Raw genomic sequence first — 71,730 nt, 5'->3', positions numbered from 1 at the left:
GGTTTTACATCCCCAAGCATAACCTCGGAGTCGTGCTTTATCCTATACAGATCAACTCGCGAGACGGCAAGCCAGGGAAATAGTAGACCTGTGCTATGCAGGGCCCTGTGCCCACCAATTACTGACGGACATGCATACGGCAGCTCTGTGAAGAGGTTAGGTCGGTATCGCCTAAACCGCAATCAAGATGGTTAAAGGAGATACAAAGTGATATGTTTACGACATGTTGCATACTGATATATGATATCTGTACTGTTAATAACATTGGAGGCCACATGGCGCTTGAGTAGTATAGACGATGACGGTGACACCGGCTGCCGTGTAAGACTTCATTTATGTACTTGTCATGTATTATGGAGTGGGGGAAGGGGTGGGGATGGAGGGATTGGACTGTCATAGTTTGCCGATCCCTCTCCCCCAAATTTTATAACATTTTATTTTTTTTCATTTGAGGTTATTCAGTTGCATAAATTATTCAACACTGACAATGAAACCAAATAATACTCAGTCAGAACAATAGGGTGACGTGACAAGAATTTATAAATTTGTACGAAAGCCCAAAGTAATGCAGGTAGCATGCCCTAAACTAAATGTAGCTCTGCGTATATATTGACTTAATTAATTGAATGAACCAAAATCGCTTACTATACATAACTATATATATAACTATATAACGATACTATTTATAAGGAAACGACCTCGGGACAGACACACATGTCTCAGAACACAAGGCAGTTGACCAGCCTTTGGAGAAAACTTCAGATGAAATAAACAATCCGACTGAAAAACATTCCTAAATCAAATCAAATTTAAATATTGTCAGCGGGACTGATAGAGCGTGTCTATTCAGCCAACATACACTGGTACAGAGCCTTCCGGGTGGGAAACAGGAAGACAAACAACCACCCCTGAGGCTGGCAACAGAATGTAAGAATGGGACACAGGAAGACAAACAACCACCCCTGAGGCTGGCAACAGAATGTAAGAATGGGACACAGGAAGACAAACAACCACCCCTGAGGCTGGCAACAGAATGTAAGGATGGGACACAGGAAGACAAACAACCACCCCTGAGGCTGGCAACAGAATGTAAGAATGGGACACAGGAAGACAAACAACCACCCCTGAGGCTGGCAACAGAATGTAAGAATGGGACACGGAGGATGAGTGACATATTCAGCTAAAAGCTACAAGTACAATGACGTCAGAATGGGATACTGAAGAACAGAGATTCATCCAATTGTCGACGTAACAGACATATGTTTGTCAAACAACATCATCACTACAGTTACAATTGGCAGCAAGAACAATCAACTTCAGACATCCAAGATACCGTTATTAAAACGAAAGCTATCAAGTGCAATGAAAGCAGAAAACCATCATCAACAACATAAAAAGCTTCATCCAGAGTGATTCAGACGCAGAGCATGAGAATCGTGATTCGGATATTTCTGGAGACAGCAGTAAAGAAGATGATGCATGATAGTACAATTGTGAAGCTGCAGTGTCAGATTTTGCCTGGAGAAACCCGTTTTCTTCAATGAGTAAGAAGCCATTCAGTGGACCATCACCAGGGGAGCATTCAGCTCTGGGGAAACAGCATGTGCTGGACTGTGTCTTCGGCTTCGTTCTGCAAGACATGTTCTAAACCATGGCTGATACATCAAATACATATGTCCCAATCTAAGAAACCTTCAGACGAATCAGAAAACCTGGATGGACTAACACTTGCAACATGGAACTGTTGATATTTTCAGCATACAGGTTGTCATGGGAGAATATGTGCTGCTTTCAAGTGATGACACCTGGAGCATGACTTGACTTTTACAAAATGTAGTCATCAGTCAAACAATATCACGGTCGAAGTATGGTTCCATAAGAAGGTATTTTCACATCCAAGATTGACCTGAGAAGATCTTTCAATTCCTTCAATTATCCCTTTCCATTGGTTTTTAGGCCTGTGACGATCCGGGGTAGAATAGGTCTTCAGCAACACAGCCTTGCCGTAAAAGGTGACTATGCTTGTCGTAAGAGGCAACTAACGGGATCGGGTGGTCAGGCATGTTGTATACGTGGACTATAATACACAACAATTCGTCTTGCACTAACACTCTTGCCAAATAGTGTTTACTTCGTGGATCCTTCAATCACACTAGGAAAGGATGGTTAGTTATCAATAGGTGTGGATTCGGGTGTACATGCAAATGCCTCTATTTACAACCTTGTGGTAGTATTTCGACGACGATAACACCATAAAAAGCCAAACTGTGAAATGGTATATCTGTGGAGGCATGGAGGTCGGGAATAGATACTTTTGTCATCCACATAGGACCCAGGCATGTGGAAAAGTTGTACCCTACCCACCGATGTTGGACAGGACCTCAGGTACGGCCATGACTTGTTACTGTGTACCACACTCTGACTGACTGTATTGTGTGCTGGTACACTCACCGCATCGATGATAGGATCCACATTAAATACACTCGATATACAGTCATCGTTGTATTTGGAAGGGGAGAGTTGATGAATTATGAATGCATACGAAACATTGTTTACCCGTTAAGATTCCGGGGTAGAATAGGTCTTCAGCAACCCATACTTGCCGTAAAAGGCGACTATGCTTGTCGTAAAAGGCGACTAACGGGATTGGGTGGTCAGGCTCGCTGACTTGGTTGATGCATGTCATCGATCCCAATGGCGTGGATCGATGCTCATGATGTCAATCACTGGATTGTCTGGTCCAGACTCGATTATTTTACAGACCACCGTCATATAGCTGGAATATTGCTGAGTGCGGCGTTAAACAACAAACAAACAAACAAACAAACAAACAAACATGGCGAAAATGGGTAATACACACGTTTGTGAAACTCCTAAATCTAGCGGGAGCCATTGAACTCAACCAAGGACCCCCAGGGTAGACATTGCGGACTTATAATCAGCTATAATACAAGAAAACAAGGACCCTGAGGATAAACTCTCCAAGGATATTAGCTCATTAGATACAGTCTATGAAGAAAGAGATACGTGGTGTGATGTGAACAGTAGCAAAGAAGAGCGGGCTACGTTAAGACTTGATATCAATACTTTATCTGACAGAGTGGATGATAGTGAAGGCTATCTAACCTGCATCGATGACTTACAGTCCAGAGTTGAAAATCAAGAAAAACGAAGCAGAAGAAACAATGTTATACTATATAGCGTTCCAGAGGGAGACAATGAATCATACAATGTCTGCAAAGGAAAGGCATTAGATGTATTGAACAGGGCTAGGGATAAGGAGCAGGGACTACCTTCATTGCGACCCAGGGAAAACCAAAACCCCTGATATTGAAAATGTCACACTGGAAAGACAAGATCCAGACAGTTGGACTGCAGGATACCTTAAGAGATATTGGGTTGGGTGTCGCTTATGACTTTACTTACTCTCAACGGCAAGAGCTTAATAAACTGCGTTCGGAAAATCCAGACAAAAGGTTTGGAGATAACGTATTTCAAACACTGGAGACGGGAGTTGACACAGCAATTACTAACATCGACGAAAGCATTAGATATATCACAGATGCCTTATGCACTGCGGCTTCATGTATGAAAAAAACGTAAATGCAAAAAGATACCACATCAGCAAATGTTTGATGATGAATGCCAATTCCTGAAGAAAGAACGATGTAGATGTTTGAAAAAGTTTAGACATTATTTAATCATTAAATAACAATAAACTTGCTAGGAATGAATACAATGGTATGTGTAGGAAAAAGAAAAATGAATATTAGAAACTTAAACCCGAAATTTTGGAGGCGAGTATAACATTTCTAAACAGTTTTGGTCTTCTGTAAAAAGTCTCCGTTCAAATCGACATCAGAACAAGATTAAAATCGAAGATTGCTTCCTACATTTTCAAGAATTATTATCTAATCCTATTGATAGAAACGAAGATGATTTTGGGATGTTTAATGTCGATGATAATCATTCTAACGAGGTGACAACACAGATGCTCGATTCTCCAATTACCAAGAAAGAATTTTTTGACAGTATTAATCACTTATAGAATAAGAACACATCAGGTGCTGATAAAGCTATTTCAGAATTTTGCAAAACTTCATCAGACATATTAGTTCTTTATCTCGAACTGATCTTCAAGATCATGTTAGAAAATTCTTTCTTCCCTGGCCACTTGGCATTATTATTCCGTTTCACAAACAAGGAACTCTGACTAATACAAACAAACTGTAGATGAATTGTGATTCAGTAAAGTGTAAACACATATATCATAAATACACGAGACTTTTAAAAAGTCAACGAGGCACAATCTGGATAGACAGGGAGCACAATTGATAACGTTTTTATTTTACAGTCAATTATAAAAGATATCTTACAACAAAGGGTGGCAAATTATATGGCTTATTTGTAGATTTTGCGAAAGCATTTGACACAGTTCATTGAGATAAACACTATTTAAAACGCATGGACTTGGTAGCAAAATGAGGAAATTATTTTGCTTCATTTACCATAATTTAAAGGTTTGAGTGCTAAATAAAAATCGTGCATAAGATACGTTTGCGTGTAATATTGGTGTTCGCCAAGGATGTATTTTAAGTCCTCTTCTCTTTCAGTTGTTTATGAATGAATTAGGAAAGCAAAGCAATGCAAATTGTACAGATGGTATACAGATATACCCTATATACCTGAAACATTACGTTACTTCTTTTGTTGTTCGCTGATGACATTGTAATGTTTTCAAGTACAATACCTAGATTACAAAACCAAATATTTGAACTTGAATTCTACTGTGATAAATGGAAACTCTCTGTGAATGTTAACAAAACAAAAGTAGCTGTATTCCATAGTGGCAGATTATCGCAAAGAGAAAAATGGTCTTACAGAGGGCAACCTCGAGATGTCGTTACTTTTTATTAATACCTTGGTGTCTGTTTTACTAACAGATTGTCATGGTCAGTGCATGGTAAAAAGGCTGCTTTACAAGCTAAGAAAATTTCTATTGGCATTTTTCAAAAACTTAAGCAGAGTGGAAATGTAACTTATAAAATATTTTTCAAAACCTTCACACTAAAGACACTAGTACAATTTTGTTGTATGGAGCCGAAATGTGAGATTCACAAAATAGATGCTATTGAAAAGATTTAATTATATTCTTGGAAGAACTATCTCGGTGTTAAACCTAGCACTCCAAATGATGTGGTACATGGTGAATGTGAAAGATGCCATTGAACATAGGCGCGCATATAACGGTTATAATATACTTGTTGGAATAACTACAGATGCCAAATTCAAGATTTCCAAAGAAATGTTACAGTCTGATGTTACTCGATTATCGTCAAAAATGGTTAATCTAACTGGGCACCGTATGGCAACAGTTAATTAATTCAACTGGGTAAGGTTTGTGTGTGGACTGAACAAAATGTAGCTATGCCAGAACGATTTATTATGGACGTAACACAGGCTTTGTACTTCCAAAAATGGTTATCTTCTCTTAAATAGAGAGCACTATTTGTTTGAATTAGATTTAAAGAAATTCTGAGTGACGTTAGTCCGATTTAGATGTAGCTCTCACGACCTCCTTATTGAATCAGGTAGACACTGCCGAAGTCAAAGAGAAGACATCTTGTGTGATGCCGTTTAGGAAATGCATTATTTGTTTCTTATTTGACGACGCACTCAGCAATATTCCAGCTATATGACGGCGGTATGTAGAAAATTCAGTGATTTACATCATGATCATCGATCCACGCAATTGGGATATGATTACATGCGTCAATCAAGTCAGCGAGCCTGAACACCCGTTCCCGTTAGTCGCCTCTTACACGCATGGGTTGCTGAAGACCCATTCCACCCCGGATCGTCACGGTTCAGGCAATGCATTAACAAAACATACTTGTATAACATGGATAACATTCATTGCACGCAATGACCTCAGTTTGTGAAAATTGAGTGAATGAGTTGGGTATAACGCCGCTTTTTACAGTATACCAGTTATATCACGGCGTGTCAACTTGATGTGGGAGGACAGCCCGAAGTGATGCAGGTCTCAGACGTTTATCCCTTTGGTGAAACCCACGACCACGGGTATGGTGCTGACAAACCTAGAAACATAATTCTTGCGAACCGGGTTTCGAACCCACAATCATACGTTTCTGGCGTGGGACGCAGGGACGCAACTCTGCACAGCGAATTGCGGCGCCTTAGACAACTGTGCCACCCGTGCCCATCAGTTTGTGAAGAGTGCACACACAGCGATTAAATGAGGACGTAAGTGACCCAATTCGTGTTACAGAGTTGTGTCCCTTTGACGAGCCTGAAACCTATGATTGTGGGTTTGAATCCCGGATTTACTTCTTGGTTTGTCAGCATCTTGCCCGTGCTCGTGATTTTCACCACAATCTAAGACCTGCATCAAATTAGGCTCACATCAAGCTGGCAGGCTGTGCTGTAACTGAAATACTGTTCAAAGCAGCGTTAAACTAAACTCACTCGCTCATTCAGTGACTGAAAGGTGTCTTTGTCTGGTGGATTAAACTTGAGTACTTGAGATCAATGCGCGCATGGCCATGCTATTCATTCTTTACAGAGTATCAATGGCGTACTTTTTCACTTCGGCGACACCCATATCTTGTCCTTGTGAACAGTATCCGTCAATATAACTTAGTATCTCCCAAGACTCTGATCTAAATAATACCGTCATCCAGCCGAAGAAACTTGAAAACACGTCATTCAACAAAACTTGAACCTCTGCAACTTAACCTAATGTTTACCTGCCTATCACGCAACAGGAAACACCAGTAAGGACATTGATGAGACGACAAAAAAGCGACCCACTTACTGTCTGAACTAGGATGTGATTTATAAGACACTGTCACCACTTCAGCAACATGGCCGATCAAGAGAAGAATGGAGTTAACATTGCTAATGGAGTCGTATCAGGACTAGTGTTGGCTTGTGGTGAGTACGTATAGGTATGTCTGGTTGTCGAGATAATGAATTCACTAGGCCACGGGGTATGTGGGTTGTATAACTAGGGGACTTGTTATTCTGCGTTCAATTACAGCGCCATCTTGACAATGGCGTAAACCACGACCTCGTTCGTATTAGGCAAAGCAATTTGTTATTTATATCTGGTACAAGACCACGCTGTTCTATAGTTCAACAATATGTGGTTAGTATATATTACACTACAGATCTCGTTATTTTGTGGTATAGCAATACGATTCGTGTATGACAAAGACACATTACTAATCCGTCCTAACACTTTTTATTGTTTGTCGATTGTATGTAAGTATATAGTGTTAGTAGGTTGCCCATTTCTAAGGAACATTGCAGTACAGCTCGACCTCGTTAGTAGGTTGTACAAGGTTGCAGTGTTAGTCTGCAGTACAGCTCGACCTCGTTAGTAGGATGTTCAGGGGTGCAGTGTTAGTCTGTAGTACAGCTCGACCTCGTTAGTAGGTTGTTCAGGGGTGCAGTGTTAGTCTGTAGTACAGCTCGACCTCGTTAGTAGGTTGTTCAGGGGTGCAGTGTTAGTCTGTAGTACAGCTCGACCTCGTTAGTAGGTTGTTCAGGGGTGCAGTGTTAGTCTGTAGTACAGCTCGACCTCGTTAGTAGGTTGTTCAGGGGTGCAGTGTTAGTCTGTAGTACAGCTCGACCTCGTTAGTAGGTTGTTCAGGGGTGCAGTGTTAGTCTGTAGTACAGCTCGACCTCGTTAGTAGGTTGTTCAGGGGTGCAGTGTTAGTCTGTAGTACAGCTCGACCTCGTTAGTAGGTTGTTCAGGGGTGCAGTGTTAGTCTGTAGTACAGCTCGACCTCGTTAGTAGGATGTTCAGGGGTGCAGTGTTAGTCTGTAGTACAGCTCGGCCGCGTTAGTAGTTTGTTCAGGGGTGCAGTGTTAGTCTGTAGTACAGCTCGACCTCGTTAGTAGGTTGTTCAGGGGTGCAGTGTTAGTCTGTAGTACAGCTCGACCTCGTTAGTAGGTTGTTCAGGGGTGCAGTGTTAGTCTGTAGTACAGCTCGACCTCGTTAGTAGGTTGTTCAGGGGTGCAGTGTTAGTCTGTAGTACAGCTCGACCTCGTTAGTAGGTTGTTCAGGGGTGCAGTGTTAGTCTGTAGTACAGCTCGACCTCGTTAGTAGGTTGTTCATGGGTGCAGTGTTAGTCTGTAGTACAGCTCGACCTCGTTAGTAGGTTGTTCAGGGGTGCAGTGTTAGTCTGTAGTACAGCTCGGCCGCGTTAGTAGTTTGTTCAGGGGTGCAGTGTTAGTCTGTAGTACAGCTCGACCTCGTTAGTAGGTTGTTCAGGGGTGCAGTGTTAGTCTGTAGTACAGCTCGACCACGTTATTAGTTTGTTCAGGGGTGCAGTGTTAGTCTGTAGTACAGCTCGACCTCTTATTACTCAAAATTGCGCAATCGTTCGTTTGTAAGAAAATACCGTAGATAATTAATGAAAACATTTGGGGAGTAATAATTTTATCATACACACCACTTGGAGCCATTTACGAAACTTGTCCATACAAATAATGTGAACCAGAGCGTGTCAGTAACGCATGACAGAATAGTAATGCTGTTAACAGAAAGATGTATTGCAAGTGTTTAGGCTCTAAAGTATGCGGGGGGACACATAATGCGTTATATCTTACACTAATGCCATGCAGGTATTCATGTGGCCATGTCTGGGAATTGTATACATTCAACTATGTGCATTTTACGTATATTGCCGCAAATATATTCAACGGTGGTGTAGGCCATTTGATAGGACCCATTTGTTGTGGCAGGCCATTAACTTGGAAGGTGCTTGAAGATTGAAGTTTTCAATAAGTATGCTCACGGCGATGTTATGACTTTAAAATATATAAGTATGAAGGGCTGTCCCTTTGTCTGAAGCGCCGCATTTCCCTGTGCAGAGTTGCGCCCCTTGCGTAACTATGATCGTTGGTTCGATGTGTACGTAGCATGTGTTTCTAGCGTGTGTAAATAGCATGTGTGTGTGTAGCATGTGTATGTAGCATGTGTATGTAGCATGTGTATGTAGCATATGTATGTAGCGTGTGTATGTAGCATGTGTATTTATTACCCACGTGGTGAAGATACAGGTGGTAAGATACTAAATCCGTACGTCACACGTGTGTCGTACAAGGTTGACCATGTTTTATTCGTTTTGATTGGATAACCGTGACCTCTGTCACACAGGGACTACTTTTTTCATTCATAAAAAATAGCGAGACGTCATTCATTTTGCAACTACAAGGCAGAACTGAAGCAATCTCACGTGAGCGAGGGATATTAACAAACTCTTTATTAAACCAAACAAGATAGTCACACGCCATAAATATAGAATACTAAACGAGCTCCCGTGTAATACCAATTTTATGAAACGAGTGAATAGTTCTGGTATCTGACGAGCGAAAGCGAGTCAGATACCACAACTATTCGCGAGTTTCATAAAATTGGTTTTACACGGGAGCGAGTTTAGTATTTTATTTATTACTTGCCATTTACAACGTTTTTAGAATTATACTGTTGAGTATGAATAGGATAGCTGACACCTACACGATCCACGGCAAAGTCCAATTGAGTTTAACAGAATAATACTTCAAACACGTCAAAAGTTGAAAGGTATGAATTTAATACCATACAACGGTCCACCTTTAGAATTCACAAAATTATCGTAGGGCTAAGACTATCGCAACTCACATACTTTAACTTAGACTAACGACTGTCGTTGCGCTACAATACGATCGCCTTGTGGAACGGGCCTTGTACCTCAAACTTTACAATAACGTCACAATACCCGATGACGTAATTTGTGGAATTTTGTTGCAAGACCCATCGGCGAAACAATGCCATGTGACGTCACCCTAGCAACAAGGTTGCTGGGGTCATCGAGTGTGCATAAGCTCCTCTCAGTGATCTATCAACTCCACACGCAATGTCTTTGAATAAGCCAAGTGATGTTGAGAGCTTTCAATATTTGTTCGTGAACCGTGTTCCGAGAGTACACAAGCACGCGTTTTGGTATTACACAATGTGTAATACAGCTGTATGTTTATTAAACGGGTGATCTCTTCACGGTCAAGTAATAAATTATGTTTGCATCCTATATACTAGTAAGTTATGCATTGAGCTTCCACAGACATTATATAATCGAGCTATATCCATTTACAATGTTCGACTACCGTTTAATAGACCGAGGGTCCACATGAGCATGTCGCACCCGACCACTTTCGCAACTTCCAATTTGATTTAACGTAAAAGGATAAGCGTGGTGAAATGAAGTCAGTTTAAGCTATCCGGACAGATATCTAGACTTACTTCCGGTTGTGCCTTCAGTGTCCTCTTCAAAAAGTATTTTGTGGCACTGTTTTGGGAGTTGTTTGTTCACGACTGCACAACCAGATCACTCAAGTGAAAATTTCCGATACAAATCATTCGAAAGCTCCGTAGAAGCTCCGTGTGCTTGATTTCTGATTATGTGGCCCAAAACATCCTAAAGGTGAACAATAATATTCCCTATCTCTAGCTTAAAACGCTGAGTAGATCACGGTTGCTTTTTCTTATTCCGATGGTGACCTTGCCCTTCGTTCGAAGCTGTCACTGAATGCAAGCAGACTTAGCGTGACGATTTTCAGGTCTTCAATAAAGGGTGGTGCAGTAAACATGAATGTCTTAGGCGAACACTTCTCTTCCAAAATGGTACGGACATGATATAAATTCAAATGATAGATCAAGGAAACCGAACCATCTTGAATGCACAGACCCCGGCAGTGCGAGTGACCGACTGTTGGTCCGATATTCAAAGCGCGGCGCTAATGTGACTTTTCAAATTTTCTTATAGGTGTCCTGCGTACTAACAACATGGCGCTTGATTTCTCATACGTTGAAGAAATTCTTCCAAAAGGATCTTGAGCGTCGGTGCTGTTATGTTTGCAAACACAACTGCAGGCGCATGTTGTTAATGCGTATGCATAGGAATGTAAACAATGCCCATATTTGGGCATATATCAATATTCATGCGCAACCAGATTTTGCAACCGGTTTCAGTTTGGTGTGTCAACGAACAAAAGTTGTTATGTATTTACACTTACATACATACTTAACGTGGGTAATCAATAAAATACCACACTCATTCTAGCGGGTGTATGTAGCATGTGTATGTAGCATGTGTATGCAGCGTGTTTAAAGCGGTGTATGTAGCATGTGTATGTAGCATGTGTATGCAGCATGTGTATGTAGCGTGTGTTTATAGCGGTGTATGTAGCATGTGTATGCAGCATGTGTATGTAGCATGTGTATGCAGCGTGTGTTTATAGCGGTGTATGTAGCATGTGTATGTAGCATGTGTATGCAGCATGTGTATGCAGCGTGTGTTTATAGCGGTGTATGTAGCATGTGTATGCAGCATGTGTATGCAGCGTGTGTTTATAGCGGTGTGTGTAGCATGTGTATGTAGCGGGTGTATGTAGCGTGTGTTTATAGCGGTGTATGTAGCATGTGTATGCAGCATGTGTATGTAGCATGTGTATGCAGCGTGTGTTTAAAGCGGTGTATGTAGCATGTGTATGTAGCATGTGTATGCAGCATGTGTATGTAGCATGTGTATGCAGCGTGTGTTTATAGCGGTGTATGTAGCATGTGTATGCAGCATGTGTATGCAGCGTGTGTTTATAGCGGTGTGTGTAGCATGTGTATGTAGTGGGTGTATGTAGCATGTGTATGTAGCGGGTGTATGTAGCATGTGTATGTAGCGGGTGTATGTAGCATGTGTATGTAGCGGTGTATGTAGCATGTGTATGTAGCGGGTGTATGCAGCATGTGTATCCAGCATATGTATGTAGCATGTGTATGCAGCATGTCTATGTAGCATGTGTATGTAGCGTGTGTATGTAACATGTGTATGTAGCGTGTGTATGCAGCGCGTGTTCATAGCGTGTGTATGTAGAAAGAGTATGTAGCTAGTGTTTGTAGCATGTGTATGTAGCGTGTGTATGCAGCGCGTGTATGTAGCATGTGTATGTAGCGGGTGTATGTAGCATGTGTATGTAGCATGTGTATGTAGCATGTGTATGTAGCGGGTGTATGTAGCATGTGTATGTAGAATGTGTAGGTAGCGGGTGTATGTAGCATGTGTATGTAGCGGGTATATGTAGCATGTGTATGTAGCATGTGTATGTAGCAGGTGTATGTAGAATGTGTAGGTAGCGTGTGTATGTAGCATGTGTATGTAGCGGGTGTATGTAGCATGTGTATGTAGCGGGTGTATGTAGCATGTGTATGTAGAATGTGTATGTAGCATGTGTATGTAGCGGGTGTATGTAGCATGTGTATGTAGAATGTGTATGTAGCATGTGTATGTACCGTGCGCATGTAGCGGGTGTATGTAGCATGTGTATGTAGCGGGTGTATGTAGCATGTGTATGTAGCGGGTGTATGTAGCATGTGTATGTAGCATGTGTATGTAGCAGGTGTATGTAGAATGTGTAGGTAGCGTTGTATGTAGCATGTGTATGTAGCGGGTGTATGTCGCATGTGTATGTAGCGGGTGTATGTAGCATGTGTATGTAGCGGGTGTTTGTAGCGGGTGTTTGTAGCATGTGTATGTAGTATGTGTTTATAACGTGTGTATGTAGAATGTGTAGGTAGCGGTGTAGGTAGCATGTGTATGTAGCGGGTGTTTATAGCGTGTGTATGTAGCATGTGTATGTAGCATGTGTATATAGATGGTGTTTGTAGCGTGTGTTTATGGCGTGTGTATGTAGAATGTGTATGCAACGTGTGTTTATAGCGTGTGTATGTAGGATGTGTATGCAGCGGATGTTTATAGCGTGTGCAAGTAGAATGTGGATGCAACGTGTGTTTATAGAGTGTGTATGTAGAATGTGTATGCAGCGTGTGTATGTAGAGGGTGTATGCAGCGTGTATTTATAGCGTGTGTATGTAGAATGTGTATGTAGCGTGTGTATGTAGAATGTGTATGCAGCGTGTGTTTATAGCGTGTGTATGTAGTATGTGTATGTGTATGTATGCATGTGTGTTTATAGCATGTGTATGTAGAATGTGTATGTAGCGGGTGTATGTAGCATGTGTATGTAGCGGGTGTATGTAGCATGTGTATGTAGCGGGTGTATGTAGAATGTGTATGTAGCGGGTGTATGTAGCATCTGTATGCAGCGTGTGTTTATCGCGTGTGTATGTAGCATGTGTATGTAACGGGTGTATGTAGCGTGTGTATGTAGCATGTGTACCTAGCGTGTGCATGTAGAATGTGTATGTAGCGTGTTTTTTTTATAGCATGTGTATGTAGAATGTGTAGGGAGCGGTGTATGTGGCATGTGTATGTAGCGGGTGTATATAGCATGTGTATGCAGCGTGTGTATGTAGCATATGTATGTAAAATGTGTGTGTAGCATATGTGTTCAGCATATGTCTGTAGCGTGTGTATGTAGCGCGTGTGTTTGTAGCATATGTATGTAGAATGTGTATGTAGCATGTGTATGTAGCTTGTATATGTAGCGGGAGTAAGTAGCATGTGTATGTAGCGGGTGTATATAGCATGTGTATGTAGCTGGTGTATGTCGCATGTGTATGTAGCATGTTTATGTAGCGGGAGTATTTAGCATGTGTATGTAGCATGTGTATATAGCATGTGTATATAGCGTGTGTATGTAGCATGTGTATGTAGCGTGTGTATGTAGCGGGTGTATATAGCATGTGTATGTAGCGGGTGTATGTAGGATGTGTATGTAACATGTGTATGTAGCGTGTGTATGCAGCATGGGTATGCATCGTGTGTTTGTAGCATGTGTATGTAGCGTGTGTATGTAGCATTTGTATGGAGCATGTTTATGTAGCGGGAGTATGTAGCATGTCTATGTAGCATGTGTATGTAGAATGTGTAGGTAGCGGTCTATGTAGCATGTGTATGTAGAATGTGTAGGTAGCGGGTGTATGTAGCATGTGTATGCAGTTTGTGTTTGTAGCATGTGTATGTAGAATGTGTATGTAGCATATGTATGTAGCATGTGTATGCAGCTTTTGTTTGTAGCATGTGTATGTAGAATGTGTATGTAGCATGTGTATGTAGCTTGTATATGTAGCGGGAGTATGTAGCATGTGTATGTAGCGGGTGTATATAGCATGTGTATGTAGCGGGTGTATGTCGCATGTGTATGTAGCATGTTTATGTAGCGGGAGTATTTAGCATGTGTATGTAGCATGTGTATATAGCATGTGTATGTAGCGGTTGTATGTAGCATGTGTATGTAGCGTGTGTATGTAGCGGGTGTATATAGCATGTGTATGTAGCGGGTGTATATAGGATGTGTATGTAGCGTGTGTATGCAGCATGGGTATGCATCGTGTGTTTGTAGCATGTGTATGTAGCGTGTGTATGTAGCATGTGTATGGAGCATGTTCATGTAGCGGGAGTATGTAGCATGTCTATGTAGCATGTGTATGTAGAATGTGTATGTAGCGTGTGTTTATAGCGGTGTATGTAGCATGTGTATGCAGCATGTGTATGTAGCATGTGTATGCAGCGTGTGTTTATAGCGGTGTATGTAGCATGTGTATGTAGCATGTGTATGCAGCATGTGTATGCAGCGTGTGTTTATAGCGGTGTATGTAGCATGTGTATGCAGCATGTGTATGCAGCGTGTGTTTATAGCTGTGTGTGTAGCATGTGTATGTAGCGGGTGTATGTAGCGTGTGTTTATAGCGGTGTATGTAGCATGTGTATGCAGCATGTGTATGTAGCATGTGTATGCAGCGTGTGTTTAAAGCGGTGTATGTAGCATGTGTATGTAGCATGTGTATGCAGCATGTGTATGCAGCGTGTGTTTATAGCGGTGTATGTAGCATGTGTATGCAGCATGTGTATGCAGCGTGTGTTTATAGCGGTGTGTGTAGCATGTGTATGTAGCGGGTGTATGTAGCATGTGTATGTAGTGGGTGTATGTAGCATGTGTATGTAGCGGGTGTATGTAGCATGTGTATGTAGCGGGTGTATGTAGCATGTGTATGTAGCGGTGTATGTAGCATGTGTATGTAGCGGGTGTATGCAGCATGTGTATCCAGCATATGTATGTAGCATGTGTATGCAGCATGTCTATGTAGCATCTGTATGTAGCGTGTGTATGTAACATGTGTATGTAGCGTGTGTATGCAGCGCGTGTTCATAGCGTGTGTATGTAGAAAGAGTATGTAGCTAGTGTTTGTAGCATGTGTATGTAGCGTGTGTATGCAGCGCGTGTATGTAGCATGTGTATGTAGCGGGTGTATGTAGCATGTGTATGTAGCATGTGTATGTAGCATGTGTATGTAGCGGGTGTATGTAGCATGTGTATGTAGAATGTGTAGGTAGCGGGTGTATGTAGCATGTGTATGTAGCGGGTGTATGTAGCATGTGTATGTAGCATGTGTATGTAGCAGGTGTATGTAGAATGTGTAGGTAGCGTGTGTATGTAGCATGTGTATGTAGCGGGTGTATGTAGCATGTGTATGTAGCGGGTGTATGTAGCATGTGTATGTAGAATGTGTATGTAGCATGTGTATGTAGCATGTGTATGTAGCGGGTGTAGGTAGCGTGTGTATGTAGCATGTGTATGTAGCAGGTGTATGTAGCAGGTGTATGTAGCGGGTGTATGTAGCATGTGTATGTAGCATGTGTATGTAGCATGTGTATGTAGCGGGTGTATGTAGCATGTGTATGTAGAATGTGTATGTAGCATGTGTATGTACCGTGCGCATGTAGCGGGTGTATGTAGCATGTGTATGTAGCGGGTGTATGTAGCATGTGTATGTAGCGGGTGTATGTAGCATGTGTATGTAGCATGTGTATGTAGCAGGTGTATGTAGAATGTGTAGGTAGCGTTGTATGTAGCATGTGTATGTAGCGGGTGTATGTCGCATGTGTATGTAGCGGGTGTATGTAGCATGTGTATGTAGCGGGTGTTTGTAGCGGGTGTTTGTAGCATGTGTATGTAGTATGTGTTTATAACGTGTGTATGTAGAATGTGTAGGTAGCGGTGTAGGTAGCATGTGTATGTAGCGGGTGTTTATAGCGTGTGTATGTAGCATGTGTATGTAGCATGTGTATATAGATGGTGTTTGTAGCGTGTGTTTATGGCGTGTGTATGTAGAATGTGTATGCAACGTGTGTTTATAGCGTGTGTATGTAGGATGTGTATGCAGCGGATGTTTATAGCGTGTGTAAGTAGAATGTGGATGCAACGTGTGTTTATAGAGTGTGTATGTAGAATGTGTATGCAGCGTGTGTATGTAGAGGGTGTATGCAGCGTGTATTTATAGCGTGTGTATGTAGAATGTGTATGTAGCGTGTGTATGTAGAATGTGTATGCAGCGTGTGTTTATAGCGTGTGTATGTAGTATGTGTATGTGTATGTATGCATGTGTGTTTATAGCATGTGTATGTAGAATGTGTATGTAGCGGGTGTATGTAGCATGTGTATGTAGCGGGTGTATGTAGCATGTGTATGTAGCGGGTGTATGTAGAATGTGTATGTAGCGGGTGTATGTAGCATCTGTATGCAGCGTGTGTTTATCGCGTGTGTATGTAGCATGTGTATGTAACGGGTGTATGTAGCGTGTGTATGTAGCATGTGTACCTAGCGTGTGCATGTAGAATGTGTATGTAGCGTGTTTTTTTTATAGCATGTGTATGTAGAATGTGTAGGGAGCGGTGTATGTGGCATGTGTATGTAGCGGGTGTATATAGCATGTGTATGCAGCGTGTGTATGTAGCATATGTATGTAAAATGTGTGTGTAGCATATGTGTTCAGCATATGTCTGTAGCGTGTGTATGTAGCGCGTGTGTTTGTAGCATATGTATGTAGAAGGTGTATGTAGCATGTGTATGTAGCTTGTATATGTAGCGGGAGTAAGTAGCATGTGTATGTAGCGGGTGTATATAGCATGTGTATGTAGCTGGTGTATGTAGCATGTGTATGTAGCATGTTTATGTAGCGGGAGTATTTAGCATGTGTATGTAGCATGTGTATATAGCATGTGTATATAGCGTGTGTATGTAGCATGTGTATGTAGCGTGTGTATGTAGCGGGTGTATATAGCATGTGTATGTAGCGGGTGTATGTAGGATGTGTATGTAACATGTGTATGTAGCGTGTGTATGCAGCATGGGTATGCATCGTGTGTTTGTAGCATGTGTATGTAGCGTGTGTATGTAGCATTTGTATGGAGCATGTTTATGTAGCGGGAGTATGTAGCATGTCTATGTAGCATGTGTATGTAGAATGTGTAGGTAGCGGTCTATGTAGCATGTGTATGTAGAATGTGTAGGTAGCGGGTGTATGTAGCATGTGTATGCAGTTTGTGTTTGTAGCATGTGTATGTAGAATGTGTATGTAGCATATGTATGTAGCATGTGTATGCAGCTTTTGTTTGTAGCATGTGTATGTAGAATGTGTATGTAGCATGTGTATGTAGCTTGTATATGTAGCGGGAGTATGTAGCATGTGTATGTAGCGGGTGTATATAGCATGTGTATGTAGCGGGTGTATGTCGCATGTGTATGTAGCATGTTTATGTAGCGGGAGTATTTAGCATGTGTATGTAGCATGTGTATATAGCATGTGTATGTAGCGGTTGTATGTAGCATGTGTATGTAGCGTGTGTATGTAGCGGGTGTATATAGCATGTGTATGTAGCGGGTGTATATAGGATGTGTATGTAGCGTGTGTATGCAGCATGGGTATGCATCGTGTGTTTGTAGCATGTGTATGTAGCGTGTGTATGTAGCATGTGTATGGAGCATGTTCATGTAGCGGGAGTATGTAGCATGTCTATGTAGCATGTGTATGTAGAATGTGTAGGTAGCGGGTGTATGTCGCATGTGTATGCAGCTTGTGTTTGTAGCATGTGTATGTAGATTGTGTATGTAGCATATGTATGTAGCATGTGTATGCAGCTTTTGTTTGTAGCATGTGTATGTAGAATGTGTAGTTAGCGGTGTATTTATCATGCTGGTTTGATCCAAATATGTTGTTGGGAACACAAAGTATACACTTGAAAATTGGGTTTGACAAAAACATTACAAATTTATCAAGACGTTAGCAGGCTGGAAACAGTCGCCGAGGCATTGCACACTTAAGGTTCAAAACACCAAGATGATATCCGTATCAAATACATCACCATCGAGTAACAGCTTCTTGCTTGTATCATTTACACCATCTATCACCATCATTTTGCCCTGCTGTTTATGTTAAACGTTTATACGTCGTCTCGAAATGTCTACGAGTCATGTAATCTCTCCTCGGACATGATAAGTCACGTACAAAGGTAAAATAGTGCCTTGACGTCACACAACTGTTGACACAATCCTTGATTTACCTCATCAATCAACTCCGGAGATCCGGGTTGGAATTGGAATTGGTCTTCAGCAACCCGTGCTTGTAGGTGGCGACTAACGGGATCGGGTGTCAGGACATGGTTCATGCATGTCAGTGAATCTTATTTGCGTTGATCGAAGCTGTTGATATCAGTCACTGGATTGTCTCGATTATTTACAGACCGCCGTCATAGCTGGAATATTGCTGCGTGCGGCGTTATACAGCAAATAGACAACACAGAGTCTAATGCGTGTAGGTTTACACTGTTTACCTAATGGTTCCTTCATATATGCAAATTTCACGCATCTGTGATTAAATGTTGTTATTTCTAAAATAATATATGTCGAACATGACCACGTGTATGAGGTATCACAGGCTTCGAGAAGGATGGAGCCCACCCATGACTCTTACACATGATAACTGATCGTTCACTCGACATATTTGTTATGTCCCGTGAAGACCCGGGGTAGAATTAGTCTTCAGCAACCCATGCCTGTCGTAAGAGGCGACTTACAGGATCGGGTGGTCAGGCCCGGTTGATGGCTGATGCATGTCATCGTACCCCAATTGCGTGGATAGATGCTCGTGGTGTCAATCAGTGGATTGTCTGGTCCAGCCACGATTATTGTCAGACCGCCGTCACATAGATGAAATATTGCTGTGTGCGGCGTTAAACAACAAACCAACATGTTTATTATGTCAGCATGCTAGGATGTTTTTGGCGGAGAACATTTTAATCCCAGTACAGAAATTTTGACATTTCCGTATATATTATACAGTGTATATGGCGTCATAGCGAGTGGTTATGTCCTCTTACAATAAGTATATTTCAAACATCGCTTCCTCTTTTTGTTTTTCGTAACAAAGAAGATATGGGGCAACAAGAAGAGCCAGCTACAGGGATTCAAGTGATTTCTTAAAGGCGTTGGAATTCTGGAGCAACAAAAGAATCGACTAAGAGTAAAAGGGTTAATTCACTTCTAGAAGAATAAGACACCTCAAAAGTCTTATCATATTTCGTTTGTGAACAGCTGTACCGAGCTTTAATATCGATTACTGCAAAACGCGAAATATACTTGTATCCGAGCCATGATTAGAGGACATTTCCCTCGTACATTCAGGACTGTTCTACCAGAAATAATCCTATGTTAATCGACAGGTGCCATCTACAGCGCATTGTCGGGAATCTACATTGACAGCGTCCTTGCTAGTGTGGGCGGCATATTGGGTATTACATTCATTCCTTTGTGGAGCATCGGGTTTGCTGTAAGTAATAATAATAATAATAATAATAATAATAATAATAATAATAATCCATTTATTTACGTTTTCCATGTTGTATATCATGCTCAAAACGCACATTACCCTTGTGAATGAATGGATGTGCACACGAAGTTCGTTCTCAGCTCCATGGGGAGTATATAATCCCAATTGCCTATGAGGCAATAGAAGGTTGACAGTCAATGAGGATACACCACCTGTAGAATGCGGGACAGGACCGAAGTACATACATACATGCATGCATCCATCCATCCATCCATCCATCCATCCACCCATCCATCCATCCGTCCGTCCGTCCGTCCGTCCGTACATACATACATACATACATACATACATACATACATACATACATACATACGTACGTACGTACGTACGTACGTACGTACGTACGTACTCCGATATGAAATATTATAGGAATAGTACACTTTTGGAAAACACCAGTAAGAATAATTATTCTTATTCTTATATTCATATTATTAATTGCATGACAGAATAATCTTTATGTCTGAAATATGCATACACAGGTGTGACATTGAATAATTATCCCCATACTCTAACATGTATCTTTGATTGGCATAGACTACCTGTCACATGTTTAAATAAACATGAACCAATGTAACACACACCGCTGAGGACGCCACCTCTCTTGATCCAAAACTTACTGCCCTTTAAGAACAAAACTATGTCAGAAAGTGGGACGCCACCTCTCTTGATCCAAGACTTCCCGCCCTTTAAGAACAAAACTATGTCAGAAAGTGGGACGCCACCTCTCTTGATCCAAGACTTACCGCCCTTTAAGAACAAAACTATGTCAGAAAGTGGGACGCCACCTCTCTTGATCCAAGACTTACCGCCCTTTAAGAACAAAACTATGTCAGAAAGTGGGATTCAAACTAATGACCAGCTGTTCAAGGCACAACTAAAGGACGACAATTTTGCTCAGAGAATTGAGATGACTTAATCCACTGCCCCGTGCCCAATTTAATGAGACGGCAGAGGGAGAGAAGCATGATGGGCACGACACCTGGTATCACCTTTATTTTTTAAGAATAAATAAAAGCGACAAAACCCATTCCGTTTTAATAAGAACAGAGTCGATTGCACGATTCCGATCATATCATTAACATGTGTTTAGGAATCACTATCAAATAGAGTTACAAGGTATTCGCGAAAAAGTGAGCGTATCCTGCGTCATTCGTCACAAACACATGCAAAAACACGTCAATTGATCACCTGAAAGAAACACGGGAGTATTTAGTACAAATCAAAATAAGGAAATGTATCGGACATAATTTTTGTCACTGATGCGTCAAATTTGGATAAACCCACCATAAAACATTTTGAAAGCTTTACTGAGGCCTTGAATGTTGTTGTAACCTTGATCGAGCAACTTTTGAGCAAGAATCGTATAAACACATGCTTACGATAATGTACAATGCTTTTAATAGAGTTTTCTTATTATGGTGGCAATGGAAATGTCGCTTGTATTTATTTGACACAATGTTCGTATTTTAGCCACAAACCAAAGTTGACTGATTTTATTATTGACTTTGCTTGCAACATTTATATACTTTGTATACTGTATGTGTCTCTTTTGTCTATTGCTTCAGTACATCGTTCCAGGACTCCTCGGGCTCCTAGCAACCTGCACAAAGGCGAAATGTGCTGTAAGTGAAACCATATCAGTCAAGATCGCATTCGATTAGCAGCAAGATAGTGAGTTTGGTTTTACACCGCTTTTAGCAATATCACGGAGGGGAACACCAGCAACGGGTTTGACACATTGTACCCATGTGGAGAATCGAACCCGGGCCTTCGGTGTGACGAGCGAACACTTTAACCATTAGGCTGCCACATCGCCAAGAGAAACACGTTCTGGTACACATTTTAATATAAATATCTTGGTAAAAGAAAGTATTCATTTGAAAATTGGACTTTACTTCAAAATTACAGACAAGGAAGAGAATTTATGGATGTTAACTTCTTTATTATGAGGAACACAACGTTTCGGACTATATGCGTATTCCTTCACCAGGTGAGCATATTTATGTTCATGAAAGAACAACAAAAGTAATAAGATAAGAAAAGGTGAAAACTTAACCAGATAATTGGCGCTGACAGGTGATTTTCTAGCGGCAAGCCATCAACAAGCCAATGGCAGAGGCACAAGAAATGTAAGTCCCTACCCCCGAGGATGTATATACCAGATCCCCTGCAACTTCGGCCACCGGTTCATTAGAGAAACCCTCAGACCCCTCAACACAAGACTCAAAGAACATAAGATATGTGTCAACAAACTAGACCCCCACATGAATGTGTGTGTGTGTGTGAGTTGGGTTTTTAACGCCGCTTTTAACAGTATTCCAGTTATATCACGGGGTGTCAGCTTAATGTGGGAGGAAAGCCCGAAGTGATGCAGGTCTCAGACGTTTACCACTTCGGTGAAACCCACGAGCACGGGTTTGGTGCTGACAAACCTAGAAACATAATCGGGGCGAACCGGGATTCGAACCCACAATCATAGGTTTCTGGCGTGCCCAAGGGACGCAACTCTGCACAGCGAATTGCGGCGCCTTAGACGACTGGGCCACCCGTGCCCCCCGACCCCCACATGAAACACATGGCCATCGAATAACCATTTCCTGTTTGTTTCTGTTTAGCCACCATCATACATAGGTGTAAACGTTTTTTACCCTGCAATTTACTAGCAATTAGATGCTATAAGAGGATCGGATGGTTGTTGCATGTGGATAGTTTACAACCCTGGAAGATTGTAACAATAACCAATTGTGTTTTGGTCATTGAACCCTGTTTGGGATAATGCAGTTACTGCCTACAGATGGATGCACCTGTGATAACCTGCTGCCCATATGAATAGTATTACATTGCATGAACGTACATTTACAACACAATGAAGTATTTCAATGTTATTTTCTTCTTCAGTACATCACCCAGATGGTGTTCTGCATCCTTACTCTCCTGATCATGGGGATCTTCGTCATCATAGCCTTGCTGTCATTAACTGCCCTCAGTTACGTCGCGGCTGGATGCCAGTAAGAAGCTTTATCATTATTCTGTACTCCCTGTGATTACCTGAAAAAAGGCATAGGTTGTCCGGTGGTCCAGTTTAGGCTGAGGGGCTCTCAGTCTAGTTTAATCGTGTTTGATTTTCAATTGAAAATAGCTTACGTTAGTAATATTACATCCAAAATATTATATCCTGTATTGGCGCTAAGTCATCACTAAAAGCATACTAATGCATCGTTTTATTTCTTAAAACATGATTTGATTTAAAACTTTTAAAAATTGTCCGGTGGTCTAGTTTAGGCTGAGGGGCTCTCAGTCTAGTTTAATCGTGTTTGATTTTCAATTGAAAATAGCTTACGTTAGTAATATTACATCCAAAATATTATATCCTGTATTGGCGCTAAGTCATCACTAAAAGCATACTAATGCATCGTTTTATTTCTTAAAACATAATTTGATTTAAAACTTGTAATAATTAAAAAATAATCGCATCAAGCACAACTGATGATCGATGTGTTAGACATATTATCTTTGAAAATCAATAAATTAACTTTTTCAGAAACAAATGTATAATGGTAGGGATCATGTTATTGCAAATTCAGTCTTCTTTGAACCAATTAGTTTTTACCAAAACTATCCAGCTACAGATAACCCTTTACAAACTGTTGCAGGAATGAGCTTTGGTTATCTACACATGATCACATTTAACAACAGTTCCTTCATTTTTTTGATTACATAAAAAACAAACTTTGTATTCTTCTATCCCCCCTCAGTTTAGAAATATTGTACACAGAATAGTCTCCCTTAAGCGAACAGTGAAGATGCAGGGAGAGAATAAAAGGCGACTAACGGGATCCAGTGGACAGGCTCGCGGACGTGGTTGCACACCCCAACCCCCAACCAAAAAATAAAATAAAATAAAATAAATTAAAATTAAGATAAACAATATATATTTATACCTCCTACCCTGCCCCCTCCAGATAAAGTAAATTAACAGTTCCCGAATGATGTTCAAATTACAAACACTAGAAACGAGTCAATGTCTGACACACTGTGACAACTAACATACTGTTCCAAGCAGTATCAGATTCAGATACGGTACATATGCTTCCTGTGAAAGGTCTGAAGCGTTTCCATTTCATGTAATGTTTCTTTCTAATAATAACGGAGGGTATGGCGAGCCAATTCGTCTGAGGCACCGCAATTCGCTGTGCAGAGTTGCGTCCCTTGTGCACACCAGAAACCTATGGTTGTTGGTCCGGGGTTCGTACCCGTGCTTGTGGGTTCCACCAGTATGGTAAGCGTCTGAGGCCTGATTCACTTCGGGATTCCCCTCACATTTAGCTGACACGCAGTGATATGACTGGAATACTGTTAGAAGCAGCGTTTAATCCAACTCATTCACACTCTTATTTGTTTAGATCCTCATCCTCGGGCTCATGCTCCCTTACTTCCGGAAGCTTCTACGCTGTTCTCTACAGCATCTCCATCAGCATGGTCCTTGGCTGGGTCCTCACACTGGTCATCACAATACTCGGCGGCATGCTGGCCTGCAGACGACCGGTAATGTGGACAAACCATATCAAACATTTTGCATTTATAGTGGAGCAGTTTCTTGACAGATACGGGGTCAATTGTGCACTTTGTGATAAAAGCATGAAACTTGGCACAGTTGAAGGTAATAACATTCCAAATATTCTCTGATATGGGGTCATTTCCAATATGGCCGCCATGGAGGAATGGAATTCTGGTATTTTTCATGTTAACATGACCCACAAACTACAAATAAAATGAAAATGAACATTTTGGAATATATCACCCAACACTACATCTCTGTAAAGTAAATATAATTTTATCACAAGAGACTATTTATGTTGATGTACGTTATCTATGGTGTGACAAAAATAGAAAAATATGCATTTCTTACGTTTTAGGCATTTCTTTGATACAGACTACATGCTGGCCAACTAACTTTACCAATATTGTGTACTGATATGTTGAATGCAATGACAACAAAATATTTAAAAAAAATATTTTGTATCATTAACATATCCTCTAAATGGCTCATTGATTGGGGTGATTTGGGACAATTAAATGTGATCACAGTTGCCACCACATTTGCAAAGTGGTGTATCAATTAAATGTGTCACATTTGCCACCACATTTGCAAAGTGGTGTATCAATTAAATGTGTCACATTTGCCACCACATTTGCAAAGTGGTGTATCAATTAAATGTGTCACAGTTGCCACCACATTTGCAAAGTGGTGTATCAATTAAATGTGTCACAGTTGCCACCACATTTGCAAAGTGATGTATCAATTAAATGTGTCACAGTTGCCACCACATTTGCAAAGTGGTGTATTAATTAAATGTGTCACAGTTGCCACCACATTTGCAAAGTGGTGTAGCAATTAAATGTGTCACAGTTGCCACCACAATTGCAAAGTGGTGTATCAATTAAATGTGTCACAGTTGCCACCACATTTGCAAGTGATGTATCAATTAATTGTGTCACAGTTGCCACCACATTTGCAAAGTGGTGTATCAATTAAATGTGTCACAGTTGCCACCACATTTGCAAAGTGGTGTATCAATTAAATGTGTCACAGTTGCCACCACATTTGCAAAGTGGTGTATCAATTAAATATGTCACAGTTGCCACCACATTTGCAAAGTGGTGTATCAATTAAATGTGTCACTTTTGCCACCACATTTGCAAAGTGATATATCAATTAAATGTGTCACATTTGCCACCACATTTGCAAAGTGGTGTATCAATTAAATGTGGCACAACACAGCCACATCCTGCTCAGGAGCCACATTCTGCATTCAACCAAACAGCAATTTTTTTCAGACATGGGATGCATTTCTGAGAATTTTCGAGGACAAGACAGAACTGTTCTTGGCCGAATTAGTTGTTTCATTAGAATGTTGGGATAAACAAAATTGTAAACACTTCCGGCAAACATGTTCTATGTAACAAAGGGTCAGAATTTTACAATCATCTGAATCGATGTTCAGATAAAGAAACTGACACAAGATTCGTTTTGCACATGTCTTATGCTGTCATCATGGTAGGATGTTTATTCGAACAGTTGATACTGATGTCACTGTTCTGGCCATTGTTTGACAGAGTAGATGTGTCTCACCTCTGGATAGCTTTTGGAACTGGCAAACAATTCAGATGTTAGGCTAGTCAACTAATGTCTCACACTGTCATATTTCAGGCAACCCAAGGACAGGTCATGGTACCCATGACACAAATGACAGTCGTGACTGGCAGTAATAGCATGCAGCCCATGGGCCACATGACCTACCCTAACAACAGTGCCTACACGCAAGGCACAGGCTACCCTGACAACAGGGCCTACACGCAAGGCACAGGATACTCTGACAACAGGGCCTACACGCAAGGCACAGGCTACCCTGACAATAAGGCCTACACGCAAGGCACAGACTACCCTGACAACAGGGCCTACACGCAAGGCACAGGCTACCCTGACAACAGGGCCTACACGCAAGGCACAGGCTACCCTAACAACAGTGCCTACACGCAAGGCACAGGCTACTCTGACAACAGGGCCTACACGCAAGGCACAGACTACCCTGCCTATATGCAACCTTCAGACTACCAGTCGTCTCGCCAAGGGCGAGAAAAGTACTAAAACGTTTGGTTAAACCTTGCCTAAATGTTATTTACGAACACAATATAGTTTTGAAAAAGGTATGAAAGGACCAAATATGCACACTTCACTGTAATGTATTATTGGTTATTTACAAATAAAACAAGTACACATGTTATAACCATACATTACTTAAATGCTACTCTGAATTTGTGAGTCAAAACGGGAATACCTTTGATGTTAATAACGCATGATGGATGAGCATATTTTTTCGTAATCCAGTTCTGATTTGTTCTTGAAACTGGGTGTCAAGGATAATGCACGCCATATTACGATCTGTTAGATATTAGATTGGCTCCCATCATCGCAGTGCAAATACCTTCAAATCTCACCATATACTACTCATTCTTTTATGACTTCAATCAATCTTTATTCTTATGGTAGTGGAGGCCATAGGCCCATTCTTCGGTTACATCATTGCTTGAGAGAATGACAGCATATATACATTGGTACATTGATATATATTGTTTATCCAAGTCTTTGTCTTAGTTGCATTGATTTATATACAAACGTTTGAAAAAATGTGTGAAGACATTCGTAAACTAAAATGAAGTCTTTGGGGGATATTTACACACTCCTGAAATTGCCATAAGCTTAGCACACAAGTACCAAATGGTATTCATCCTCTAGGCATCTTTGTTTACATACATGACATATTCTATCTGATTCTGATTCTTTAACATAACGGAATTTTGAAAAGGATTTTTAAAAATATAGAAATCAAACCCTAAGACTATTTTGAAAGAAGCGAAGGCTACCTATTTTGAACAGAAAAAAAGTGCTGCATGCCAATATTGCTCGTAGGATGAGTTCAGTCTATACACAAACTCTGTTATAAACCTAGATACACTATAAACACTCTGCCAGACATATCCGAAATCAAAACTGTATAAAATGGCTTTAATTTTTAAAGCCCAGTTGGTCTTTCCATTCACAGTTTGTTTGTTTGTTTGTTTTTCATAACAATGATTTACAGAGTTTATGTGGAGTGTTGCTTTCAACAGCTAAACTACATAATCTACATGTATTTCACTACGTTTGCGCCAGGGTATTCCTTGCAAAGAATAAGTGGAGAAAGAGTGTATTAAATGAAATATCTACCCATGAGGAAGACGTATGGAAATATTAATTATCATGTAGAGCTGACCTGTTTCGATATTCTAAACTTTACACATCTCTTACTCCTCATGCACTATACAGCATTGTAAAGTTACATCCAGAATTGAGAAAAGAAATCCAGTATGTAAAAGGCATTGGATCCAGAAGCAAACAATTTAATCTTATTAAAATCAGACCTTAGTTCTCGCTCCCGCTTAACAAAGATCTGCGGACATCCCATTAGGCGTCACGTCAGAACAACCTTCCATCCGACCAATCAGAGCGTCGCTTACCAGATTATGAAAGTGACAGTCGGAATGTGATTTCTAATCATGCAACCTCGAAAACTTTAACACAGGGTATTCCGAACGATAGTTACGGGTGTAACGACTGAATCCATACAATCTAGACCATCTATTAGCCATTCCAGGATGTTCTTTTGTTCAGGTTTCACATTTGTAAGCGAAAATTTGTCAAAATATGTTTCGAAGCGTAGTCGCCAATTTGACATTAGTGCAGTAAAGCACGAGAAAGCTGCCTTCTGATTGGTCATTTCATTGGTCGGTCAAAGTTCGCGCAAGGTCGTTCTGACGTGACCCGTAATGGGATGTCCTCAGATCTTTGTTTAGCGGTAGCGAGAACTAAGATCTGATTTTAATGAGATTGCAAACAATCTAAGGAATGTGCAAAATGTGATACTTTTGCCAATGATTATTTTCACCATATCATCTGAAACTGGGAATGTGTACTTCCAGAGAGAGATGTATTCTTTTCCACTCCAATTGATAATGATGAAATATATGTTAAAATATAGATGATGGAAGACCATGACATGTTAGCATGCTTTCTTTATAATAATGACATTGATGAAACAACGTGGCATGTCAATATTGTAGAATTATCAAAGTATTTATGTCAAATTAAAAATATCCTATTGGTAATATTACCAATAGTTCTTACTGCTTATAGCTTGTATATATACGGGACATGTTTGATTATTTTGTTATTTAATTATTTAATTACATAAGAGAATCTTCGGATTTATCTGGAGGAAATAAAGACATTCATTCATTCACTCATTCATATATTCAAGCATATTAATTATTTTACACCAGTATTTAACAGCCCTTTTTCATGTGAATATATATACATAGGATATCGTCCACATTCACGTCTAACTAAATGATTTGGGGACAATATTTCAACACAAAATAAACGTTTGAACGCAAACATTTGAATTGTTTTGATTTCTTTGTGAATATCCTTATTTCTGAACCATAAAGTAAAATGGTACTAATTTTGGTATCAAACATTGTAAAACATAGACCATATGGGAGTGGCTTAATCATATACAAGGATTTGAATACACCACAAAACAATCTTCTTCACTTGCACATCAGGTTTATCAACGTGAATGGAACAGTTTCAAGATCAGTGTCATACACATACCATTTTTCATGTTTAGATAGTATACCACCAATTTTAAAAACAACAGTTTTCGTGTTTTCTAAGTTCACAGATAACAGGTGACTTTCACAGAAACATTCTACAACGTTAATACGTTTTTGGAAACCATGTAGAGAATCTACCAGAAGCACTACGTCATCTGCAAATAATAATAGAAATAGTTGTATAATATCCGGATGCATCTGTATCCCATGTTCACAGTTTGATTCGATTCCTAAAGCTAACTCATTCATAAACATGGAACATAATAGTGGTATTAACACACATCCTTGTCTTACACCCAGTGGATAGTCAAACTTTTGTGACAGATTATTGTATTCGTGTACTAGGCCCTTTACACACTTATTGATGGATGTGAGAGCACATAGCATTTACCGCGAAACGCCCCTATGTTTCAGTACGAACCATAGCTTGGATCTATTAACAAGATCAAAAGCCTTTCTATAATTAAATAATATGGCATAAAGCTTACCTTTCATTGATAAATAACGTTGAATAATGGCTTGGGGGATTAACATGTATAACCCTGCCTAAAACCCGCTTCTGACTCAACACTTTTTTCATAAGAATCAGCCCAGAATGTCAGTCTGTTATTGAGTATAGGTGTATACAATCGGGGAAGGCGACCGGTAAAGGGATCACCGTTCAGGAGGAATCAGCTGGAAAAAAAGTATGTAAAAATTGCATGATTTCTTTTTTAGGTGCTATATGAGTGAAACAAGACTCAATTGTTACGTATGGACTGTAATAATTATGAAATCTGTCCATTAAAGCCTTTAAAATCAAAATTGTTACGAGGTATCATAAAGGTACCACACAGTCGGACGCACATCGATCTCAATAAAATCAGATCTTAGTTCTCGCTGCCGCAAAACAAAGATATGAGGACATCCCATTACGGGTCACGTCAGACAGACCTTTTGCGAACTCTGACCGACCAATGAAATTACTGACAAGAAGTCGACATTAGCCAATCAGCCAATCTCGTGCTTTACTGCACTAATGTCAAATAGGCGACTACGCTTCGAAACATATTTTGACAAATTCTCGCTTACAAATTTGAAACCTGAACAAAAGAACAATCTGGAATGGCTAATATGTGGTCTAGATTGTATAGATTCAGTCATTAAGCCCGTAACTATCGTTCGGAAAACCCTGTGTTAAAGTTTTCGAGGTTGGATGATTAGAAATCACATTCCGACTGGTAAGCTACGCTCTGATTGGTCGGATGAAAGGTCGTTCTGACGTGACCTCTAATGGGATGTCCTCAGAACTTTGTTTAGCGGTAGCGAGAACTAAGATCTGATTTTAATTAGTTTGGACGCACATGTATGCAGCATAACGTTAGCACAGACACGCTGCAGAACAGGCAATTAACATTATACGTTCGCTTCATCCGGCATCTTTCATCATTGCTCACAGAGTAACAGCGACCACGATCTGTTTCCCCACATATGCTCTGATCAAGCTTCTGGTGGAGGTTCATCGGACGCAACTTTTCAACACGAATAATACCATATGTTGACTGCAATGCGACCAGAAAACAGTGTTTTTGTGTTTGTATGTTAAGAAAGGGAATGTATGACAAGTCAATTAGTGTCCAAAATAATGACAATTATGTTGTTTTTTATAATACACGTCCTGCTAAATATGACGTGCGTATTATGACCAACCGGTCCCTGTAAATTAAAAAATGTATTTTGTCTCCGGCACCCTTTTGTCGTATAGAAAGCTCTTCTTCAATAAACATTCAAAGTAACACAATTTTAATACCAGATACCTGCGGTTTCTGTCAATGTTTGTGATGTGAAAAAAGTTTGTTTTCATAATAACTATTTCAAAGTTATCTATCAAACGATTAAGTCATGTATCGTTAAAAAGAAACATTAAATAAGAATCTGCCTGTATGAGAAACGTTTAAGTTTAGCGATTACAAAATTAATGATGAGAGTTTGGGTGGTATTCCAGACTGACGAAGGATGATGGGAATCCAGGTTCTTTACCTCAACTTGATACTAAAATGATAAAATGTGATAAAATGTTTGTCCTTTTAATTGCATACTCCTATTAAAAGCATCCATTTTATTGACAACTGAATTATGTAATTAAATACATTCAAGTTGTACAGTCCATGGTACAACTGCGAGTATGGTTGTTGTAAATACCACCACTGTGCTTGTCGTAAGAGGCGACTAACGGTATCGGGTGGTCAGGCTCGCTGCCTTTGTTGATGCATGTCATCGTATCCTAGTTGCGTGGATCGATGCTCATGATGCCAGTCACTGGATTGTCTGGTCCAGACTCGATTATTTACAGACCGCTGCCATATAGCTGGAATATTGTTGAGCGCAACAAACAACCACCACGCCATCTGGTCCTGGTCGTTTGTTATTTGCATCATTTAGTATTTTAAATATAACTTCTTGATCAGTGATTGATTAATTAAGTTCTCCGCTGCATCATGAAAAAGAGTATCCATATTAGCGTGCAAAATAGTGTAGAAATCGCACAGTGACTCGCTAAATAGGCACTCAAACTGCGTGACAGGCTTATTTTCATAATCTTTAGACCACTAATACCTACCACTGAGTACCCAGGGTACGGCAATACCATAGTTACTATGTGTTAAATTACCCCCTTGACATTCTTGACATATCGAATGCATCGCTATAATATAGTCATCTGTTTCATTTATGTATTCAACCGTACCATCAGCAATATGGTCCAGGAAATATTTCATCCTTGTGTTCAAATCACTTCCAAGAAAATATGTTCAAGATTATAATTTGACCTCACTGTAAGAACCTGATCTTGAAAATATTGCACGTCATAGAATCCGCAACCAAAATACATTCCATTTACAATATGATAGATTGAGCGTGTGAAAATTTGTAGTGACATCGGCAATATTTCAGAAAATAAACACATTTTAAGTACATTATGACGGATTGGGTGAGTTCAAATTTCAATATTTCAGAAATATTGGGAAAATATGTTGGGCAAAGAGTGCAAATGTTCTGTTGGTGACATTAAGACGATGTGTAACGTGTGTACAATACTAGAAGATGAACCTCATGTAGTTTTTAGTATCCCAATGATACGCTTCGACAATATAAATTATATATAGTGCATATACATGTACATATATATTGTCGAAGCGCACATAAAATATGTTGCTTCAGAAATAATCAGTGATGTGAAGGGCATATAATATGAATTCATACCAAAATAAACTGTCTGCCTGTAGGTATGTCTGTTGTACCTGGTGTTAATCGGGTTATCGGTTCCTTCTAAAGAATCAAGATGTGAGTTTGGGTATGCTAGTGATTGTAATGATGCTAGTGTCAGTGACTACTTCCCAGTGTGATTAACATCAATCTTATGCAAGGGTACTTTAAATTTGAATGCACATACTAAAAACAATTATATACTTTTCTATGGAATCCTAGAAGGGACATTGTCGCGTAGTCGCATTGTTGCCCTTACCAACAACAGAAAAACTAGCAAAAAGTGTCAAAATTAACTGAAGTGCGACAATGCGACAATGCGACAACGCGACTTTTTTGCAATTGATGGCATTGACGCGTTGTCGCATTGTCGCGCTTTTAATAATCTTTTTTTATTTTTCCAAATAGCGACAATGCGTCGAGACATTTATTTCATTGTCACAGTGTGTCGCGTTATCGCATTGTCGCCCCATTAAACATGTGTAAAATAAGGCACTATCGCGTTGTCGCTTATTTCAATTAATGGTGCGCATCTGCTGTTAGTGAATTATTCTACGCATGCGCCGAAATGGTTATACTCCTTTTCAAGCTCCGATGTCCTTGTGTTGGCTCCAATAGTTCTAAAACCAAAGTAGCAATGGCAATGTGGGTTCCTTTTCTTAAAATTTAAACAAATCTTTCATTGTTGCTTTAGAAATTAGTTCATGTTCCGTTATTGTCTGTGTTCGGTTTTCATAAACCAAACGTGTTCTCACAGCAAGAAACAAACACTTTGCATTTCTATTTGATTTAATTCCCGTCTCCGACATCTTTTCGCCGTGCAGAGCTGCGTCTCCTTGACGTACCAGAAAACTACGATCATGGGTTCGAATCCAAACACCATACACATACACCACTTAGAGATGTCCTCTCACATCAAGCTGACACGCTGTGAAATAATTCAAATTTCGTTCAAAGCGGCACTAAACCTAACTCACTCACTCGTCTTTTTAAAAAACGGACTGTTTCTAACCGTCACGTAGATCGGATGTGGACAAGGTATTTCCACTGGGCATTCGATCTACACCGTTAGGTCACTGAGGACCCCTGGTCCAGAGAAAAACAAAGTAACCCATGCAAGCATTTGCAGCCTGCAATTATACTATCATCCACTTGTCCGTCTAGCAAATACTAACTGGAATATTGCTAGTTTAAAATATTAAACCACTTGCTCAATGTTCAACGAACTGTGCCCGTCCAAGAGTGCAGGTTATGCACACAGAACATATTAATGCGCGAAACAATAAACTCTGCTTTTAGCAGACATGTTTTATGATAACGGAAATGGTTTTGTCATTTCTTTTATAATATAGTATCAAACAAGGCGACAATCATAAATCAGTTTATTTTTAAATCATTCCATTTTTGTAACTGACAATCACGCATTAAAATCTCTCAGCAAATTCAGTATATGGCATAGGTCTGTCAAGGCAAGAACACGAATAATGTTCTTAAATTACCATGGAGGCTCGTAGGACATACCTTAAGCTTTTGGTTGGAGGTGAAGATTTGGTCGGCAGGTCGAAAACGATTTTTCTTTTTAAAGTACGTTGTACAGGATATTTGTAATGGTCTTAAAGTTTGATTTGGATCGGGGGGTGATAAAAAGTAAACACACCTTAGCCTGGTTTGAATCTTTATGAATGTTATAAACCTAAATCTGGCAGCAGCACTTCATTGTCTATATTATTGTCAGAGCGATCTTTACCGTCGGCGGTATGTTAAAAAAACGTCATTATGATTTTTTCTTTTCTCTGGATTTCCGAATTTTAGGATCTGTGGACCCGCAAACCAAGCAGACAAAATGTAAGGCCTTACTAGTTTATGTCACAATGTAAGGCCGTGCTAGTTTATTTCACACTGCAAGGTCTTACTAGTTTATATCATAATGTAAGGTCATACTAGTTTATATCATAATGTACGGTCATGCTAGTTTATGTCATAATGTACGGTCATGCTAGTTTATGTCATAATGTACGGTCATGCTAGTTTATGTCATAATGTACGGTCATGCTAGTTTATGTCATAATGTACGGTCATGCTAGTTTATGTCATAATGTAAGGCCATGTTAGTTTATGTCACAATGTAAGGTCATGCTAGCTTATGTCATAATGTAAGGTCTTACTAGTTTATGTCATAATGTAAAGCCATACTAGTTTATGTCTTAATGGCGTATGCTTTGAAAACACATTTGTAATCACACCCTGTAACAATTGGAAAGATTAAACGGAATGACAAAAAGTAATTCTTCGTCAGTTTGTTTTTCGCACGCATGTCTTGGATGGAATGTCTACGTCATGACATTATTGTGACTAATATTTGATGGGAGCGGTGACGTAGTTTTGGTTACCAAAGGAGCTAGCTGACGCCACAGTTACCGTGGATGGTTGCACATTCTGCATGTACACAAAACGCTGGTTATTCTGCAAGAAAATAAATATAATAATGTAATGATGGTACAAGCTATGTCAAAGATATGAGAAGATTGGCATATAACGGTTGCAGCCAAAATAATACCGCGCAAAAACAGTTTTTGTTTTCTATCAGATGTTGACGGCATTTTTTCTCTAGAAATCTGACGTAACGGACAAAAAGCAACATATGATTTGTTAATGCCAGATGTAACGGGAAAAGGGAAGCATATTTGTCAATATCGCAGGGTGGATATGAATCCAGCAACAAAGTGAGTATCAACGATATTCCAGCCACATCACTGCGATCTGTACTTTATCAAGGCTTGCCCGGTAAATCAGTGATTGTGTTCGAGGAAGATATCTAATCTTTTCCCGATCACACTGGAAAAACACGTTGCCTCCGGTTTCACTTTCGTTTGTTTCAGAAAAAAACAGCATGTCTTGAAGCAGTTTCCATTAACAAAATTCCCAGCACCCCTCCCCTCAAATAAAATGAAATAGAGTGAGTGAGTGACTGTGTGAGTTTAAATAGATAAATAAATAGATAAATATATATAAACCCTCCTAAAACAGTCAGTCCCTCAGAAACAACCATATAGTTAGTCTTGTGACACGCTTCATGTACTGTTTGAGGTCGATTCTGCTCCCGGCCGCACGACCTGCAGAGATCAGTCAACCCATACATGGAACTGGCGTACCTCATTCCTACATGCGAGGATCCCAGACAGGATGGTGGTGACGAGGGTGAAGATCCAGCCGAGTGCGTTGACGATTATCACGGAGATAGACATGGCATATATGTTGGATGGGATTCCACACGCGTTACCCGGGGTGCTGGAATCACAGGGGTCACTTTATGTATTTTAACATATTTTGTTAAAAGATATTAAATATCCAACTGTTTGACTATTAACAGGACATTTTAAATCTTCGATTATATTATGTTTCTTTGACGACAGACACCACTGGCCAATTCTTAAATATAGCTTCATTTTGGGAACGGTGCGAATGAAAAAAGCCGACCAATCAAATTACATTCTTTATTCCTGACTGAGACAAGGAGGTTTATCATTAAAATACTAGCTTCTGAGCGGGAAATTATTTTCCATGTTGCCCGCTGAGAACTCAATAGGAACACATCTTATATAGGTAACTTGTATATCCTGAATAAGTATTGTTCAGTTGAAATGAACCGATGTTTATCCGAATGCATTGGGTAAAGGAAAGTAACTTGTTTCGCGTGCGTCTTCTGCTTGAGTTTTGCTGAGTTAAACTGCGGACAATTATCCCGAACCTGAATGAATGACTGTAAGATAAATTCGTTGTCATCCGTTCTGGACGGGTACATGGTGTGATGTACCCCGTGTGAGCCTATGTACCCCTCGTTCGACGGCTCACACACAGGGTACATCACACCGCAGAAAGGGCAATCAGAAAAGGTATTTCAAGTTATTTCAAGCTCATGCGCGACTGAAATCCTGTATGAGATAAGTTACAAAAGATATGGGAATTGTGACGTCACTCAATGGAGATATGATACACAAGATATATGTAGGCTGATATTTTATTTATATCAATGTCATTGACATTATACAAATAATTACTCTTGACGAGGTCAATATGCGAAATATTGGACCCCAGGACCTGACCCCTGAGGTGGTCAGACCGCCGTGAAACGTCCGAACCAGACAATCACGTTACAGGTCTATCCTAATCATGTGACGAGACTACATTCGAGATCAGAGTCAGTCACATGATTTGATACATTGAAATGTATTGTTTCGTCACGTGGTACAGGCTAACAAAATTAATGGAAATGCAAGATTCTTACTAGAGGTATAACTAATACACATATTTGTTGTGTTCCACTACAAAACAAGTCTTTGTAGATTCTGGTTATTTAAATGAGCTTTCGTGCCCCCCTATTATCCTGCAGAAGTACTGGGTGTCTTGCGCCTACTTTCCCATGTTTGAGGGACGTTCATAACTTGCACTTTTCAAGCCCATAGTAAACTAACGGACAAAAGAAACGCCACCAAACAATTTTCTGGTCTAAAACAAAACAGACGCAAAATTTAGTAACAGTTGATATTATATTGTAAAAAAATTTATTCAAAAACGGTATTTGAAAATGACATGATCAAAATCCATGTACTTAAAGTTCTGCAGACACGTTGATCATGCTGGGTCCACTGTCCAGTATTCGATCACACCCGCAGAATCGGCGTCGATGTCTTTTAAAGTCCCGTGCTACACACATGGCTCGGTATCGGATCTGACCCCCTCCAGCCACGATGCAAGCCCTAACACGACGTCGAACTGATTACACGAGTCTCCTGACATCCTGATTAGGGTTCGAATTCCTGCAGGGCAATCGCCAAGGTATCCATCTTCAATGGCGGCTGTTGACGTTTCCGAATCCTGCGTCCAAGTTGGTCCCAGATGTGCTCTATGGGCGACAGGTCCGGTGATCTGGCTGGCCACTATAATACGGTCACGTTGTTGGCGTTCGGAAAGTCGCTGGTGACTCGAGCTGTATGAGGGGCGGCGTTGCCCTGCTGAAACAGTGTCCGTGGGTGTCGTTGCAGGAAAGGCAGTACCGCAGGCCGCAAAACCTCCTCAATGTAACGACTGCCACTGATGGACAGTCCTGGCCCATCTCAGTCTGGGACGTCGGTGTAGAAACGTTAAGGTGAAGCCCTTGAAAGGTCGATAGGCACGGAGACCATACAGGCGGAGACGTCTAGCAACGGTCCTTCTGCTTACTGGATGTCCAATGCTCTTTTCGGATGATGGCGTCACAGTTAGGAATTTGGACATTAGGTGAAGCACCCGTAAATACCGATCTTCCTGTGGGGTGTTCCACTTCTGGGCCTGTCTGCAGTACTGCCAGTTCGCCTGTGACGTGTGACAAGTCTGGCGATGATGCACATGATCATGGCAACGTGCTCCTGCGTCGCTCCCATTTGCAACATACCGATGGCTCTCTCCCTCTGCTCTGCGGTTAGTCGAGGCATGTTCGTCGTTTTAAACGGTTTCATGTGATGAGAGAGTATAATACTGCTCATGTTTTAAACCAGAATTCCATACGGGCAACCTTGTGCGCATTTTTCATTTTTTAGTGATTTAATTCTCTTTTCCCGAAAAATTACGCGAAGCACGTGCACATGTTCATTCCAGCTACATGTATGTGTTCCCAACTGTTTTCGTGCAGTTTGGCAAATTTGTTGAAAACTGACGACCATTATTTATTTGGTGGCGTTTGTTTTGCCCGCTAGTTTATATAAGTTGTAGCAGGATCACGATTGGTACATGGGGTTTTCTGCGTCTCGCGTTAGGTTTTATACCCCATGTACCCCGAGTGATCCTGCTGCCACGAATTTATCTCACCGACATGTTTTAATATGACATTGTAAATAATTAAAACAAATTCAAAATTGATAGAAAACAGCTGTTCCATTTGGCGAAGGACAACTTGTTCTATGTCACATGACTTTCATTCAAGTGACTCGAAAGAAACGTGCGTCTTTTTGCCTCTCAGAAATCCACGTGCAGCCTGTCTTCCTCGTGGCGGGGCATAAGAGTTTTATTCTAATGCTGAGACATTTATTTTACTCCAAGGCGGGATACATATTATCAAGATCACGTGGACCAATCAGATCTCACCATTCTGAGATGGAGGTATAATAAAATATATTGTTACATACATGCATCCAGGTCCATTTACACCAATCTCAGCAATGGCAGCAATACTGAGGATCCCTATGATGAAGAAGACCCCCATGACCAGTAGGGTGATGATACAAAACACCATATGTGTGATGTACTGGAGTAGAAATATGCATGAGTCAGCAGTTGCGAAATACGGAGCAACATTTACATGCAACCAACCGATTGCAGTTGCAATTCTTAATTTCATGTCAATATTTATTATCACAGCCTTCTATATAAAGACACAGACAAATGTTTCTCTGCAGAATCTCAATGTTACATTTCTTACACTTTGAAAGCCTGAAGCAGCAGCACCGTGTATCACTGTTGATATGTCTCAATGCTACAGGGGGCACGGGTCGCTTAAGGCGCAGCGATTCGCTGTGCAGAGTTGCGTCACATGGGCCCGCCAAAAAACCTATGATTGTGGGTTCGAATCCCGGTTCGCCCCGATTAAGTTTCTAGGTTTGTCAGCACCATACCAGTGCTCGTGGCTTTCTTCAAAGTGTTAAACGTCTGAGACCAGCATCACTTTGGGCTTTTTCCCCCACAATTAGCTGACACGACGCGATATAACTGTATACTGTTAAAAGCGGCGTTAAACTAACTCACTCAATGCAACATCGGAATGAAATATCAAAGGGAGACAACTATACATGGTATGTTATCTTTCCTGACCTCACACAGTCAGATAAATAATATCGTATGGATGTTATATCCTTTATACACTATGATACATTCAGCAGTCAGTTTTCAAAATAAATAGTACCAGCATGTGATAGTACCTGCAAGTGAGTCTCTCTGTATAAGAAAAATGATGCGAAGATCTTGCTTACCATTCCCTTTGCTTTCACCAATGAGGCGACAAGTCCCATGAGCCCAGGTACCATGTACTGGAATTATACATATAATAACTTCAAAAGTAACATTTTGAAGAATAATCTTCAGAGTTAGAATTTTAGCAGTTAAAACTGGACTAAGTAAATTTATATTTTCGGGTCGGAGATTTACAACGTTTTTACCCACATCACGTTAAGGGAACGCCGCCATCACGTTACTGGGAAGTCTTCTTCAGACGGTAAACACTCACTCAACATGCATTATATGCATTACATAAAAACATTTATTTTCTTAACAATGAGTAACCGACACTCAAAAACACTATTACTCTAACGTTGTTTGACAGTAATATAAGATACAAGACATTATTAAAATTATATTAGGAAAACAAGCCAACATACCGCAAATCCGACAGCCCATATCGGCATCGTTGATAACATGCTCACGGTACTTTCGTCAGAGGGTAGATCTTCCAGCGAAAGTAATTCTCTCATTATGACACCAAGCAGAGCGCTGAACGCGATGCCTGAAATGTATTGAAAGTCGTGTATGAACTATTACCAAGGATAACAAAATATCTAATGTTATGGGTATCTTGGTTTCCAAAAATGAGCATATCGGTAGACGGGGCGTGTTGACCAATCAATCACTGCTTCAGTTTCCACGTGTGTCGGGAACGTGTGGCCTTGTCTTCCAACAGCTGCCTGGAACCAGAGACATCTGAACACACACATACATGTATATGTACTGATACATTTATTCATAAACAAGCGGGCAAAAGATACACCATAAAATAAATAATGGTAGGGATAATGGTCACTCGGGATACACGGGGTTTAATGCGTCCCTAGTGGTCCCTCCGCTTCGTGGTATAAAACCTAACGCGAGACGCAGAAAACCCCATGTACCCATCGTGATCCTTCTACAGCTTATATAAACTAGCGGGCAAAAGAAACGCCACCAAATGAATAATGTTCGTCAGTTTTCAACAAATTTGCCAAACTGCACGAAAACAGTTGGGAACACATAGCCGGAATGCAACTTACCTAATTCCTGTGAACATGTGCATGTGTTTCACGTGATTTTCGAGGAAAGTGAATCACTGAAAAATGCAAAATGTGCTCAAAGTTACCCGTATGAAGTTCTGGTGTCAAAGATGAGCAGGATTGTACTCTTTCATCACATGAAACCGTTTAAAACAACGAACATGCCTCAGAGAAGAGCAGAGGGAGAGAGCCATCGGTATGTTACAAATGGGTGCGACGCCAGGATCATGGGCTGCTTCAAGTGCACCATCGCCAGACTTGTCACACGTCACAGGCGAACTGGCAGTACTGCAGACAGGCCGAGGAGTGGAAGACCCCACAAGAAAGCCAATGTTTACGGGCTTCACCTAATGTCCAAATTTCTAACTGTGACGCCATCATCCGAAAAGAGCCTTGAACATCCAGTAAGCAGAAGGATCGTTGCTGGACGTCTCCGCCTGTATGGTCTCCGTGCCTTGTCACACGTCACAGACGAACTGGCAGTACTGCAGACAGGCCGAGGAGTGGAAGACCCAAGGTCACGACCCCACAGGAAGACCGGTATGTACAGGTGCTTCCCCTGAGGTCCAGATTCCTAACTGTGACGTCATCATCCGCAAACAGCCTTGGACATCCAGTCGGCAGAAGAACCGTTGCTAGACGACTCCGCCTGTGTGGTCTCGGGTGTTTTAGGTGTTTTAGGTTATATGACGGTACCTGTGCGAGGAAGGTACGTCAGTCACGTACTGTCACTATACAGGAGTTTTAGATTATCTGACGGTACCTGTGGGAAGAAGGTACGTCAGTCACGTACTGTCACTAAACAGGTGTTTTAGGTAATCTGACGGTACCTGTGGGAGGAGGGTACGTCAGTCACGGACTGTCACTATACAGGAGTTTTACATTATCTGATGTGTACCTGTGGGAGGAGGGTACGTCAGTCACGTACTGTCACTACACAGGTGTTTTAGGTTATCTGATGTGTACCTGTGGGAGGAGGGTACGTCAGTCACGTACTGTCACTACACAGGTGTTTTACATTATCTGATGTGTACCTGTAGGGGGAAGGTACGTCAGTCACGTACTGACACTACACAGGTGTTTTAGGTAACCTGATGTGTACCTGTGGGGGGAAGGTACGTCAGTCACGGACTGTCACTATACAGGTGTTTTAGGTTATCTGATGTGTACCTGTGGGAGGAGGGTACGTCAGTCACGTACTGTCACTACACAGGTGTTTTAGGTAACCTGATGTGTACCTGTGGGGGGAAGGTACGTCAGTCACGTACTGTCACTACACAGGTGTTTTAGGTAACCTGATGTGTACCTGTGGGGGGAAGGTACGTTAGTCACGTACTGTAACTATACAGGTGTTTTTGGTTATCTGATGTGTACCTGTGGGAGAAGGGTACGTCAGTCACGTACTGTCACTATACAGGTGTTTTAGGTTATCTGATGTGTACCTGTGGGAGGAGGGTACGTCAGTCACGTACTGTCACTACACAGGTGTTTTACATTATCTGATGTGTACCTGTGGGAGGAGGGTACGTCGGCCACGTACTGTCACTATACAGGTGTTTTAGGTTGTCTGATGTGTATCTGTGGGAGGAGGGTACGTCAGTCACGTACTGTCACTATACAGGTGTTTTAGGTTATCTGATGTGTATCTGTGGGAGGAGGGTACGTCAGTCACATTCTGTCACTACACAGGTGTTTAGGTAATCTGATGTGTACCTGTGGGAGGAGGGTACGTCAGTCACGTACAATCACTATACAGGTGTTTTAGGTTATCTGATTGTACCTGTGGGAGGAGGGTACGTCAGTCACGTACTGTCAGTACACAGATAATTTAGATAAACCATTTGTTGGTGTTGATAACATCGATGTGTGCACGAATATCACCCTGTTTTCTGGGTCATGCTAGGAGCTTTACTGAAAGCTGTAGATATGATATCAGTAGGTTGATATTTGCCTACCTGGATGTTGTTGCAGCACAGGGGGAAATTCAACGACAGTTGGTTTTGAAACACGTTATAAAAAGTCGATTGACAAGGTAAATAATACAGTGACATCAACGCAGATCGGATGTAAAATGTATTCGAATTGTGAGCTAACAAACGGTAGACTTCATACATTATTATAGTTTTTCTTTCGATTTGGAAGCAATTTTCCAAAGAGAAATTGATACATTGTCAACTAATTTACTAAAGAAATGATATTCAGTAACTATTATTTTGCAGGAAGTCATAATACTAGACTGGCATGAGGGAAACTTTGAAGGCTTGGGAATTAATATTTAATCCCACATTACATTATCTATGGGTAATAAATGCAAGACTCGAACATATTAATAGATTAGTGGGAGGCTGAAAAAAGACATCTAACATTAATAGGTAAAATCACAGTAATTAAGACTCTGGCTCTTTCATGATGGATATACGCAAATTAATTGATTCTTTGAAATTATCATTTTTAAGGAGTTTACAAAAACCGACTTTGTCAACATCAAATAACTTTCAATCAAAACAGATATTTCTTTTGGGAGCAATTATTGATAAGTTCATTACTTTGAAAAATCCCTTTTGGGGGGATATATTGAATATTTGGGGTAATTATTTCATAAAACATAAAGTTAACAAATAAAGTATTGAAGAAGTTTTATCAGAGACAATATGGTTCAATCACAAATTTAAAAATAATTTCATTCTAAAACATCGGTTTTAGAAAGGTATTTATAGTTTAAAAGATTTATGTAGCAACAGCAGATTTTTAACATTTGAAGAATTACAAAACAAATTTCAAATTAAAGGTACTTTACTTGACTACAACAGAGTAATGCTAAATATCCCTAAATCCTTGAAAAAAGCAATAAATGGCAGATTTTGTATCATAGCTAATTTATACATAAATAACATTTTTAGAGACTTGTTGATAAGAACAAAGGGCTTCAGAATATTTTATGATAAACTTATAGCTACAACTAACTTTCCTCTGATGTATGATAAATGGGGCATTTTCAAGGCATTTTATGGAATAATGTTTCCTCTAATTGTAGAATGTGTACCAATGATGTTAAACTAATAGACTTCACGTACAGATTCATAAATAGAGTTCTATATACCAAAAAGGAATGACTGAAAATGAAGTTAAAGGATGATGATATATACTCATTTTGTGTCTCTGAATCTGAAAACGTATACCATGTGTAAGTTGAATGCGTTTTTGTAAGGGAATTTTGGTTAGAAATTGAAATATATCTAAACGGGAAACTTGCATATGATATTCATATAGTTATTTAGCTACAACAAAAACAACTACCTTTTCAACCATATAATTCTTCTTGCAAAAAAATACATTCACCAGTCCAGCATTAAGAAAACACCATTTTGCTTTCCTTTTATTTCATAAAAATATTGAAAGATAAATGTAAAATAGAAAAAAATTATCGCATTGAAACATAACAGTATTAATAGATTCGACAGAAAATGGAAGAAATTATCAGCCTACTTATTATTATTTCTAAGTCAATCAATATATGTACACACCCATATCTGACCATGTTTTAAGATTCTATGAATTGCTACACGTATATATACCTCATGTACCAAGGTTACATTTATGTCTACTGAATTGAAATAAAATTATTTTAAAAAAACCAAAACAAACTATTATTTGCTTGTATGCCACGAATAACATAAACGTATCAATGTAATATGACATAAAACATATTTTCAGCATCACTGACATTCTTAAATGTGATGGACAAAGCAGCAGAAAGGGTAATCGAAGTGTAAAACTCACTCACTCACTCACTCACTCACTCACTCAACTCATCCCAAGACAATTACAGGGAGAATCCCACTAACTCACTCACTCGCTCACTCAACTTACCACATCCCACGACAATTACAGAGAGAATCCCATCAGCAATGTTGTTTTTGTCACCGGGGGTGCCCGCCATAGTTTCAGTGTGATGCTTTGGTCCACTTGCGTTCTACTGACACTGAACATATGATAATGTTATCATGGGTCCTACTCTCTACACGTATTGGATGTGTGATGGCGATGTGAGGAGCTTCATAGCGTTGTTATCAATTATAACCAAAGGTCACAATGTGTATACACATGAAGACTTTCACATACCTTTAAGAACAATAATAATAATGCTAATAATGATAATATAAAAACTCACTTTATAATGCGCCAGATTCCACTGACCAACCTACATTGCTCTTGTCTTTTGATCAGTGTACACTTATATGTCATTCTTATTTACCTGGGGTGAGTGAGGGAGAAATTGAGTTTAACGTCGCGTCCAAGATTATTGCACTTATATAGCGACGTGCATGTACGTGTGTGTGTGTTTGTGTGGCTGCTTGTACTAGTCCGGACTGATGCCGATTAATAGTGCTAGCTCACTGAGATAAAGTGTCGCAGTCTTTTCGTATGACGCGGACGGGGATCGAACCCCGGACCTTCCGTTCTCCCGGCGGACGCTCTACCACTAGACCACGGAGGCGGTCTATTTACCTGGGGAGAAGACAACACAATGTGTTAATCTTACTCTTTCATCCAGTGACACCATTCACTGCTTCGCGATCAGAGGCATATTTCGAACAGTCTCACGAGTTACCAGGTTTCATCTGGACTGCTCTGATGGTCGTGCAAGAGTATACAGGCATACAGGAGAATGTTGTAGCGACGCTTGCTTTACTCAAAGTGGTCAGTTTGGGGGTGGAAGTGTAATGGCATGGGGTAACATCACAACACAACACAACTCAGCACAACACAACACAACACAACACAACACAACACAACACAACACAACTCAACACAACTCAACTCAGCACAACACAGCCTTGTTAATGACACTTTGAAAGGCTCACGCTGTGTGTTCGTTTCTATTATCGGACGAAGTTAGAGTCGCTACGTGGATCAGCAAATTACAGATGTTTCATTCTTAACCTTCCACTTACAAATAGTGGGCTGAACAGCGACACTGTACCCGACTCGTTAACATAGGGGGAGAAATAGAAAAGACCCAGGTCCAGTTTACAGTCTGGTGCTGCCTGCAATGATATTGCTGTAATATAGCTGAAACGGCGTACATCATACTCACTCACACACTCTGTAGCGTGAAGAGTCAATGCCTGTAATAACCATCCGATACAGACAAGGAGTAGTGAGGTGAGGTGAGGTGAGGTGAGGTGAGGTGAGGTGAGGTGAGGTGAGGTGAGGTGAAATTGGGTTCAACGTTGCAGTCAAAATTATTGCACTTCTTTAGCAACCGTGCGTGCGTGCGTGCGTGCGTGCGTGCGTGCGTGCTTGCGTGCGTGTGTTGCTGCTTGTTGTCCAGGCTCATGCTGGTTTTATAGTACCATAACATAGTATAGATACCATACCTACCATACCACCTCTCTCTCTCTCTCTCTCTCTCTCTCTCTCTCTCTCTCTCTCTCACACACACATCTATCTTCCATCTTTTACATGTTCTAATGGGTCATACGTGTAGATACATGATGGGCAATTGAGAAAATATTTTACTGAAATAGGCAACACCAGTTCAACAGGATAAATCTATCACTTTGATAAGAGACCGCCATGCTTGAAGTTGACGGACACAGTCTCGGAATCCGTATTACATCGGACTTGCTGTTTAGTTGGTCACGTGAATTGATTGGCAGGTGGCCAAAGGTTAATTATCTCCATTAGGGGCCACACTATTTATTATAATAAATATGATGGTGAAAAAAACAAAACGAAAAGAGGTGTTTAATGTTGGATATCATAACTTAAACTATAGGCCTTGATAAAAACAAATTAAAAAATATATGTTTCCATAAAATCCTAACCAACAAAATCTACGTAGTTGTGAGACTAATATATATATCTTAACAAACCAATGTTCTCAACATGTGCGCAAGTTGGTGGGAAGGCAAGGTCACCGACCCATCACCGTTTTCACCAGTTCACTTTCCAAATAGGAATTATACATAGTACAATGTCATGTATTTGAGGTAAATATCTCATCGAAAAACAAATGACGTTCCGACAAAGGTGTGGTATGTTGATGGCATAGATTGGGATAGATTCATACAATAAGTGCTTGTACTTTGATACATGCAGATAGCACCATCACGAAATCACGTTGTCGAAGCAACGTCACGTGACACACACGAGGAAAGCAACCAGGAAGTGAGACGCGGGCAGAAAGACGATTCACAGCGGAGCAGGTATTGAGGTATGTGATGCATTTTATACAGCAGTGTACAGATGACTTTTTGTAATAGTACCTTGTTGTGGTGTAGCATATATTTCGTTTGTTTATGTAAAGGGGTCTGTTTCTTTTATTTACTAACAAATGTATGTGAGGTGAGGTGAAATGGGGTTTAACGTCGCGTCCAAGATTATTGCCCTTATATAGCGACGTGCATGTACGTGTGTGTGTTTGTGTGGCTGATTGTACTAGTCCGGACCGATACCGACTTATAGTGCTAGCACACTGAGATACCATGCCGCAGTTTAACATGAATACCCCACTCAGACACAGTGTACTGACTCCGAGCCGACCAGTCCTTGTTTTAGCCCCTTAATGCCGCGAGCCAGACAGGGTAACAACAAGTACCATCTTTTAAGGTCTTTTGGTATGACACGGCCGGGGATCGAACCCCGGACCTTCCGCTCTCCGGGCGGACGCTCCACCACTAGACCACGGAGGCGGTCTCATATGTATGTATAATGTGTACATGTAGTTAAACAACGACTGCCGTTTCACTTTAATACAGAAAGTAGACTTGGTATTCCCTGTCTGATTAAAATAGGATGGCATCTGGATATTTCTGTGAAAGGCGGTTAGCAGCTGAAATCTCATCACTGGAAAAGGCTACCCACTCTCGGTGTGATGCTACTAAGTATTAGTGTTATCAACATTAAATAACATGGAGCTAGACAGACTGGGACGGTCGATCAAGGCTTCGTGACGATAAACAGAGATTTTCCCCTTTGAACTACGAGCGATATCGGCTTGTGTCGCCCACTTGACTTGGGGTCGTGGCGAGCGTGGTGGTGGTGTCTGTGTGTGTGTGCGTGATTGCATGAGTGTGGGTGCGCGTGTGCGTGTGTGTGATTTAGTAGGAAGTTAGCTAGCGTGAATTTCCCTTTATGAATATATTATATGTCACAAACATGTACTTGTATACACACGTTTGGCGCTTAATATTCAATACTTGCATTTACCACCATTTAAGAGGTAACAATAAAGGTGGGAATGATATACTATATTACCATCATGAACCTGTATGTAACAATAGTCCATATGCATATGGAGGCTAAACAGAAGCGACGCGATTAACAGAATTAAGTTAAAAGTGAATATAGCAGAACTGTTTCCACACAGCTCCGATGCTGCTGGCTGTTTTCAAGTAGAACAGACCTTTTGTTACAATGTATGTCATGAAAAGGTGAACCGAATACCACAAAACAGACCAGTGTGTTCATATATACATTTCAGCATTAACCTGTGTATAGTTTGCCGAATCAGAGATCTGGGACATCAGGGTGAGTGAGTGAGTGAGTGAGTGAGTGAGTGAGTGAGTGAGAGAGTGAGTGAGTGAGTGAGTGAGAGAGTGAGTGAGAGAGTGAGTGAGTGAGTGAGAGAGTGAGTGAGTGAGTGAGTGAGTGAGTGAGTGAGTGAGTGCGTGAGTGAGTGAGTTGTGGTGGTAAGATACGGCACTCTCAGCAACATTCAAGTACATACACAACTTCCCAAGGAAATGGTTATTTTGAAACAGTATAAAACTATACACACAAACTGCATGCCTTAGTCTCGTGGTGTATTCGCCCATTCAGCTTGTAAAGTCCCATAGACCTCGCTAGAAACACATGTTATTCAGAGTACTATAAGAAACCCAAACAGGCTTTTAAATGGCTTATTTTACACAAGAACATTATGCAAATTGAAAAATAGCCACAACGGAAACGACTTTGATGTTCTAGTTTTGGTTTGAACTGCGTCACACGTATTTTCTATGCACGCGCTTTATGATTAACATGATTGTTTGTAAAGCAATACCTATGTACATATTCTGGTAGCAGCTTCAACAACAGCATGTATTTCATTTATAATTATATGCAGTCATTACTTTTTATTATATGTACATTTACATTGTGTAGCAGATAAATGCAGGAACCTACAGATACAAGAGTTATCTCCCTTCCCACTTACCGTCACTGAGGACTTTGCCCCAGTCCTGAGTGTGTCGAGGAGACTTCTGTTGTCTGTAATATTAATTCTAAATACGCATGTCCTATTAAGATGTTACATCATTGGATGTCGGTGTGGATACATTCTCTTACATGTTCTATGAAGGCAAATCAGTGTTGTTTGTTTCAGACCCTATCCTTTCTTCAGATACAATATACGCATCTATATTTCTTTAAGCCAGATGTTATACTTCAGATGGCGACCGCCAAGAAACTAACAGACAATCACCTGACCTGTGTCATCTGTACTGAGGTGTTCACAGACCCAGCCACACTTCAGTGTCATCATACATTCTGTAAGTCCTGTCTGCTGAAATACACCAAGACACAGCCTGAAGCAGTACAAGCCAAGTCCATCCCATGTCCCTCGTGTAGACAACTGACGAAGGTGACCACCCTTGACAGTCCAGTAGAGGAGTGGGTCAGTCAGCTGAAACCAAGCCACGTCATACAGGGGCTGATGGACGACTTTGGACCAGGGGCAGAAGGTAACTGATTGAAAGTATATGTTCAATAAGTATAACCAATACTTAACAAGAGATTATGAGGTTTAATCCAATTGCAAAACTGAATTGCATTCTGTTGCATATTTAAGAAATAAACGACTCGTGGTCCTTGTTAATCATACAATAAAATACTGCAGGGAGAATAAACCATGAGTCGCTTATTTTTTATTTCGTATATGAGATGCCATTTTTTACATCCTTTGATGTCAATAAATTGTTCAAGTTTGAAAAACATTTACCCGTATTTAAATAATCATGACTCCCTGAATTCAATCCGACCTCTTAAATGTCGGACAGCTACAGTTTATGTCGAGGGAAGTTAAGTTTGGTATTCCCACAATACTGACGTCGATTATCTGCTCCTTTCCTCCAAGTACTGATTGTCATATCTCGCCTACTTTTGGGTGCGATCGGTCGGCCATTGCGTTCATCTGCGCTCTCCAGCTACATCTATGGGGAACAACTTCCATCTGAAAAATAACGTTGTCCAAGTTACGACGTCATCAAGTTTCGAGCGCCTGTTTATTGTTTTATCATTGTTCTCTACGATTTATCGGGTAGCTATCTTATATTTAACACTAATGAATTGATTCACATGAATATTTAATAATTATATGTGATATTTTTATTCCAATAACCTTATAGTTTTCCTTTGAATATAATGATTTATATACGTTTATCCAGAAAACACAGGTTGATGTTTGTCATTACAGCTGCCGATGCAAATGTCTGCAGTGTTTGCAAAACACAAGGGAAGACAACTCCTGCCACATCATGGTGCTCCGTCTGTGACGAGGTCTTCTGTGATGGATGTCTGAAGATGCACAACATCATGCCAATGTCACGTGACCATGACGTTGTGGATGTGTTAAATGCTACCAAGAGAAAAGCTAGGCATCGCTTTATGTGTAAAACACACAAAGACAAACAGATAGAGTTGTTCTGTAAAGATTGTAAGATGGCCATTTGTCATACATGCTGCAGTATAAAACATAGGAAATGTGACGATGTTGATACCTTAGATAATATGACTCCTCTTGTTAGAGAACACCTGTCAAATCAAAACCAAGAACTGAAAATCAAAATGACAACTTCAGAAAATATAACCATCTTAAGGAAATTTCAAATCAAAGAATTTCAGACAAATGCGCAAAATATTAAAGATGAAATCAGAAATATACGTCAGAGAGTGGTAGAAGTCATTTTAAGCAAGGAAAAACAACTACTTGATAAAGTCGACCGATCATCCGATGAACAATTACATGAATTACAAGCAGAAATAAAATCCCAGGAGATTGAGCTGCAGATGTACCAGCAGCAGTATGAGTTCACAGCCAATGCTGTGACGTCCAACTGTGAGAGGGACATGTATGCTGTCTACGAGTCGGTGGGTGAGGCGTCTACAGACAACGGAGACACGGGCAACAGACTAGCAGCAGGAAGGGTTGTATTCACACACGACATGGACAAGCTGAGTAAAGCAGTGGAAGAGCTACAGCTGGGGGAGGTTGCAGTTGTCCGTGGTGTGAGTGACCGCCAGTCTACCCCTGTTCTACATCACACTATTGACTTTGTGTCGGACGGTGGTAAGAGGGATATTCATTTGAATGACGTCACAGTGTTGACTGTTGGTGATATTACAGTAACAATAGTTGCAGATTACCATAACAAGAGCCTCAAAACATATCACACATCAGACCCAAACACGCTTGGTAATCTACTGCTTTCTAATTGGCCTTGGCAAATAGCAAAGTTAAGTGAGAGTCAGATAGCTGTCAGTGTTCCATCGAGTAAGGAGATAGTTACAGTGAATGTTACCCCAGATCCTGTATTGCTGTCAACAATCAAGACAAGCAAGATGTACTTCGCTCTGTCCACTCTGAGTCCTTCACAGCTGGCGGCGGGTACATGTAGACAGCCTCACTCTGTGGACATACTGGACATGACAGGGAGGATACTGAAGTCTATCAACACCGGTGTCATAAGGAGTCCAGACTATATCCATGTCACCAGTAATAACAACTTAATAGTCAGTGAAAGACGAGTTAACTCCCTTGTATGTGTGACCAGTGAAGGAGAAGCTGTTTTCACCTACACTCCCACAGCAGACAGAGCTTGGACATGGCCTTGGGGTATCACAACAACCAGCACAGGAGATATCCTGCTTGTAGACAGAGACTCCCACAAGGTGATTAAGCTGACAGAGTCGGGGCAGTTTGTCAGAGATGTCCTCACACATCAGGATGGTCTGAAAGATCCCCGTGGTATCTGTCTTGATGGGAACGGGTTTCTGTATGTTACATGTGGCCGATGTGTCAGCGTATTTAAATTTAAAAAAACTGTGAAGTGAGACATGTCTACATATGTACATGGTTAAGAACATGAGAGGATTCCTCCTTTACGGCAATTTCCGATCTTGTTCATTGCTTTCAACAGTAATTCACATAGTTAAGATATTACATCCACTATTGGAACGGAATGTCACAGAGAGAAGGCCTATCTCATGGCAGTACCTGAGATCACGTGACCTGAGTCCGCTCACCTAAAACAGGTGATGTTATTTACTGTTGTATAGTATATGTTTGAGGTGTGTAGTTGGTCAGTCCCCTGGCTTCTTAAAATATTTAATCTTGATTGAATCCCTTCGTGTGTGCTGATACATGTGTTAGTCGTTGCTCTAATGTTTTATTTGACCTTCTTGCAGAAATGTCCAGCAATTCATAACGTAAGCGTACTACCAGGAAACTGTGATGTTTATGTTTGATCACATGAAATATATAATACTTAACAATACTTTGTCTACTACAGCAACTTGTCACGGTTCCCTCAGAGTTTGAAATTAATTTCTAACCGCTTTCGATTCGTTAAGGGGGGATAATAAGTAGCGGATGCCTTCAGAACTGTTGAAGTACTATTAAGTTCGATCACTATTATCGACAGATTCTAAATAATATGACGGACGCGCTAGTGATTGGAGTTGCCGTAAAAGATCACAATACCAACACTGATCAACCATAAAAAACTCCAGCATAGAAAAAATATTGTATTACTTTTCTTAAAGTTTCCGCACCGTTTCAGTTTGATTTATGTTCAAGGCAGACGGAGCTTTCACACACATTTAGAAACATTCTCGTATAATCCCTTTACCTCCTCACCATCTCTGAGCATTATAGGCAACACACGTAGTAAAACTATATACTAATAAGGGGTTGCCGAGATAAGTATTGCCGATATATTCAAACAATTCAGTTGCAAAATTAGTGATTAGAATACATCACTGAACATCAGTAAATAACTAATTATTACACTTTTGAGTTAAGGAACGTTACTGAGGAATTTCCTATTACGACACTTTGTCAGTTTTCTATCGCAGTCATTAAATTCGACGCTTTGTTCCACTTTGGGCTTTCTTTCCATTAAGCTGACACATGGTGACATAACCGAAATACTCTTCAAAGTAGCGTTAACACTCAACCTACTATGCAATTTATTAACATTGCAAAGTGTTTACAATGCTTCCACATTTGGTGGGTAGACAGTTGTCAGGATTCCTATTTGTCTAGATCCTTACATTAAACAGGTACAACTCCTAATACTACAGCAACTAAACATATATCTTCTTAACTTGTTTGTTCTCCTTCATTTAGCAGTAAGACCCCATTGGGATTCAGGTTACAGAGGCCCCCAGCAATCTGTGTATGTAGTAAGAGACGATTCAATGGATCGTGTGCTCGGGTCGGATCATTGTGTATCACCGTGCTCGTCGATAGTTGTTATAATATCAATCACCAGATAGTCTGGTTCCGACTCGTACAGGTCGACTCTATATAGCCGGAATATTGCTTGATACGGCCTTGAACAGCAAAAAACAACCATGGAGGAATTTTATCCAGAAAATGAGTTAAATGGTGATGATTTGAAGTTTCCTAATGTTAGTAATTAGTTACACTCACATGTAGTTTTGACCCGCGTGTCCATGTCCATGTGTATTGTAGGGTTTATTGTGGGATTTGTATCATGACTGTTGGGATACATAAAAATAAAAGTTTCTCGTCCCATTTGTTTCTAAAGTAAGGAGGGAGCTTGGACTTTTTTAACATTGAAAAATGTCATCATGGAGGATTCTTATTTTCTGCCCTTCAAGCATACCCACGTGGGCATATGAATTGATTTGAGCTTGGCACAGAGACCAGGAATGTGCTTCCTCCATTGTGTCACATCAAGACAATGAATCCATGTCGGGATTCGAACCCGGGTCTTCTGTGAGACTTGTGATGCTTTGGCCATTATTATCGTCCAAATCAGGGTAGAAGTTTTAGCTGTGGATAAGAGGAAATGTTTCCTACTGGAACATGACTAATAAAAAAATTTAAATGCGTTTAAAAAAAGCAAACAAGTTAAATAGCCACACACGTAAGGAATGGATGGTATGTCTCTGGTATGTGAAATATTCCACACAAAACCCTTCTTAGGAAGTATCACTTCCTTGAAACCTTGTAAAGAGGAAAATTGGAAACGATTCAGAACGTTTCATCTCGAGTGAGTGAGGTTTGTTTGAGGGCGCTTTGAACAGACTGTGAGTTTATATCACGGCGTGTCAGCTGCATGTGGGTGGTTTCGATGTTTAACACATGAGGTGAAATTCACAAGAACGGGCCGGGTGCTGACAAACCTAGAAACATAATCACAGTAAATCTGGGATTCGAGCCCATGAGCATAGGTCCCTGTCACACCTAAGGGACGCAACTCTACACATCGATGTTGAACCAAAGCTTTAATCGGAATCAATGTAACAGTCGTATTCCCGTAAGCATAAAATGACCAACGATGGGAAACAATTGACTGTCATTTATGGACCTACTCTTTAACCGGACTAATACATCACATGAATTCATCCGGGGTAGAAAAGGTCTTTAGCAACCCATGCTTGCCGTAAAAAGCGACTATGCTTGTCGCAAGAGGCGGTTGCTGCATGTCATCGATCCCATTTCCATGGATCGATGCTCATGATATTAATCACTGGATTGTCTGGTCCAGACTCGATTATTTACAGATCGCCGTCATATAGCTGGAATATTGCTGAATGCGGCGTTAAACAACAAACCGACCAACAAACTATAGGAATTCAGCTTACGAAATACACACTATTCCTATTTTTCTTTAAGACGGTTGCAGTAGATTACAAAACAAGTTTGCAATGTGACGCTGATGAAAGATATGACACAGCAGGGCACCCTGCACACAGGTTGTACATGTAGACTATAAGCTGATACAGATGCATGTCCATGTATCCAAGGTAATTTTAAAACGCCTTAATTACCGGCGGTAATTGTCGTTAATTACCAGGGTATAGCCAGTCGCGTACCTCTTCACCTGAACTACGGTAATCCCCTCGTTCTTTGGTGCTGACTGTCTGGGATGAGCGAGAGGTACAATGTCAGTACCCGAGGGCCTTGGACCTATTACTGTAGTTCCTCCAACAAGCACAAAGAGTGATCTTCGTTTAACAGCTTTTATTCCAACTTTGTGTTGCCGGTCAACCCACTCTAATTGTCACTTAATTATGAGACTTCGGCCGCAAAGCTTCAGTCTCAGTCGAAATGCTGGTGCCTAGGTTTGGTTTCTGGTTCGAAAGATCATGACAACAAGCCGAGAGCGGAGCACCAGTCCAGATGTAGTCTCCCCAGCCGCAGCCGCTACCTAGCCGCTCTCTAGCCGTTCTCTATTCGTTCTTAGCCGTTCTCTCTTCGTTCTTAGCCGTTCTCTCGATTTGGGGCTTTTGCCCCTTTTTAAACCGGTACCTACGTCACAGCTCTACTCATTTTTCCATCTATCATTGGTCAGCCACCTTTCCCCCCTACACTAGATCATTCTAACCCACTCTTATCTAATAACCAGCACCTTATTCGGACTTGCCATGATGTAGCTTCTCACCCTTTTGGAATTCGAACTATTCCCCCCCAATACCATATATGTCTCAAGACCCTGACGTTTCCGTCCCTCTCATCTCTGTTCCACTTGTTTTTCATTTATGTATAGCCCTCGACCTACTACCCTCACCCCTGGTTACTCGTGGCCAAGTATGCTCCCGTAGTCTTCAACTATCAGAGCTGCCCGTCTCCTATATATATATCAATGTGTTATGTTTACATCTTACTGGTTTCAACTCCTCTTCTTGACCTTTATATACAATCACGGAGGTGTCCTAATGAATTGTTAATTACTTTAATTAGTTGTTAATTACTGTACTTTTATGCCTATAATACGACCCCCGTTCTGGCGAAGAGTGTGTCCCCACACTCTGAGATGGTGCCAATTCTTGTTATATTATCTGGTATATATTCCCTCTTATTTCTATGACCTATTGATTTAACTACCCTTTTATTATCTAAATATGTATTACGCTTTCGTGCCTATAATACGACCCCCGTTCTGGCGAAGAGTGTGTCCCCACACTCTTGGATGCTGTGACGCAGGGATCCGGGCCTTGTTCTGAACGTTCAGTAAATATACGAGATAATTATTCCTATTATTAGTCTTGCAACAAGTGGATTTGGTTGACCGCAACCTAACATACACATTGAGATACATTCCAATACATACATTGATATATTCCCGGAAATCCGGTTTCATAGTACAAAGCCCTTGGACTAACAATTTCATACTATTCGATAATACAACACGCTAGTTTGCTAACTAAATAATTTCAGGAGTAACCTACCTGCAATGTTTTCAGACCTGTCGGGGATCATCACTTTATCAATCCCACCAATGACAGTTTGTCAAATGTTACCTTCCATGTATTCTTGATACCGTAAATAACGTGGACAATTTAACCAGTGTACAATGATTCGTAGTACAAGTACAAGTAGCATGGACAAGTTCAGAAGGGTCACACCCTTTACGTAAAATTACAATGAATCACCCTGTTATGATTTGTACGATTACAAGAGGTTACTCCAATATTCCTTAACAGAACATGAAGGATGGACAATTCGAAAGGGTCACACACTTATGTGATTCTCAATTCCATAAGAAGGATGGACAATTCGAAAGGGTGATACACCAATGTAATTTTTAATAATTCTCAGGCAACAATCTTCACTCATGGTATCCCAATGGATATTTGTGTAAGCGAAATTATATTATGTCTATATTCGTGTACACGACATGGTGAGACCCTGAGCCAAGGATCGTTCTCATATGAGTAGCCAGCCAACATATGACGGTCACAATCGTTGTTGTTTCTGTCTGTTATTATGTATTTTGTTGTTGTTGTTTTTGTTTTTAATTTTAGGAGTATCAACACCATGGGCTTAACTTGGATTTGCTCTTGTATAAGTGACTCGTGGGAGTGAGCTTTCACTACTTTCACTTCAAGTTATTTTTCCGTGTATCGGGTTCTGTCTGATAAGGGGCCATGACATGTCATGTGATTTTTAAGGTGTACCTGCCCAATAAGCAACACGACCTGGTCGGCAATTATTTCAGATCTCTCTCGGTGGCCCCAAGGTGGTATAGTTGGCTATTATACCTGTCGATTCGTTAGTCAGCTTGTCTGTAATGTAAGTGTGCTATCTACCGGTGTAGTAGTCAATTTGTCTGGTGTCATCATGTTGTGCCGTTATAGTAACATCAATAATTCCTGGCGCCCATGTCCTGTACGACAGAACCGACTATCACCCTTGCAGAAGATGGCTATTCGGTCCGGGCAATAAAATTCACTTTCGTTATGAAGTTACGTGGCGGCAGGCACCTCCTATTATTTGATACCAGTTTCCCACATGTCACCCACCTCCATTGCGCACTGGTGGTAGGCGACATGTTCTTAATCCTGACACCCCTGATATCTATCCTATGATACGCTACATCACTGACTCCACCTAAATAATTATAACCCTGTTGACATTACTTCCTCGACAAGAACCAAACTCGTCGGCATTACTTCCTTGACAAGAAACCATCTCGTCGGCATTACTTCCTCGACAAGAAACAATCTCGTCGGTATTTCATCCTCGACAAGAAACCATCTCGTCGGTATTTCATCCTCGACAAGAAACCCATCTCGTCGGCAGTACGTCCGTGGCAATAAACCATCTCGTCTGCATTACATCCTTGGCAATAAACCAGAAACCATCTCGTCGGTATAACATCCTCGACAAGAAACCCATCTCGTCGGCATTACATCCTCGACAAGAAACCCATCTCGTCGGCAGTACGTCCGTGGCAATAAACCATCTCGTCTGCATTACATCCTTGGCAATAAACCAGAAACCATCTCGTCGGTATTACATCCTCGACAAGAAACCATCTCGTCGGCATTACATCCTCGACAAGAAACCCATCTCGTCGGCAGTACGTCCGTGGCAATAAACCATCTCGTCTGCATTACATCCTTGGCAATAAACCAGAAACCATCTCGTCGGCATTACATCCTCGACAAGAAACCATCTCGTCGGCATTACATCCTCGACAAGAAACCATCTCGTCGGCATTACATCCTCGACAAGAAACCCATCTCGTCGGCAGTACGTCCGTGGCAATAAACCATCTCGTCTGCATTACATCCTTGGCAATAAACCAGAAACCATCTCGTCGGCATTACATCCTCGACAAGAAACCATCTCGTCGGCATTACATCCTCGACAAGAAACCCATCTCGTCGGCAGTACGTCCGTGGCAATAGACCATCTCGTCTGCATTACATCCTTGGCAATAAACCAGAAACCATCTCGTCGGTATTACATCCTCGACAAGAAACCATCTCGTCGGCATTACATCCTCGACAAGAAACCCATCTCGTCGGCAGTACGTCCGTGGCAATAAACCATCTCGTCCGCATTACATCCTTGGCAATAAACCAGAAACCATCTCGTCGGTATTACATCCTCGACAAGAAACCATCTCGTCGGCATTATTTCCTTAATTCAAATGGATCAATATATGTACATCTTTAGGTGAACATCCCTTTGGTATTGAGGTATGCCTGCCACCATTCTTGGTATGTGTCGTGTGTCAGATGCTAAAGCTATGCTTGAATTTCGGTAGTATTAGTTGTTATACTATTCTCTCCTGAAATCCTATCCACCATGAGATGCTTTAAATGCTACCATAATTGACACATAGGTTGATGACATATCACCAGTGGGGACAGGGTGTTTGGGGTTATTTGACCTAGCATCCATGTCGATAGTTGACACTGAGGCCAGTACCAGGCCACCGGAGGTACCAAGTGTGCCAAGTTTGTTGATGAATAGGGGGTACCAGCACCGCTGTGGTCACTTATAATCTGATAACCGGATACATTTATTCCAGGGGCATAGGTTGGGTTGCTCATCGAGAGAGGGGGGTGGGGGTGGGAGGGTAGAGAAGAATTCCTGAGCACATGCCATGGTTTCTCCTTTTGGCGGTCTACTATTAGGGAAGGGCCAGGTTTTGGTGATCTATTGACGAGTTCAAATGCAGTGGAGGGGTAAAAGGTCTGACGTACTGATATTGATGTAATTTTTACAACTTTCGAAACATTTATATTTCTAAACTAAGATTAGGTAACTATAAATTAAATATTGAACTTGTCGCTCTACCTACTTCACTGTACGTTCAAGAAAGAAATATACATGTTCACAGCCATGACACAGCATCCTGTCAAACAATGAAGCCATCAATATCAATTGCATATGTTTCCATGTCTATTATTTTAAACAATAAATACCCCTTCAACCTTATCAACCGTTGAGTGAGTGAGTTTTAGCTTTACGCCGCTTTCAGCAATATTCCAGCAATAACAGGTCCTGTGATGGAATGTTTCTGCAATAGATATTATCTTATCTATCTCATCTTATCTATGTTCTGCAGATTAAAAAGATATCGGTCCACTTATAGCTGAACCATTTGGATTTTCGTTCATTGGGCGTAACACAATTGCCTTTCAAATGCTTTTCAAAGCAGGAAACACATTTTACAAAGTATAACTCTTTTATCATGAAACGTTTATCAAGTCAATTTTGTAGGCAAATATCAAAGGCACCACAGTAGACATTGATGAATAACATAAACAAATGTTTTTAATTAACAAATCAAGTAGGGTTTTGTTTGTTTGTTTTGAGTTGTTGTTTTTTATATTTTTTTTCATGAAGTAGCACTAATAAACTGGATTCAATATTTGACATAATAAGAATTATCTTAATAGTCCTATAGGTGTTCATACTCCTATGGACATCCTGTTTCCGCCCAGTGCTACTATTGATGCTCATGGTCTTCTGGTGATATTTATGTAAAGGCGAGAAGTTCAGTTAAAACGAACTATATAGGAATATTTTTATTTTGGTTTTCCTTAGATATAAATACCATGATGCTACTAAATTACTAGTCTGCCTCACAGAACCTGAACCTTATTTTTCTCCCGCCGAGCTCTTACTGTAACGATATAGCCCTAAAAATGAAGCAAGTCTACAATTTTTCAAAGCGGAATCTCTCATCTCAGTTTGGATCTTTTTCAATTTATTGGAGTTATTGGTTTCTATCAAAATTATATGGGTTTCTTTTTTTTTTCTTTTTTTTTTTTACTAAGGGTTTCTTGTACTAACATACCTCAGTGTGCGCCTACCCCATAACTGCTATCATTAATAATGATTAATGAATTGCCTAAATGGGCTGAAGCCCGATATGTATATAGATGGTTACCATACTGAACGTAATTCAAGGAATAACTGTTTTTAATGAATAGACACTGGCCCACACCATCAGTGCCATACTGTAAACAACTCAGACCAGCTCGCTCGCCCCTGCCTGTTTTACTGGAGCAGGGCAACAGCTGACAAGATCATGGTTATGAGTATCAGATTCAGTGAGGGGGGGGGGGGGGGGGAGGGGGGAGAGATTGCTGGCCGGGAGAGGTTAGGCTTGTGCCACAAAGTGTGCTGTGAGTAACTTGCGAACCCTACGTTGGAGTGTAGTATACCACCTCCCCTACACGTGTATGGTTGCCCGGGGGATGGTGGGAACTTTCTGCTCTATTTGTAAAATGTCACTGCCATGGTGGTTTTGCCTGGATTATGACTGTTATTCTGTGGACAGTAAAATGTTGACCGTGTATGTGTCTCTAAGGATCTAGGTAGGTGAGTGTGTCTTGTGGTGTTTGGGCACGAAGGTACTGGCTCAAATTAACAACATTTATTGGTTGGAGTGAAGATTGTCGCGAATTAGTGGCTAGTCCACCTGTTCACTCAGTAAGTGAATTGCAAGCTTACTTTTGACTCAAACTGAGGGGACCCGGCAGCGTAAGCTGTTTTCTAAATAACTTTAGCAAGTGTAGAATATCGTCTAGTAATCACAAATATTTTTACATTCTGAGATGCATTTCCAAGAACAAGATCCCTGATACAATCATCCTTGTTTCAACTAATTATAGCCGTTTGATGTCTGACCACTTGTAAAAAGTAAGTAAATGGATCAAACGTTTGTTGTTTCATGTCAGTAAGGTCATTGGCACTATTTAGCACAATGACTAAGTTCGAGGAATTTCATTGGGAGATGTTTTCTTCAAGATTTGCTAGGAGCAATTATCTCTCAATTACCTCGCCAAGCCGTGCGAGGCCGGTGATGCTCCCATTCACTGAGGGCCTGAAATGTGTACTGGCACCATGAGACTGGTATGCTACCGGAGTGCTTATTATTAGTGCTGGGCTCACTAGGTCAGATGGAACGACCTTACAACTTGTGAGTGGAATTGAAAATAAAGCCGACCCACGCCTACCCTGTTGATCGACTGTTGTACCGTTATTGTTTGAGTCTTGTGTTAGTGGCATGATTATGTTCAAGGATCTCGTTCTTTTACAATATGTATTCAACACAATGCATCAAAATATTGCTTACCTAACCAGGCTCGGTCCAATGAAACTTTGCACCACACAAAATGTTAAAATGTCACAATTGTTAGTTCTGTCCATCACTTCCTTGCACGTCACCCCACCACTGGGTCCAGGTGTAACCATCCGCTCGTCTCTCCCAACGCCCCTCCATAGTGAGCCCGGAGTGGTCCATGGATGTGCAACCGTCTGCACCGTTCCGGATGTGCAAACGTCTGCACCGTTCCTCCCAACGACTGTAATCTCCCTCACAGTGGAAGTTCTCGTGCAACCACTGCACAGTCAACTCTCACTAGTTTGCACTGACTTGGCCTGGCGTATTCACCGTGTCGGCACTGACCATGTACCACTAAGGAGGGAATCTGTGCAACCGCTTCACACCGCCACTTCGCTTGTGCAACCGCTGCACAACTTCACTTCACTCATGAAACCGCTTCACTCCGTCTCTTCACTTGTGCAACCGCTGCATACCGTCACCTGACAATGCTTTTTGGCAGTCGTCAGGGAAGATCGTACCCCGCATCTCCACCACGTATCCAAGGTAATTTTAAAACGCCTTAATTACCGGCGGTAATTGTCGTTAATTACCAGGGTATAGCCAGTCGCGTACCTCTTCACCTGAACTACGGTAATCCCCTCGTTCTTTGGTGCTGACTGTCTGGGATGAGCGAGAGGTACAATGTCAGTACCCGAGGGCCTTGGACCTATTACTGTAGTTCCTCCAACAAGCACAAAGAGTGATCTTCGTTTAACAGCTTTTATTCCAACTTTGTGTTGCCGGTCAACCCACTCTAATTGTCACTTAATTATGAGACTTCGGCCGCAAAGCTTCAGTCTCAGTCGAAATGCTGGTGCCTAGGTTTGGTTTCTGGTTCGAAAGATCATGACAACAAGCCGAGAGCGGAGCACCAGTCCAGATGTAGTCTCCCCAGCCGCAGCCGCTACCTAGCCGCTCTCTAGCCGTTCTCTATTCGTTCTTAGCCGTTCTCTCTTCGTTCTTAGCCGTTCTCTCGATTTGGGGCTTTTGCCCCTTTTTAAACCGGTACCTACGTCACAGCTCTACTCATTTTTCCATCTATCATTGGTCAGCCACCTTTTCCCCCTACACTAGATCATTCTAACCCACTCTTATCTAATAACCAGCACCTTATTCGGACTTGCCATGATGTAGCTTCTCACCCTTTTGGAATTCGAACTATTCCCCCCCAATACCATATATGTCTCAAGACCCTGACGTTTCCGTCCCTCTCATCTCTGTTCCACTTGTTTTTCATTTATGTATAGCCCTCGACCTACTACCCTCACCCCTGGTTACTCGTGGCCAAGTATGCTCCCGTAGTCTTCAACTATCAGAGCTGCCCGTCTCCTATATATATATCAATGTGTTATGTTTACATCTTACTGGTTTCAACTCCTCTTCTTGACCTTTATATACAATCACGGAGGTGTCCTAATGAATTGTTAATTACTTTAATTAGTTGTTAATTACTGTACTTTTATGCCTATAATACATGCGCGTCACTCTGTACCTGTTACAATATGTTTTAGTTTCAGAAACTATACTCCTTTTCGGTCCTGTGAAATATTATTTATAATACTGATCTAGTCCAGGCGAGGGGTTACATTCTTATATGTTACAAGGTGACCCTTAAGGACATACGTAAGTGTGTTTTACTAACTGCCCGTATCTTTAGACGTTTTTTCCGATTATAACAAGTTTTCAGCTACATGTTTCAGCCAAAACACTATTATGATGATGATATATAACATGTATAATTCCCAACTATATAGAATTACTGCAAATCACATTTCTCCAAATCTATCTAATATCCTACGTGGTCTCGTAGATAGAGCGTATGTCCAACGTTTGTATAACGTGATGTTTTTAGCTGTGTATAAGAGGAAATGTTTCCTATTGCAACAAGACTAATACATTTTTTTAAAAGCAACAAGTTAAATAGCCACACACGTAAGGAATGGATGGTATGTCTCTGGTATATGAAATATTCCACACAAAACCCTTCTTAGTAAGTATCACTTCATTTAAACCTTGTAAAGAGGAAAATTGGAAATGATTCAGAACGTTTCATTTCGAGTGAGTGAGGTTTGTTTGAGGGCGCTTAGAACAGACTGTGAGTTATATCACGGCGTGTCAGCTGCATGTGGGTGGTTTCGATGTTTAACACATGAGGTGAAATCCACAAGAACGGGCCGGGTGCCGCAAACCTAGAAACATAATCACAGCAAATCTGTGATTCGAGCCCACGATCATAGGTTCCTGTCACACCTAAGGGACGCAACTCTACACATCTAGTTCAGCCTCTTAATCACGTCTGATTACCGTTTTGTGTTTAATACCTGTCAGCGTTGTCTTCCCTCAAAGAACGTATTATTTGCTAATTCTCGGAAAGTGAGTCCAGCTTCTTTCACATAAAGTACATTTGTTATGGCACTGGTTGTTGAGCTGTTAAGAATATCCGCGACCAACGTTCACTTGCTTAACGGTGTGTTTCATGATTTATTACACTTCCAGGTAACAACCTTTGCAGCTTTCGCGAATTGTGTTTGTCACCAAGACTGGGACTGTATTGTATTATTGCTGCCAGGTTTCATCTGGACTGCTCTGATGGTTGTGCAAGAGTATACAGGCATACAGGAGAATGTTGTAGCGACGCTTGCTTTACTCAAAGTGGTCAGTTTGGGGGTGGAAGTGTAATGGCATGGGGTTACAACACAACACAACACAACACAACACAACACAACACAACATAACACAACACAACACAACACAATTCAACACAACACAACACAACTCAAGACAACACAACACAACACAACTCAACACAACACAACACAACTCAGCACAACACAACACAACACAACACAACTCAGCACAACACAACACAACACAACACAACACAGCACAACTCAGCACAACACAACACAACACAACACAACACAACTCAGCACAACACAGCCTTGTTAATGACAATTTGAAAGGCTCACGCTGTGTGTTCGTTTCTATTATCGGACGAAGTAAGAGTCGCAACTTGGCTCAGCAAATTACAAATGTTTCATTCTTCACCTTCCACTTACAAATAGTGGTCTGAACAGCGACACTGTACCCGACTCGTTAACATAGGAGGAGAAATAGAAAAGACCCAGGTCCAGTTTACCGTCTGGTGCTGCCTGCAATGATATTGCTGTAATATAGCTAAAACGGCGTACATCATACTCACTCACACACTCTGTAGTGTGAAGAGTTAATGCTTGTAAAAACCATCCGATACAGACAAGTAGTGAAGTGAGGTGAGGTGAGGTGAGGTGAGGTGAGGTGAGGTGAGGTGAGGTGAAATTGGGTTCCACGTTGCAGTCAAAATTATTGCACTTCTTTAGTAACCGTGCATGCATGTGTGTGTGTGTTTTGTTGGTTGTTCTTGTACAGAATCATTTTGGTTTTATAGTGCTAGCCAAATGAGATACCATACCACCGACCTTCCGACCTTCCTCTCTCTCTCTCTCTCTCTCTCTCTCTCTCTCTCTCTCTCTCTCTCTCTATCTCTCTCTCTTATTGAAATAAGCAACACCAGTTCACCAGGATATATCTATCACTTTGATGAGACACCGCCATGCTTGAAGTTGACGGACACAATGTCGGAAACCGTATCACATCGGATTTGCTGTTGAGTTGGTCACGTGAATTGATTTGCAGGTGGCCAAAGGTAAATTATCTCAATTCGGGGTCACACCATTTATTATTATCAATATGATGGTGAAAAAAACAAAAACGAAAAGAGGTGTTTAATGTTGGATATCATAACCTAAACTATGCGCCTAGATAAAAACAAATTAAAAAATATAATTTGTTTCCATATAATCCTATCCAACAAAATCTACGTAGTTGTGAGACGAATATATATATCTTAACAAACCAATGTTCTCAACATGTGCGCAAGTTGGTGGGAAGGCAAGGTCACCGACCAATCACCGTTTTCACCAGTTCACTTTCCAAATAGGAATTATACATAGTACATGTATTTGAGGTAAATATCTCATCGAAAGACAAAGGACGTTACGACAAAGGTGTGGTATGTTGATGGCATAGATTGGGATAGATTCATAGAATACGTGCTTATACTCTGATACATGCAGATAGCGCCATCACAAAATCACGTTGTCGAAGCAACGTCACGTGACACACACGAGGAAAGCAACCAGGAAGTGAGACGCGGGCAGACAGTTAATTCACAGCGGAGCAGTTATTGAGGTATGTGACGCATTTTATACAGCAGTGTACATACATACAGATGACTTTTTGTAATAGTACCTTGTTGTGGTGTAGCAGATATGTCGTTTGTTTATGTAAAGGGGTTTGTTGCTTTTATTTACCAACATATGTATGTATAATGTGCACATGTAGTCAAACAACGACTGCCATTTCACTTTAATACAGAAAGTAGACTAGGTATTCCCTGTCTGATTCAAATAGGATTGCATCTGGATATTTCTGTATAAGGCGGCTAGCAGCTGAAATCTCATCGCTGGAAAAGGCTACCCACTCTCGGTACCTTGCTGCTAAGTATTAGTGGAATCAGCATTAATTAACATGGAGCTTGGCAGACAAGGACACTCGATCAAGGCTTCATGAAGATAAACAGATATTTCACCAGGGTTATGTCCCTTTGAACAACGAGCGTGATCGGCTTGTGTCGCCGACTTGACCTGGGCTCGTGGCGAGCGTAGTGGTGGTGTCTGTGTGTGTGATTGCATGAGTGTTGGTGTGCGTGTGCGTGTGCGTGTGCGTGTGCGTGTGTGTGATTTAGCAGGAAGATAGCTATCGTGAATTTCACTTTCTGAATACGTTATATATCACATACTTGTAAGCACACGGTTGGCGCTCAATATTCACTACTTACATTGTAAACGCCCGAAACGTTTCCGTTATGATTTTAGGAGCAGCTGCCCCCATTTATGAGGTAACAATAAAGGTGGGAATGATACACTATATAGCCATCAGGAAACTGTATGTAATAATAGTCCATATACACATATAGGTTAAACGGAAGTGACACGATTAACATAATTAAGTTAAAAGTGCATATAGCAGAACTGTTTCCATACAGCCCCGATGATGCTGGCTGTTTTCAAGTAGAACACACCTTTTGTTAAAATGTATGTCATGAAAAGGTGAACCGAATACCACAAAACAGACCAGTGAGTTCATATGCATTTCATTAACCTGTGTACAGTTTGCCGAATCAGAGATCTGGGACATTCGAGTGAGTGAGTGAGTGAGTGAGTGAGTGAGTGAGTGAGTGAGTGAGTGAGTGTGTTGTGGTACGGCACTGACAACAACATTCAAGTATATACAAAACTTCACAAGGAACCAGCTATTTTCAAATCATACAAAACTAAACACACAAACTGCATGCTTTAGTCTCATAATGTATTCCAGTACCATATTGTACGGTCTTTGATAATTATATGTAGTCATTACGTTTTATTATATGTACATTTACGTTGTATGTCAGATAAATGCAGGAAACTACAGATACAAGAGTTATCTCCCTTCCCACTCACCGTCACTGAAGACTTTGCCCCAGTCCTGAGTGTGGCGAGGTGTCTTCTGTTGTCTGTAATATTAATTCTAAATACGCATGTCGTATTAAGATGTTACATCATTGGATGTAGGTGTGGGTACATTCTCTCACATGTTCTATGAAGGCAAATCAGTGTTTGTTTCAGACCCTATCTTTTCTTCAGATACAATATACGCATCTATATTTCTTTAAGCCATATGTTATACTTCAGATGGCGACCGCTAAGAAACTAACAGACCACCACCTCACCTGTGTTATCTGTACTGAGGTGTTCACAGACCCAGCCACACTTCAGTGTAATCATACATTCTGTAAGTCCTGTCTGCTGAAATACACCAAGACACAGCCGGAAGCAGTACAAGCCAAGTCCATCCCATGTCCCTCCTGTAGACAACTAACGAAGGTGACCACCCCTGACAGTCCAGTAGAGGAGTGGGTCAGTCAGCTGAAACCAAGCCACGTCATACAGGGACTGATGGACGACTTTGGACCAGGGGCAGAAGGTAACTGATTGAAAGTATATGTTCAATAAGTATAACCACATACTTAACAAGAGATTATGAGGTTTAATCCAATTGCAAAACTGAATTGCATTCTGTTGCATATTTAAGAAATAAACGACTCGTGGTCCTTGTTAATCGTACAATAAAATACTGCAGGGAGAATAAACCATGAGTCGCTTATTTTTTATTTCGTATGTGAGATACCATTTTATACATCCTTTGATGTCAATAAATTGTTCAAGTTTTAAAAACATTTACCCGTATGTAAATAATCATGACTCCCTGAATTCAATTCGACCTCTTAAATGTCGGACAACTACAGTTTATGTCGAGGGAAGTTAAGTTTGGTATTTCCACAATACTGACGTCGATTATCTGCTCCTTTCCTCCAAGTACTGATTGTCATATCTCGCCTACTTTTGGGTGCGATCGGTCGGCCATTGCGTTTATCTGCGCTCTCCAGCTACATCTATGGGGAACAACTTCCAACTAAAAAATAACGTTGTCCAAGTTACGACGTCATCAATTTTCGAGCGCCTGTTTAATGTTTGATCATTGTTCTCTACGATTTATCGCGTAGCTATCTTATATTTAACACTAATGAATTGATTCACATGAATATTTAATAATTAGATGTGATATTTTTATTCCGATAACCTTATAGTTTTCCTTTGAATATAATTATATATATGTACCTTAATCCAGAAAACACAGGTTGATATTTGTCATTACAGCTGCCGATGCAAATGTCTGCAGTGTTTGCAAAACACAAGGGAAGACAAGTCCTGCCACATCATGGTGCTCCGTCTGTGACGAGGTCTTCTGTGATGGATGTCTGAAGATGCACAACATCATGCCAATGTCACGTGACCATGAAGTTGTGGATGTGTTTGATGCTACCAAGAGAAAAGCTAGGCATCGCTTTATGTGTAAAACACACAAAGACAAACAGATAGAGTTGTTCTGTAAAGATTGTAAGATGGCCATTTGTCATACATGCTGCAGTATAAAACACAGGAAATGTGACGATGTTGATACCTTAGATAATATGACTCCTCTTGTTAGAGAACACCTGTCAAATCAAAACCAAGAACTGAAAATCAAAATGACAACTTCAGAAAATATAACCATCTTAAGGAAATCTCAAATCAAAGAAATTCAGACAAATGCGCAAAATATTAAAGATGAAATCAGAAATATACGTCAGAGAGTAGTAGAAGTGATTTTGAGCAAGGAAAAACAACTCTTTGATCAAGTCGACCGATCTTCCGATGAACAATTACATGCATTACAAGCAGAAATAAAATCCCAGGAGATCGAGCTACAGATGTACCAGCAGCAGTATGAGTTCACAGCCAATGCTGTGACGTCCAACTGTGAGCGGGACATGTATGCTGTCTATGAGTCGGTGGGTGAGGCGTCTACAGACAACAGAGACACGGGCAACAGACCAGCGCAAGAAAGGGTTGTATTCACACACGACACGGACAACAGACCAGCGCCAGAAAGGGTTGTATTCACACACGACACGGACAATAGACCAGCGCCAGGAAGGGTTGTATTCACACACGACATGGACAAGCTGAGTAAAGCAGTCGATGACCTACAGCTGGGGGAGGTTGCAGTTGTCCGTGGTGTGAGTGACCGCCAGTCTACCCCTGTTCTACATAACACTTTTGACTGTGTGGCGGACGGGGATAAGAAGGATACTGATTTGTTTGACCTCACAGTGTTGACTGTTGATGGTTTAACTGTAACAGTAGTTGCAGATTACTTTAACAGTAGCCTCAAAACATATCACACATCAGACCTAAACACGCTTGGCAATCTACTGCTTTCTAATGGGCCTTGGCAAGTAGCAAAGTTAAGTGAGAGTCAGGTAGCTGTCAGTGTTCCATTGAGTAAGGAAATAGTTACAGTGAATGTTACCCCAGATCCCGTATTGCTGTCAACAATCAAGACAAGCAAGACGTACTACGCTCTGTCCTCTCTGAGTCCTTCACAGCTGGCGGCGAGTACATATTACCAGCCTCACTCTGTGGACATACTGGACATGAGAGGGAGGATACTGAAGTCTATCAACACAGGTGTCTTAAGGAATCCAGACTATATCCATGTCACCAGTAATAACAACTTAATAGTCAGTGAAAGACGAGTTAACTCCCTTGTATGTGTGACCAGTGAAGGAGTCGCTGTTTTCACCTACACTCCCGCAGCAGTCAGAGCTCTGACATGTCCTTGGGGTATCACAACAACCAGCACACGAGATATCCTGCTTGTAGACTATAACTCCCACAAGGTGATTCAGCTGACAGAGTCGGGGCAGTATGTCAGAGATGTACTCACACATCAGGATGGTCTGAAATATCCCCGTGGTATCTGTCTTGATGGGGACGGGTTTCTGTATGTTACATGTGGCCGATGTGTCCGCGTATTTAAATTTAAAAACTGTGAAGTGAGACATGTCTACATATGTACATAGTTAAGACCATGAGACAATTCCTCCTTTACGGCAATTTCCGATCTTGTTCATTGCTTTCAACAGTAATTCACATAGTTAAGATATTACATCCACTATTGGAACGGAATGTCACAGAGAGAAGGCCTATCTCATGGCAGTACCTGAGTCCGCTCACCTAAAACAGGTGATGTTATTTACTGTTGTATAGTATATGTTTGAGGTGTGTAGTTGGTCAGTCCCCTGGCTTCTTAAAATATTTAATCTTGATTGAATCCCTTCGTGTGTGCTGATACATGTGTTAGTCGTTGCTCTAATGTTTTATTTGACCTTCTCGTCAGTAATGTCGAGCAATTCATAACGTAAGCGTAGTACCAGGAAACTGTGATGTTTATGTTTGATCACATGAAATATATAATACTTAACAATACTATGTCTACTACAGCAACTTGTCACGGTTCCCTGAGAGTTTGAAATTATTTTCTTACCGCTTTCGAATCGTCATAGGGGAGTTAATAAGTAGCGGATGCCTTCAGAACTGTTGAAGTACTATTAAGTTCGATCACTATTATCGACAGATTCTAAATAATATGACGGACGCGCTAGTGATTGAAGTGGCCGTAAAAGATCACAATACCAACACTGATCAACCATAAAAAATTCCAGCAGGGAAAACATGTTACATTACTTTTCTAAAAGTTTCCGCGCCGTTTCAGTTTGATTTATGTTCAAGGTAGACGGAGCTTTATAGCATTATAGGCAATACACGTAGTAAAACCATATATTGATAAGGGGTTGCCGAGATATGTACTGCCGATATTTTCAAACAATTCAGTTACAAAATTAGTTAATAGAATACATCACTGAACATCTTTAAACTTATTATTGCACTTTTGAGCTAAGGAACGTTACTGAGGAATTACACATTGTGACACTTGGTCTGTGAGTTCTCTATCGCAGTCATTAAAGTCCACGTCGTGTCCCACTTTGGGCTTTCTTCCCATAAAGCTGACACATGGTGACATAACCGAAATACTCTTCAAAGTAGCGTTCTACTCTTCAAAGTAGCTTTAACACTCAACCTAGTATGCAATTTATTAACATTGCAAAGTTTTCACAATGTTTCGACATGTTGGTAAACAGTTGTCAGGATTCCTATTTGTCTAGATCCTTGTCTCAGTAACAGGTACAACTCCTAATACTACAGCAACTAAACATATATCTTCTCAACTTGTTTGTTCTCCTTTATTTAGCACTAAGACCCCATTGGGATTCAGGTTACAGAGGCCCCCAGCAATCTGTGTATGTAGTAAGAGACGATTTAATGGATCGTGTGGTCGGGCTCGATGACTTAGATCATTGTGTATCACCGTGCTCGTCGATAGTTGTTATAATATCAATCACCAGATAGTCTGGTTCCGACTCGTACATGTCGACTCTATATAGCCGGAATATTGCTTGATACGGCCTTGAACAGCAAAAAACAACCATGGAGGAATTTTATCACGAAAATGAGTTAAATGGTGATGATTTGAAGTTTTCTAATGTTTGTAATTAGTTACACTCACATGTAGTTTTGTCCCGCGTGTGCATGTTCATGTGTATTGTAGGGTTTATTGTAGGGTTTATTGTAGGATGTATTGTAGGGTTTATTGTGGGATTTGTATCATGACTGTTGGGATACATAAAAATAAACGTTTCTCATCCTATTTGTTTCTCAAGTGAGGAGGGAGCTTGGACTTTTTTAACATTGAAAAATGTCATCATGAAGGATTCTTGTTTTCTGTCCATCAAGCATACCCACGTGGGCATATGAACTGATTTGAGCTTGGCACATAGACCAAGAATGTGCTTCCTACATTGTGTCACATCACGACAATGAATCCATGTCGGGATTCGAACCCGGGTCTTCTGTGAGACTTGTGAAGCTTTGGCCATTATAATCCTCCAAATCGGGGTAGAAGTTTTAGCTGTGTATAAGAGGAAATGTTTCCTACTGCAACAAGACTAATAAAAAAAATTAAATGCGTTTAAAAAAAAGCAACAAGTTACATAGCCACACACGTAAGGATTGGATGGTATGTCTCTGGTATGTGAAATATTCCACACAAAACCCTCCTTAGTAAGTATCACTTCATTTAAACCTTGTAAAGAGGAAAATTGGAAATTATTCAGAACGTTTCATCTCGAGTGAGGGAGTGAGGTTTGTTTGAGGGCGCTTTGAACAGAATGTGAGTTATATCAAGGCGTGTCAGCTGCATGTGGGTGGTTTCGATGTTTAACACATGAGTCGAAATTCACAAGAACGGGCCGGGTGCTGACAAACCTAGAAACGTAATCACAGCAAATCTGTGA

At 40.8% G+C, this 71,730-nt stretch overlaps 4 protein-coding genes across 6 annotated transcripts; 3 read left to right on the top strand and 1 right to left on the bottom strand.

The window, feature by feature from the left end:
• The first annotated feature begins 6,642 nt into the window (after positions 1-6,642).
• LOC124147368 lies at positions 6,643-27,588 on the top strand. Of its 3 annotated transcripts, none has more exons than XM_046518066.2 (7): positions 6,643-6,957; positions 19,524-19,630; positions 21,256-21,312; positions 22,589-22,698; positions 24,094-24,235; positions 25,902-26,160; positions 26,269-27,588. In XM_046518066.2, exons 1-7 carry the CDS (start codon positions 6,888-6,890, stop codon positions 26,337-26,339), a joined length of 816 nt encoding a protein of 271 aa, XP_046374022.2. In that variant the 5' UTR covers positions 6,643-6,887; the 3' UTR covers positions 26,340-27,588. The 3 variants fall into 3 exon arrangements, with proteins under 3 accessions (XP_046374022.2, XP_046374021.2, XP_046374020.2); XM_046518065.2 differs by having other exon boundaries at positions 25,902-26,202; positions 26,275-27,588; XM_046518064.2 differs by having other exon boundaries at positions 6,644-6,957; positions 25,902-27,588.
• Positions 27,589-33,517: 5,929 nt separating this feature from the next.
• LOC124147367 lies at positions 33,518-44,226 on the bottom strand. The gene is made up of 6 exons (XM_046518063.2): positions 44,071-44,226; positions 39,556-39,680; positions 39,151-39,207; positions 38,311-38,429; positions 35,302-35,437; positions 33,518-34,612 (listed from the first exon to the last, which is right to left on the bottom strand). The coding sequence occupies exons 1-6, from the start codon at positions 44,138-44,140 to the stop codon at positions 34,502-34,504; spliced, it is 618 nt and encodes a 205-aa protein (XP_046374019.1). The 5' UTR covers positions 44,141-44,226; the 3' UTR covers positions 33,518-34,501.
• A 2,088-nt stretch (positions 44,227-46,314) lies between these two features.
• Positions 46,315-52,571, top strand: LOC124147366 (tripartite motif-containing protein 2-like). Its single transcript, XM_046518062.2, has 3 exons — positions 46,315-46,420; positions 48,638-48,929; positions 49,661-52,571. Exons 2-3 carry the CDS (start codon positions 48,638-48,640, stop codon positions 51,295-51,297), a joined length of 1,929 nt encoding a protein of 642 aa, XP_046374018.2. The 5' UTR covers positions 46,315-46,420; the 3' UTR covers positions 51,298-52,571.
• Positions 52,572-65,005: 12,434 nt separating this feature from the next.
• LOC124147365 lies at positions 65,006-70,605 on the top strand. The gene is made up of 3 exons (XM_046518061.2): positions 65,006-65,081; positions 66,626-66,917; positions 67,652-70,605. Exons 2-3 carry the CDS (start codon positions 66,626-66,628, stop codon positions 69,397-69,399), a joined length of 2,040 nt encoding a protein of 679 aa, XP_046374017.2. The 5' UTR covers positions 65,006-65,081; the 3' UTR covers positions 69,400-70,605.
• Positions 70,606-71,730: the final 1,125 nt, after the last annotated feature.

Source organism: Haliotis rufescens, unplaced genomic scaffold (genome assembly GCF_023055435.1).
Source record: "Haliotis rufescens isolate VD_foot unplaced genomic scaffold, xgHalRufe1.0.p SCAF_26, whole genome shotgun sequence".
Classification (NCBI taxonomy): domain Eukaryota; kingdom Metazoa; phylum Mollusca; class Gastropoda; order Lepetellida; family Haliotidae; genus Haliotis; species Haliotis rufescens.
This window is presented reverse-complemented; position numbering and strand designations above follow the sequence as displayed.

Coding starts and splice junctions, on each gene's coding strand:
- LOC124147368 (XM_046518064.2), top strand. CDS start 6,888: ATGGCCGATCAAGAGAAGAATGGAGTTAACATTGCTAATGGAGTCGTA. Junction 6,958..19,523: donor AGGACTAGTGTTGGCTTGTG/GTGAGTACGTAT, acceptor GTTAATCGACAG/GTGCCATCTACAGCGCATTG. Junction 22,699..24,093: donor TACGTCGCGGCTGGATGCCA/GTAAGAAGCTTT, acceptor TTATTTGTTTAG/ATCCTCATCCTCGGGCTCAT.
- LOC124147365 (XM_046518061.2), top strand. CDS start 66,626: ATGGCGACCGCTAAGAAACTAACAGACCACCACCTCACCTGTGTTATC. Junction 66,918..67,651: donor CTTTGGACCAGGGGCAGAAG/GTAACTGATTGA, acceptor TTGTCATTACAG/CTGCCGATGCAAATGTCTGC.
- LOC124147366 (XM_046518062.2), top strand. CDS start 48,638: ATGGCGACCGCCAAGAAACTAACAGACAATCACCTGACCTGTGTCATC. Junction 48,930..49,660: donor CTTTGGACCAGGGGCAGAAG/GTAACTGATTGA, acceptor TTGTCATTACAG/CTGCCGATGCAAATGTCTGC.
- LOC124147367 (XM_046518063.2), bottom strand. CDS start 44,140: ATGGCGGGCACCCCCGGTGACAAAAACAACATTGCTGATGGGATTCTC. Junction 39,681..44,070: donor TGTAATTGTCGTGGGATGTG/GTAAGTTGAGTG, acceptor AATACATTTCAG/GCATCGCGTTCAGCGCTCTG. Junction 39,208..39,555: donor TATGGGCTGTCGGATTTGCG/GTATGTTGGCTT, acceptor GTATAATTCCAG/TACATGGTACCTGGGCTCAT.